The sequence below is a fragment of the Archocentrus centrarchus genome, chromosome 14 (assembly GCF_007364275.1).
Source record: "Archocentrus centrarchus isolate MPI-CPG fArcCen1 chromosome 14, fArcCen1, whole genome shotgun sequence".
In the NCBI taxonomy this organism is placed as follows: Eukaryota; Metazoa; Chordata; class Actinopteri; order Cichliformes; family Cichlidae; genus Archocentrus; species Archocentrus centrarchus.
The window spans coordinates 22,787,397-22,849,964 of NC_044359.1; the positions used below are offsets into that span (position 1 = coordinate 22,787,397).

At 41.7% G+C, this 62,568-nt stretch overlaps 1 protein-coding gene and 1 pseudogene across 1 annotated transcript; one reads left to right on the forward strand and one right to left on the reverse strand.

Annotated features, from left to right (window-relative positions):
• Nucleotides 1-1,939: 1,939 nt before the first annotated feature.
• Nucleotides 1,940-12,742, reverse strand: LOC115791452 (multidrug and toxin extrusion protein 1-like; annotated as a pseudogene).
• Nucleotides 12,743-57,378: 44,636 nt separating this feature from the next.
• On the forward strand, nucleotides 57,379-60,461 carry LOC115792306 (neurofilament medium polypeptide). The gene has a single exon (XM_030746786.1). The coding sequence runs from the start codon at nucleotides 57,729-57,731 to the stop codon at nucleotides 58,851-58,853; it is 1,125 nt and encodes a 374-aa protein (XP_030602646.1). The 5' UTR covers nucleotides 57,379-57,728; the 3' UTR covers nucleotides 58,854-60,461.
• The last annotated feature ends 2,107 nt before the right edge of the window (nucleotides 60,462-62,568 follow it).

Below are 62,568 nucleotides of genomic sequence, written 5' to 3' on the forward strand. Positions count from 1 at the left end.
CTGTTTCTTACTAGATTTTTCTAACTATGGATTAAATTAGAGCTAGAAAGAATTAGAAAACTGACCTGAAATACTGTTACTAAAATGGCAATCAGCTAGTATTCTCTGACTTTAAAGACATTTTGCTTGTGCAGTAATGGCTGTAGTAAAAGCTATCATTCACCCCCAAGAGGTGTTTGACTCTTACAGTGTTCAGTAATTACTGTTTATTCTAATGTTGCTATTTCCCATCTCATGCAATAAGTGCAGAAAAAAAATGGCCTAAAATTTTGTAAAAGTTGGACTGAATATTTTAAATGATGAATTAGTTGCGACGGGGCAATTCAGTTTTCACAGTCATCCTAATTACTTCATATTGTAGGTGCAGGCAAAACTTCATAATCATACTGTGATAAATATTAAACTGCTTTATGGGGTGTGCGTTTTTCTGATATATGAAACATATACTTTCAAAAGCAGACTTAGAGGTTCGTTTTGTGCTGTACACATTATTCAATCACTTTTCAAGCACTCCGATGAGAAGCTCACTGATGAAGCCTCCAGCAGCAAGCACGACAAGCATTAGTAGCACGGTGGCACCACGCCGTAACACCAGCTGCCTGACGGATAAGGTCACGTTGCCCAAAGTCTTCTGATCTGAACTAAATGATGTCTTTTGCTTCAAAAGTAGCCTAAAAGACACCAAAACACAGACGCCAGATCTTACGCAGATCAGATCACATTTGCATTGGATTAACTAAATTTCTTATAGTCATATAAAAAAGAAAGTTTTCACAGGACTCTGTGCAGTATTCCCTTACAACTTCCATATTTAATTTATACACTTACACTATTAATTAGGAATTAAGAGTGTAAGTAGCAGCCAGGTGCTGATAATCAGATGCACTTGATTAACTGATCATCAGCAAGTGTGAGCATATATAAGAAAATATTGGATATTTTGCTGGTCTGGAGCATTCATCTGTGTGTTAACACAATACCACAATCTTCCCAGGGGGAGATTTCAGCAAATTCATCCCAAGGTCAGACTGTGCAATGCTCAGAGAAATAGCCAAAAATCCAAGACTCCACAGGCCTCAGTTAGCATGTTAAATGTTAAAGCTCATGACAGTATAATTAGAAAAAGACTGAGCAAGTAGGGCTTGTTTGGAAGGGCTGCCAGGAGAAAGCCTCTTCTCTCTAAGAAGAACACAGCATAGGTTTGGTTTGCAAAGTTGTATTGGAACAACCACAAAACTACTGGAAGAATGTCCTTTGGAGAGATGAGACCAAAGTGGAGGTGTTTGGCCATAATACACAGCAGCACATTTGGCAAAAACAAAGGCCTCATACCTCACAGCACAGAGTGAACGCCATCCCCTCAGACACAGCAGCCAGGGAAGCAGAAGAACATCATATCAAAGACGCCCTGAGTAAATGTGGGCATTTGTCAAAGCTGTGAAGGCACCTAAAGAATGCTGCAGGCGATCCAGGATAGAAAAAGGACAACCGCTGCCTAAGCAAAAACCCTTGGTCATTTCTCATGTGTCAGGAATATCATAACAGCTGAGGCCCTTTTTTTTCAAAATACACCAGCTTTCGAACGCTCTTTCTTCCAATTTAGTTTACATGGGAACACTATTAAAAAATATGGACTGTAATGAAACACAAGATAAAATTCTGGTCCAAAGCTCTGCAACAGAGGGGCAAAGTGGTCAGTTAGTTTCAGTGTGAAAACAATTCAACTATCACCTTTTATTTACTGTATAAATATCCTGTACAAGCTAACCAAAAAAAACATTTTCATAGGGAACATTAAAGAAACTTCAACAGGGAACTCCATGAAGTAGTGTCCCACCAAGTTGCACACAGCACCAATCTTTTGTTTCCCTGCCCCCCTGAAAAGTGCCTCCAGTCACACCCTGTGCAGGTGAAAAACAAAGAAAAGCTAACTTTACTGTCAACAGATCAGGTTGATTTTGCCCAGCAGAGCAACTGGAAAGGTTCTCATCACAATGGCCTAAGCAACATGGATGAACAACATGGTGGCTGTCATGTTTATGACATTTTCCACACTTTTTGTAATGGCTGTGAAAGTAAGGAGTAAGTATAAGAAAGCCAGATGAGTGCCAGGTTTAAATATTTTTCTGTGGGGCAGCAACAGGGCAACAATAAAAAAAAATTAAAAAAATCCCACCTTACTAGTATTCTCTGAATTTAATACATGATGAATTACTCATGACTGATGTATAGTTAACTAATCTAACACAGGTGTACTCAGCTCGCTGTGGTAAAAATGTAACCAATCGCATACACTGAGACATGAAACAATGGCTGGATGTAAGAAAAGTGTAAAAAGTGTAACAGGTGAAAAAAAACCCAAAAACACCTCATATCTCATGGGTGTACTGGAATTATATCAGGCCATATATAAATCCAAACATGCACAGACGAGGGAGACCTTGCTGGACACCTTGGCTTGTTCTGTGCTCCCAGCACCAAGAGCATTTCCAACCCTGACACCGGCAGCGACAGAAAAACCCAGAGGGAACTGTGGAACAGGTCAAAGTAAATGATTAATCCACAGCCACTTAATAAACCCCAAGATCTAAGTAATATCCTGCCTTTGAAAATCATTCAGTTACCTTAGTGTTCAGTAGGACTGCCACTATATAAGGGGTTTCTCTTCACAATAATGTTCAAATGTATCCATAGCTTTGTTTAATGTAGGTAAAATAAACTCAAAATACAAGTGTGCTGAGGTGGCAGAGCATCTACAATATAACTTGTGCAACAGCATAAAAAAATAACAGTTACACAATTATTTACCATGTTATCACATGTGCATTATTGACACAGTGTCACAGTTATCATCAGTACTCAGTTATTATGCTTTCCCTAGCCTACACCTTTAGAAAAATGATTAACTCATCAAAAAATGAGTTACCATGTAAGCGACACCCACCATGAACTCTGCAATCTCATAAAACCACCACTCCAGACAGTGCATGAATATGCTGAGGAGGGCCGAGTGGAAGAAGGAACCCCATTCCTGCAGTCAGTCTCTGGACCAACCTAAAAGATAACAGGATATGTCAGGTTTAGCGTAATGCTCCTAGTTGCACCCATTGCACTGTGCTGCCATTTAAATGAGACTTCTTTCAATGCTATTTTAATGCACACATAATTCTAGATTGTAATGCTTGTACCTTAGCAATGTTGCTCTTTAGCTATTTTAAGCAAAAAAAAAAAAAAAGAAAGAAAAGAAAAAAGAAAAAGAAGAAAGAGTCCCTTTCCCCTTTCTTTCCACCACATAATTTGAAAAATTTGAGAGCAAGTATATCTGGTAAGCTTACCATCCAATGTAGGTTTGTGCAGCCCTCTGAAGCAGATGTATGCAAACAGGTGCATAGCCAGGGAGTACTGTGAGATGGCACTGGCAGCTGCAGATCTGCTTGAATGTTAAGCAACAGAAAAGTTGAAAAGGAAAGCCGCTGCCAGTTGCACATACAAAGAAGTCCTCAGATTAAGCATTCAGCTGACTATTAGTAATCAACATAATATTGCTTTCAAAAGCTTATTCTGATTAGTTTAAAATATCAACGAAGGGGCGCAGGGAGTGATGGCGTGTACTTACACAATCCCCAGTTCCAGAGAGCTGAGGAAGATGTAATTGATAACAGCATTTAAAGCGTTCTCCATGGCTCCGGATATCACCTGGGGCCACATGATGCCCTGTGAGCCAAAGCAAACTGTATGAAAAACATAGCATTTTGGTGCACCTGCTGTCATTTTTGTTACTTTTCGTGGTGTATATTTCTCTCTAACGACACACAAAACAAAAGTCATAGCCGACTCCATGGCATCACATTATTATTTTGTTTTGCACCACTGTTATACAGTTATCATATGCACCTGATTCTGAAGATACCTCCCCTGCAGCTACTACATGAAGGCAGACTGCAGAATCCAACATGTTGAATGAGGTTAATTAGTTTGATAATGCAACACATTATGGAAGGAAATACAAAAGGCATTTGGAAAAAGCGTGGAGGCAGCTGAACTCACTGGCAGAGCCGGCTTAAAGATCTTCACATTCAGCTGTGAGATTCTTTATGGAAGACAGAAAGGGGAGGTTGTAAGTAAGTGCAGAAATGATACTGAATAACTTAATGAGTAATAAGTGTATGTGTGCCATTGATGTCAGTTTGTGCCACAGAATGGCACTAATTATTGCAGTGTAAGAAGGTCACCTCATGTCTGCTCTTGCTGACAACCAGCAAAATGGGCTGAGTGTTAATAAGGGGAACACAACAGGGAAACAGGCTAAGAGGAGGATCAAAAACCTACACTTTTAGGTTACTGCTTCCATAAGTCTGAAAAGAAAATTATTAAAATTATAATAACCTGAAAAATCTCATATTGCTTGCTGAGGTGCAAGAAAAGAAAACAGAGGGATCTGGATTGAGGTTTTGCAGCAGCAGCGCCAAAATTATGGAATAATCTCCCACTCCATAACACAGCTCAGATGGCGCACACATTTAAATCGCTTTTATAAACACTTTTATTCCCCTTGGCATTTGACTGCAGTATAACATCCTTTTAGATAATTGCATTTTATGGTCTGTTTTTATTTTATTTTATTTTATTTATCGTCTTTTAATGTTTTGTTTTGTGCTATATTTTTCTGGATTTTACTGTAGTTTTCTTTGAGCTATATATTTTTAATGTACAGCACTTTAGTCGACTCTGTTGTTTTAAATGTGCTATATACAGGGGTTGGACAATGAAACTGAAACACCTGGTTTTAGACCACAATAATTTATTAGTATGGTGTAGGGCCTCCTTTTGTGGCCAATGCAGTGTAAGTTCGTCTTGGGAATGACATATACAAGTCCTGCACAGTGGTCAGAGGGATTTTAAGCCATTCTTCTTGCAGGATAGTGGCCAGGTCACGACGTGATGCTGACTCACTCCTCCAAAACACCCCAAAGTGGCTCAATAATATTTAGATCTGGTGACTGTGCAGGCCATGGGAGATGTTCAACTTCACTTTCATGTTCATCAAACCAATCTTTCACCAGTCTTGCTGTGCGTATTGGTGCATTGTCATCCTAATACACGGCAACGCCTTCAGGATACAATGTTTGAACCATTGGATGCACATGGTCCTCCAGAATGGTTCAGTAGTCCTTGGCAATGACGCGCCCATCTAGCACAAGTATTGGGCCAAGGGAATGCCATGATATGGCAGCCCAAACCATCACTGATCCACCCCCATGCTTCACTCTGGGCATGCAACAGTCTGGGTGGTACGCGTCTTTGGGGCTTCTCCACACCGTAACTCTCCCGGATGTGGGGAAAACAGTAAAGGTGGACTCATCAGAGAACAATACATGTTTCACATTGTCCACAGCCCAAGATTTGCTCTCCTTGCACCATTGAAACCGACGTTTGGCATTGGCACGAGTAACCAAAGGTTTGGCTATAGCAGCCCGGCCTTGTATATTGACCCTGTGGAGCTCCCGACGGACAGTTTTGGTGGAAACAGGAGAGTTGAGGTGCACATTTAATTCTGCCATGGTTTGGGCAGCCGTGGTTTTATGTTTTTTGGACACAATCCAGGTTAGCACCCGAACATCCCTTTCAGACAGCTTCCTCTTGTGTCCACAGTTAATCCTGTTGGATGTGGTTCGTCCTTCTTGGTGGTATGCTGACATTACCCTGGATACCGTGGCTCTTGATACACCACAAAGACTTGCTGTCTTGGTCACAGATGCGCCAGTAAGACGTGCACCAACAATTTGTCCTCTTTTGAACTCTGGTATGTCACCCATAATGTTGTGTGCATTGCAATATTTTGAGCAAAACTGTGCTCTTACCCTGCTAATTGGACCTTCACACTCTGCTCTTACTGGTGAAATGTGCAATTAATGAAGATTGGCCACCAGGCTGGTCCAATTTAGCCATGAAACCTCCCACACTAAAATGACAGTTGTTTCAGTTTCATTGTCCAACCCCTGTAAATTCATGCTGTGAAAATAGCAGTAACTGCTGAAGACTGACCTGGCTGTATAAATAAGCTGAACTGCGAGTGCCTGGGATGTGACAGTATCACACGTTGATGCCAAGCCATAGCCAGTGGAAATACCTGTGATATTTATCACCTACATTTGAATTAAATGTTATTAAATAACAGAAGAAATAGGGGTTCACAAGTGAAAAGTTGAATGCTTGAGTAAAATGCTTATTTAAAGGCAAACAGTGGCTAATGAAGTGAGCTTTGAAAGTTCAGAATTACAAGAAAAGCAGAAACAAAAACGGTAATGGGATACACTATATTGCCAAAAGTATTCACTCGCCCATCCAAATCATTGAATTCTGGTGTTCCAATCACTTCCATGGCCACAGGTGTATAAAACCAGGGACCTAGGCATGCAGACTGCTTCTATAAACATTTGTCAAAGAATGGGTCGCTCTCAGGAGTTCAGCGAATTCCAGTGTGGTACTGTGATAGGATGCCACCTGTGCAACAAGTCCAGTTGTGAAAGTTCCTCAATACTAAATATTCCACAGTCAACTGTTAGTGGGATTATAACAACATGGAAGTGATTGGGAATGACAGGAACTCAGCCACTCGTAGGCCATGTAAAATCGCATAGTGGGGTCAGCAGATGATGAGGAGCATAATGCACAGTCTGCAGAGTCAATTCTCTACAGACCTCCAAATTAGCTCAAGAACAGTGTGTAGAGAGCTTCACTGGATTCTAGAGCAGTGGAGACATCTTCTCTGGAGTGAAAAATCAGGCTTCTCTGTCTGGAAATCCAATGGATGAATCTGGGTTTGGTGGTTGCCAGGAGAACGGTACTTGTCTGACTGCACTGTAAAATTTGGTGGAGGGGGGATTATGGTGTGGGGTTGTTTTTCAGGAGTTGTGCTCGGCCTCTTAGTTCCAGTGAAAGGAACTCTTAATGCTTCAGCATACCAAGACATTTTGGACAATTTCATGCTCCCAACTTTGTGGGAACAGTTTGGGGATGATCCCTTTCTGTTCCAACATCACTGCACACCAGTGCACAAAGCAGGTCCATAAAGACATGGATGAGCGAGTGTGGAAGATCTTGCCCTGCACAGAGTCCTGACCTCAACCCAACAGGCCTTTGGGATGAATTAGAGCAGAGACTCGTCCAGCATCAGTGTCTGACCTCACAAATGCACTTCTGGAAGAATGGTCAGAAATGACCATAAGCACTCCTAAACCTTGTGGAAGCCTTCCCAGAAGAGTTGAAGCTGTTATAGATGCAATGGTTCGGCCAACATCATATTAAACCCTATGGATTAAGAATGGATCCATAGGATTACTTACTGGGGTTAGGTTAATTGGCTAATCTAAATTGCCCATAGGTGTGACTGAGTGCGTGAATGTGAGTGTGAAAGGTTGTCTGTCACTCCGTGTTGGCCCTGCGACAGGCTGGCGACCTGTTCAGGGTGTACCCTGCCTCTCGCCCTATGACAGCTGGGATAGGCTCCAGCCCCCCCGCGACCCTTAACAGGATGTGCGGAAGCGAATGGATGGATGGATGGATGGATGGATGGATGGATTAAGAATGGGATGTCACTCAAGGTCAAATGCAAGTGAAGGCAGACAAGTGAATAGCATAGCTCACTGCTATTGCTAACACCACCCCAGCCAACTCTATTTTCACCAGGTGACCACAGAACACCATGCTGACGAAGCCGATCAGAAAGCTCATCAACTGTAAAATGAACTGAAAAAGCAAAATCAAGCTCTTTCATTTTCATAGCATCGAAAAGATAAATGAATGTCACTGAACATAAATGAAATATTACACTTAAAATTCAACACATAAAGTAGCTGGGTGGGTTATTATTCTTAAAAGAAACATTAATTCAAGAGGCCTTGAAAGATGAAAAAAAAAGTTTGCTCTGGCAGCTGACATGTGTCATGCTTTGGTATTGCTGCAGCTCCTTTGTATTTCTAAATGTCTTTTACTACTTCTCCTTTCTTTAGAAAGTAGTTCTTGTGATTGCTGGTGTAGGTTTTTGACAGGTTTTTGGCATCAAAAGGTTTGGACAAAGGAAACTAAATACCCTCATCTATCAAGTTCTGGCTTTATGCAATGAATAGCACTCAGTGAAAAGTGGATACATGTTGGGCTGCAAAACTATTTTCCTCCTCACAGTTATAATTTTCTGTTGAGGGGGCACTTGTAAATGTGCCTTATTTCCTGTGGAGACTATTGTTTGAAAAAAATATCTGTGATTTAACATTTGCTAGACTAATGCATACACAAGTCTATGAATTTGAGATTATGGGAGATGTAAGGAATTTAGGGCAGTGTTTTAATTTAGATTCATTTTCATGCATGCATATGCATGACCTGGAACTTCTAGAACATTTTTATATTCTAGGCTAATACATCCAAGTTTTCTACTACACTGCTAAAAATAAATAAATAAATAAAACTAAAGAAGGACTTGATCACACAAAGGCAGTTACATTTCTGGGATATCTGTCAGGTTAGGAGACATAAACCATTGTGAATCAGTTTCTCTTGCTTTGGTGCAAATCAATGTGACAGCAGATGCACTAGAGAGGCAACAAACAAGACAACCCCCACCAAGATGGAATAGATTTGCAGGTGGTGGCCACAGATCATTGCTCTCTGCTTATTCCTTCTGAATGATTTTTTCTTAGTCTTAGTTTCCTTGTCATTACTGGTAGCAGGAATCCATAGCTGCAGCTCATTCAGGTTGCAGAGGTAGTCCAGGTCCTCCAGGATGACTCATCCTTACGTCACAAACAAGGATTTGCTGTGTCTCCCAGCACAGTCTTGAGCATTAGGAGGAAAGAGAAGCAGAGCTGGACAGGGCCATAGAAAGGCAACAACCCCAGAATGGGACTGATATCGATTTATTTGTGTGAGGATGAGCATGACCTCCAGTGGGCTATTCATGTGTATTGTATATGACTAAACTGTCAGAAACATGCACCATGAGCATAGCGTAAGGTCCCGATATCCTTAAGTGGGACCTGAGCTCACAGACTGACACCAAGCAGATTGATTGGCATTTGCCTGAAAATGCCAGAACTGGCAGATATGCCGCTGGTGCTTGTTCTCTTGGCATGAAGGCGTCTGGAGATGGCATGACAAATGGTATGATGTATGCAGCGCACTGGTGGCGGACCCATCAATTCTGGTGTTCTCTGGTGATTGCTAATTGAGCTCCATGGTGCTTGGTTGTGAGCACTGAAGAACATCAAGCCCTAATGCCACCCTCATGGAGTCTATTTCCAGGGGTGGGAAGTAACAAAGTACTTACTGTACTGTACTGTAGACTTTTCATTATCAGTACTTTATTTGTACTTTACATTTATTTTTCTGATGACTTTTTACTTTTACTCCCTGCATCAATACAGAATTATCAGTACTTTCTTCTCCTTATATTTTCAAAACAGGCTCATTAATTTAGGTTTTTACACATTTGAGAGAAATTTTTATTTCACATCACTGCATGCCTTCAAACATCAAACCAAGCTGAGCCAAAATGGAGGGAACAATAACCAATAAAAGATAATTGATATAGATAATTGTTGTGACTGGCTGTATTTAAAATGTTGTGAGTGGCTTTCTGGCTGGTAATCTCTGAAACATATGTCTACCATAAATCTCAAGAATTATAGCAAGTCATTTTGAGTGGGAAACAACACTCCTGTCACAAGGTTGAAGCTGCAATTAGTTTTTGGTAAAGTGACTTTTATATATTCTTTATTTATTGGGTCGTGTTTGTAAATGAGAACTGGTTCTCAAACATTTCACCTGGTAAAATAAAGGTTTAAAATTAATAAATTAAAAAAAAAAAAAGAAACATGTCTTTTTTTAAATAGAGCTCTGGCCTAGAGGGCAGCAGAAATTGCAACAAATACAACACCACAGTTCTATAAGATATAAGTGGCCAAAAAGGACGAGATACAATAAAGCAGTCATAAATATTCCTGTTATTTCTTTATTTCATGTATAGGCCTTTCATAAATTCTATTAAATATAGTTTATTTACCAATATAAGCAAACACATTATGCATAAAAAACACACTGAAACATCGGAAATCACTTTCTGGCAGATGAACACTTTTTAGCACAACACCGGAATGATTGAGGACGGCGCGTGGTTAGCACTGCTGCCTCACAGCAATAAGGAATCCACCTTGGCCGGGGCCTTTGTGGAGTTTGCATGTTCTCCCCTGCGTGGGTTTTCTCCGGTTTCCTCCCAAAGTCCAAAGACATGCAGTTACTGGGGTTATGTTAATTGGTGATTCTAAATTGCCCATAGGTGTGAATGTGAATGGTTGTCTGTCTCTGTGTTAGCCCTGTGATAGGCTGGCGACCTATGATAGCTGAGATAGGCTCCAACCCCCCCGCCCCGGCCCTGAAAAGGATAAGCAGAAGAGAATCGGTGGATGGACGGCGTTTTGGTGCGGATGTCTACTTGCCCCGGTACTTCAGCATCTAGCTCGCGGTACTGAAGAGGAGTGAACATAAAGGTAGAAATGTTTCTAAAGTGGCAGGTAATTTCAAAAGCAACGTGTCTATCAGCTCAACAAATATCAGCAAAAACACAAACTGTTTGTGTGGAGTTTGTCCCACAGTGTGCCTGCTAGCTAAAGGTCCAGATGCTATATTTCAGGGAAAGAAAAGAGTGAGAAGGAAGTTCACTCAGATGTAAGAAAGGCGGCAGAAGGGGAAGAAGGGAGGTTATATTTAAAGGTAAGGACTGCTTCGTGACATTTGATAAACTGGAAAATTAAAGCTTAAATGTAATGTTCTCATTTTTATATCAGATCTTGGATCTGTATATGGTGTGAAATTAAGCTTTTTCATATTATGAAACGTCCTGCAACACAAACTGAGGTACACTAGCTTTATGTTTTCAAAGATTGCACGAAAATCCTGCAGTTCAGTGCAGGATAAACCCGTTAGTTTGCTGTACTGTGGTGAATTTACAGTAAAGCTCTGTGTTGGACTGGTACAGGCTGTGTCTGTGGTGTTCACGGTCGGAGTTTGGTTACATCAAGTTTAGCAGAGATGAATTTGAATTTAAGCTGATGATCCTTAGATTCAGTCATTCTATTCTATCTTTATACCAACTGTATAATGTCTAGTATACGATAAAGAAAAAGGTTTATTGCCATTGTACACGAAGACACTTGGGTGGTAACTCCCTTTAATCAGCAGCTGTGCAGTATAAACAGTTAAAATATAAACAGCATAGAAAAATATATAAAATATATAAAAATATATAACAGTATGAAAGAATACACACACACACACACGCACACACACACACCCCTATGTACACAGTACAAACCACATAGAAGCAGATATTGCCAGTCATTTACATTATACATTAATGTAAGACCAGGCAGTGCAAATGGTGAGGGATAAACAAGTAGTGGGTTATGTAAATAGGTGTCACACTACTTGTTTATATAAAGACAATATAAACAGCATACTGTCAGTGTAGAGTGAATTCAGTTGTGTACTGTAAATACACAAAGAGCAGTAAACCTCAGAGCAGCAGCAGTAGCTGCACAGCCTGCACACAAAGAAAATCTACTGGTGCTCACATTAGAAATGATTGTGAGTTGTGATTATTTTCCTCACGTTGAGCCACTACAACCACTTTTAGGGTTCCTCCACCTGCTGAATCCCATTTTAACCCCTTACTGTGCTAATTTTTCTGTTTAGGTGTTGAGGCAAAGCAAAGCAAAAAAAAAAAAAAAAAAAATCTTAGTATTCCCATGTAATAATATTATTTTATTATTATATTAATATAGCTTGAGGTTCAGTTAGCTTTGCACAAAAATTGCTGATAGAAATGCCCCCCAAAGAGCTGCTTTTTACTTGGAGTACATTTCAGTCTGTACTTTTTCACCTTTACTTTAGTAAACCATTATTGCAAACCATTCCCTTTTTAAGGGGTTTTCTTGTTATTGCCTCTCCAGTGCACCTGGTTTTTGAGCAGTTTTTTAATCTGTTTTGTGTCCAAAGTGGTCAGTGTGAGCCAGCACAAGTTACCACACAATTTCTATTAGTCATAAGCAATAAAAAAGGATCAAGACTAAACTTCAGTAAAATAAAGGTCAGCAAGTATTTTTGGTTTATTTTCCCTGCAGTGGTGCTATGCCCCACCAGGGAGATGACCCCACAATTTGAGAGCCACTTCTCAAAAGCATACAGTGTACTTATTCAGTATAGAGTATACTTTATCACATCAGGTAATTATTTTTTCCAGTGATCCTCAGTGGTTTGAAACCATTAACCTGTTCATTACTGCGATAATAAAGCAGGTGTTGCATTAAAAATCATTGTTGGTCTAAAATAAATCCCATGTTAAAGTAACAAACTTAAAATATTCATTAACAACTACACTGGAAACTACTCAATATGCAATACTAATTATCTGTTGTTATATCTATTAAGATTCTCATTCATTCTTGGTGTAATTGCAGTGGCGTAGTACCATTAGATTTGTTCAGACTGGCGGGGGGAAATTTTGTTAGCTGTTTCATAAAAACTGAACCGCTTCATGCTGGTAGTCCAAAGGTACCCAGCGGATGATGCTTTTCAGGCAGTATCTACAGAATGAGTAAACACTGAGAGCAGCTGGAGAAGGCAGTTTGTCTGTTTTGGACTGACCAATCACCCCTCTACATTTACTTTCGGGTGCTAAATCTTCCATACTGAAATGAGATTTGGCAGAAAACAGAACTCGGTTCCAACCTAAATGATGTTCGTACAGTGCATTCCCTTCAGACAATGTGAAGGAGGGAGGCTGAAAGTAATCAATAACCAATTACCAGAGTATTAATCAATAACCAAGGCTATGCTTGCTCCTTGTCTGTGAAAGTGGACACGCACTGTATATAACAGCAGTGATCTCACCATCTCACCACCCCGACCCACCAAAAAAGCTGACCCACCAAAAAGCTTGTCCACTCCACCAGCAAGCTGTACCAAAAATACGGATGATCAGTGAGGCATCACTGATCTGTGTTTTTCAGTCAAAGGGTGAATACAAAAAAGTGTTCACCTTGTTTCATCCTGCCCTTTATTGGATAATACAGGGGGTGGATGTTACAATTGTGACAACTTATCACTAATGAGAAGAAGTTAAATCTTCAGCATTCCTTTATGACTGTCCAACTCCCTTAAAGGTGTTACAATTTAGTCTCAAAGTAAATGCAGAATTAAATAAAAAGCAAGCGTTATTAAAAATCTGATAAATACATAAAAACAAAAATGCAAGTAATCAAAAAAAGCCCCGAAATACAAAAATATCAAAACATAAAGACTAGGAATCACAAAATCTCAAACAAGGGAAACGACAAGGAAGACACGTAGGGTTGATTAGGGAAGTCGAAACAAGTGTGGGGAAAGTAGGCTCCGAGATGCTGGCAATGAAGACAATCCCCGATTGTAAAACTCAAAACAAGACACAAGAGACACAACTAACTACCAAAAGAAAATAGGAAATGAGCAACAACCATAACTGAAACAAGGAATTGCTGAGGCATAATTGAAGTAAGACAAGGGGTAACACAGAAAGACGAGACAGAGTGAGGAACACAAAAGGAACTAAATGCAAATAACAAACTCAAATTAGGAACTGAAGCCGAGTGAAAAAAAAAAAAACATGGATTCAAAACCCACACTAGAACAGTAAATCATCTTAACAAGAATTCAGCTCTATAAAACACTAAACACTAACAAGAACACAACAGGAACTTGTGCACAAAATGAAATCCAAACAGGAATCAAAATATCAGTCTGACAATAATCAAAAACAGAGCATAAGAAACCCAACAAAAACACAATAATCCAAAAACTCAATAGAAACTCAAAACCCAGGAGCATGACAAAGGGAGCATTGTTATCACAATCAAAGAAGAATTAAACATTGCAGGTAAATGACACATTATTCTTGGTACTCGACATGTACTGAGGGATTAAATAGACACTGTCACTGGTTGCAATGGATTAGCCTGCTCTGGTCTCTGTGGATTTGGTCTCTTTCTTCCTTTGAGGATCCTACGTTGCTACATAAGCTTTTCTTTTTACCGCATGTTTTGACATTGCTGAAGCCAAAACAACTCAGATATTATTCTATTAAGGCACTGATATTACCATAAAGATGGGTGATGATATACAGTCATGTGAAAAAGAAAGTATTCACTGGACTCTATGCAGTGCTGTGGAAAACTAAGTAAAACCTTTCTGCTTGTATAGGAATTAAGAGGATAAAAAAGCAGCCAGGTGCCGCTAATCAAATGCACTTCATTAATTGATCATCAACAAGTGTGAGCACCTCTGTAAATGCAGAAGGTTGGGCAGTTTGCTGGTCTGGAGCATTCAGATGTGTCTTCACACAGTGTTACAATCTTTCCAGGAATTGAAATCCTCAGTTAGCATGTTAAATGTTATATATATCAGTACAAACATCTGGTGGTGGAAGGGTGATAATTTGGGCTTGTTTTGTGGCCACAGGACTTGGGCACCTTCCAGTCAGTAAGTTAACCATCAGCTCCTCTGTATACCAAAGTATTCTAGAGTCAAATGTGGGGTCATCTGTCTGACAGCTAAAGCTTGGCCCAAACTGGGTCATGCAGCTGAACAATGATCCCAAGCACAGAAGGAAAACTACAGCAGACTGTGAAAAAGAAAACAGTCAAGGTGCTGCAATGGCCCAGTCAAAGTCCAGGCCTCAACCCGATTGAAATTCTGTGGTGGGTTTTTATTCCCGCCACAGAATTTACCCACAAACCTCAATGAGCTGAAGCAGTGTGGGTCAGATTTCCTCCACAACAATGTGAGACACAGACAAAGTCATACTGAAAATGATTACTTCAAGTTATTGCTGCTAAAGGTGATTCTACAAGCTACTGAAGCATGAGCTGTACCTTTTCACAGGACTGCACGGAGCCCTGGACTTCTTTTATCACATGACTGTGAATAAAGTATTTTGATCAGATCAGCCCTAAGTAAAGAAATAACATTGGAGGAATTAATAACTACTACGTAATCTCACCAGCAATATATCACGTTATCTCAATATGTCACCAGCAACATGGTTAACTAATATTTAACTAAAGGTTTGCAATCAAGACTTTCCTGTATCTGTATGAATCATTTTTATGAAGGACCATGGAAGAATACTCTGAGACAATCATAAGACAAATACTTTTTAAAAAAAGATATCTGTACTTAGTCAAAGCAGAGATGTATAAAGAACTGGACCTATGTTTTTCAGAGACAGACTACGCCCCCCCCTCCCACTCCCCACCCTCCCCTCACTGAGGTAAATCACTGAGTCACTGTCACTGTAAAGCTTCGTTCATGCCAACCTGTATCCTGACAACCTGACAACTCATCGCGTAGTATGTTCATGTGCTTTTCTGCCCTAGTAACACCTCTCGGTGAGGCGTTTCACTCTCCAGCTGTGGCTATGAAAACCTCCCATTGGGTGGTGCTGTTTTGCTCTTGTGGAAATTCAAATGCACAAAATTTCTGGCACCAGCACCAGACTGCTTAACTGAACTTTGAATGGATTTCTTACCATTGAATCAATTAATAAATATTTGCCTCTTCTTCAGCCAATTTTGAATCCTTGAATAAACCAAAGGAGCCCTTCAACATACCGTCAAACATTCAGTTAGTTTTTGCTGTCTTCATCTTGGGGGCCAAATGGAGATGAGAATAAGAAGAAAAAGAAGGAAAATTAGCAGAGGCCAATGGGAGAGGAAGGGGTGACACCTAATGTAGGCTCTCATTCATTTTCCTGGTTCAGTGATGCAGCAAGGCCCAACGGGTCCACCCACTCACCAAATTGTATTCCTCTGTCTCCCCCATCCCATCCACATGCACAGAATCACACACACGTAAATATGCTCCACCAACCAGCGGGGCCGGCGTCCGCCATGACGTCACACTGCAGTTCTTCTCGGGCTCCACTGGATGACAGTGGCAATTCGCCGCTTACACACGATGAGCCGTCATTCTTAATGGCGGCCGCTCAGAGTGTGTGTACGTGAGTCCATTTGTGTATGTGTTTGTGTGCATTTGGGTGGGGTTTGCATCGGATGGGTAGCGATGGGGTATTGAAGAGGTGGAGAGGGTTTATTGGAGGGGGTAGCTGGGTTGATGAAGGTGTAGGAGGCGGGGGCGGGCAGTAAAAATCGCAAATGAGAGGAAATTGTTTTGAGTCAGAGCAGATTTGGTGGAGAGAGATAAGGGCTGATGACGGTGGCGGTGGTGTGATTAGGATTAGAGTGGGGGGTAGGGGTTTGAAAAGAGTAGAAGGTTGTGGTGGAGGTGGTGGGGGAGGAGGAGGAGGGCGGTGGGTGAGAGCGTCTGCACGCTCCATACAACTGTGTATGTATTGGAGTGTGCATTTATCTGCGTCTAGGTTGTGAAATTTTCCTCCTGAGCGTGAGCGAGTGGAATTGAGGGAAAGATGAGATGGGTGGTATAGATAATGGCCGCCACAGAGAGCGGGACGAGGGCAGAGAGTGTCACGCAGAAAGATAGAGTGTGATGGAACAAGAAAGAGTGGATGAGACAAAAGAAGTGAACGTTTGATAGAGACGCAAAAAACCCCAAAAAAGATAGAGTGGAGAGGATGCATGGGAAGTGGGGTGGGGGGTGCAGGCCGTGGATGAGAGGAGAGATATTGAAAGAGTGCCAGCGTGATTTTTGTCATGTTCTCCACCCCCCCACCCCCCTCCATTTGTTGGTTATGTTGTGGGTAGCTTTGCCGACGAGAGCTTTAGGGGTTTTAGAGTGAACAGTGACGCAGAGGGACCCGCCGCGTCTGTTCCAGCTGATAATGACGATGCCTAAAAACGATAACGATAATAAGTAGCTTCTCGTGGAACCCTAAAACCGCTGGCACGTGACGCATACGTCACAGGCTATCACACACGACACGCTGGACACACAGACATGGCTATCTCGTGTTGGCAGAGTGTGTGAGGGTGGTCAGAGGGAGCGAGCGAGACACAAAGAGAGACACGGGTGGAAACGGAGAGAAAAAGGGGCGCGGGGAGGAAAAGAGATTAGAGTCTGTCACCTGCATATACTTGACATTCGCGTATGGGACGGACGTGTAGGAGCTGAAAGTGAAAAACAAAATGAATGCATTTATAGCTGCCCCTATTGTATGTGGGCAATCTTGTGTAATTTTGCTTTTATCAGTACAGAGAGAAAAAAAAATCAAAGGGAGCCACTCAGAGAAAGCTGAACCCTACTGGGAAGCATTATTTTGAAATGAGGTAAAAGCTGAATGAGATGGTGGGAGGTATTGGGTGGGGCTGGTGGGGGGGGGGTTGTGTGTGTGTGTGTGTGTGTGTGTGTGTGTGTGTGGGGGGGGGGATCTAACATCATTTTGACCACATTTTCAGTTTAAATCCACACAATGTCAAGCACATCATTTGAATTTTGGACTTTGCAACAAAAAAGGAACCAATAATTGAAGCGTGGACTCATCTGACTGAAAAATGACGATACAGATGAAAAGTAATTCAGCCATGACTAAAGCAGAAGAAAATTTTGCTGTCTGCTCTTTTGATGATGTACGAGCCATTGAGTTTCTTTGGTGAGTCATATAGAAATTACTTGAAACAGTCACAGCAATCAAATTGTAAAGTAGGCGCTATAAATACGCTTGGATGTTTTGGGAATTTAAACTCCCGTCAGCTTTGCGAGGACGGACTGCAGAGGCAGCGTGGGGAATGGTAGCCTTCAAAAACAAATTACACACATGACATGTAGCTGTGGAGCCTCTCAGGTAATTAGATTAGACTATGCCTTAATCAATTCCATGTCTGACCTGCTACAACAGGCATCAAAAGACCACATTATAATTCCACTGTTGATTTAACAGTGCTGTCCTAATGCAACGGAGGAGCCTTCTCAAATGCCACCAACCCCAATTTTTCATCCATGACTCATCCAGCCTCTAAAACAATGCGGCGCCATGCTACGCGGTCCTTCATGACACACTGTCCTTTCCATAGCACCCCTGATGAAGCTGCAAGGTTTGCCCGCAGGGATAAATGCAAACAGACAGCTCCAAAGGGTATCTCAGGGACTTCTCACAAGGGGACAGGCAAGAGCAGAAAAAAAACAAGAAGCAAAACAGGAAACTATGAGAAGTAAACATGTTTTTGCGGACATCTTGCATTAGTCAGTCAAAAACCTCCCACTGAGCCCATATGTGGCTATGTGCATGACAGGGTCGGAGGGCTGCATTATTGATGACACATATATAAAAGGAAGAGATTCGGTGCTTTGTGGACTCACAGTCTGAAGAGGCTCATTGACTGTGGCGGCTGGTTGACCTTGGAGAGAAGGCAACCTGTTTCTCTCACTTTCAGTTTTACCCTCTGGAGCTTTTTTGTGTGTGCCTTGTCTGAAGGAGTGAAAAGGGAGATATTTGTTCTGACATGAGAGTCACAGGAGGAAGAGAGGCACCTGGCCTCACCCACAGTGCATTATATCAAACACACAGTAGCTACTGATGATGTGGAAGTCTTTCAGCTCTTTAGACTTACGGTGAAAACAAGTATAAAAGTATCTTTTTTTTTGGGAGTGCTATTATATTGGCGTTGTCATGATTATCCACTGAGATGGCATTTGAGTGCACAACCTTTAACCTTTTGAATCCTTTACTTGTACACTTGGCCCATACTTGTGGAACAAACAGTGTGGAGTGGAAAAACATTGCAGCTTTGCTATTTAATAATTTAAACATTATTTTTGAACACTTAAGTCGAGTTTTCGGCATCATGCCCTTTAAGATTTACATGCTGCAGAAAATATCAACCAGTGGTAAGTCTTGAAGTTTCCTGAATCTTACATTTGAAGTGCTTCATTAGATTTAAGCAGATGACAAACAAAATATGCTACATAAGAAAAATAAGATGTGAAAAATGAAAATGTAATGTGGCCTTGCAGAGAGATAAAAGAAAGGAGATCAATGACAGGAAAGACAAGCTTGCTTAGGAACTCCTCAGTTAATTGGGATTGTGAGTTCTTATTTTGTTTTTCTTTTAATTTCTCCAACGTAATCCATTTCACATGAAACATCACTCAGTGCCCTAAAGTTGGATCATAAATATAAATTTTCATTAAACCTGATTCCAACCTGCAGTTTCCAGCTCCTTTTTTTTTTATGTTCCTAGACTACCAAGACAATCGCTAATCTATGATCACATGTAAAACCATCTGTGGGTTACAATTATATGAGGAAAAAAAGATTTATAAAACAGATTTTATGACATCATTATCATTATTACTATTGTTTACCAAGTTAAACCACGTACTTTGTAAAAATATCTTCTCTTCTTTGTTTACTTATTCACAGAAAGTTACTCATATAGGAAGCGTGGCCACAAACAAACATACTGTGCAATTCATTGAAGAGGGTGAATCAGTCTTCCTTCTTCCTTTTTTGTACATTCATCTCGATCATCTTCACGCTCCGTGACTTTATGTAACGCTAAGAGCCTGACACATTTTTGCATATGACAAAAAAAAAAAAAATTCAAATCTCTGTGATGGGTTAAGATGTAATCACATCAATTACAAATGATGCTCTAAGAAACCAGAGAATAATTCATGTCATTTTAAACCTCTTTCTGCTCCCACACTGACATTAAAGTGGAGACTTGACATACAGCAAGTTATGTATTTTGGTTTTTCAGTGATTTGTCTCTTTTCGACTGATTTGGTTTTTGGATGAAATGCGCGTGATGAAGCCGTTCTCCGGCTTTCACAAAATCAAGCTCAGGCCAATCTAGGATTTGCTCCAATGTGGATGTTTGTTCATGCGTTGTGTTTGAACAGGGTTCAGCCAAATATGTGGGCAGACTCTACAGTTAAAGGTCACAACCACAGAGTGGAACCAAGGTTGCGACCAGGTCCTGCACAGATGATGAACAGATCTGTACAGGAGGGGTTTCAACCTGTGTCATGTAGCTGACTTGAGTTTGAAGAGACAGCAAAATATTAATGATCAATATGTTTGCCTTTGGCATTGTTGCCATGGTAAAACTGAAGAAGCTAATCACTGCTCTAATCATTACTGTGGTCTTTCTCATCTGAATGTTTCCTGTCTCCTGGAAGCTGCACAAACCGTGTAACTAAAATATTTCCAAAATGAAAGATGCATGATTGCAAGAGAATAAATTGTACAAACTAGTGCACAGGCTTTCAGCTGCATACATATTTATATGTGAGAGTGAGATCACAGCACTGAGGTAATGCAGTGTGAGGGTACCGCAGACAAGGATTATGAATTTAGTTTTTCTTTTCTTTTTTTTTTTTTACTGCTGTTAGAGAACCTAAAGGAGCATAAACACTACTGCTAATACAAATGGGCTGAATTAGTCTCATTCTTGTTCAGGAACATGAGCGTGGATGGAGGAAATTGGGGAGGGGAGCGAGGTGGCGGGGCGGAGCGGGGGAAGTGCTGCGTGTTGGTGATGAGGCTTGAAAAGAGATGAAGCTGTGCAGGAGGAGGAGGAGGAGGAGGAGGAGGAGAGGGGGGGGACTACAGAGTGTGAGTTAAACGCAAAGAGAATTAAAATGAATGATGACAAGTTCGACTCTTTTTTTCCACATCTTTTTTTTGTCCTCATTGTCGGAATCTGATGGCCATCTCTACATGACCCAAACTTTGCAGCAGCCAGAGATTTCACATTAAAATAACAAGGAAAACTGTTTGGAAATGAGCTAATATTGCTGGTGAAAGCTCACCTGATTTTCTGTCAGGCAGCAGTATGAATGAATAACGAGCCAGCTGACCGTAGAGAGTCCTTTACCACTGAAAGAGAGACAGTTCAGAAGATGAAGCGGATATCTGTGATAATCAAACCAAAACAAATCCAATGTTAAGTTCCACAAGAATCAATAAAAGTGGAGAAGCAATTTAATCAAATCTGCAGAGAAAGTCGAGAGGCTTTTTTCCTGTTTTTTCTGCTGAGGCTTTTCCTTTCTGATTATTTGTCATGAGATCTGCTCTCCAGTTTGCCCCAGTTTGCCATCACATGGGTTGGCTGAGAGACCTGGGTTGGTAAAAATATCAGACTGGCCCTTTAAAAGTGTCAGAGTGGGTTTGTGCTTAATTTTAGCAGTGTAAATGGTTATTGTATTATTATGAAGATAATAAGTTAATTCTTATTTCTAAGAAAAAGCTTCAAATAATTGATGTTTCCAGATTCCTAAATATGACAATCAAATGCTTTTTATAGCATTCCATGACATATTTTTGAGTTTTGGACATTTGATAATGTCACCTTGTGCTGCAGGATGTTGCGGTGGTTCTGTAGTTTATTATAGAACAATGATTCATTGAGAAAATAATAGAAAGATTAGTCATTAATGAAAACCATCATTAGCTGCAGCTTTAGTAATTGTCTTTAGTATATATCTGGTGTGTCAGTAGGTTTGATTAAGAATGAAAACATGAATGGATTAATCACACTGATGACGGCATATCTGATGCAATTTTTTTCATCCCCAACTCACAAGAAGAGGAACAGAAGGGGTGCAGAAGGAAATATGTATACAATATACAGATGGTTGATTTAATCCACAGATTTGTATTTTAACTAATTACAAGAGCAGCAACATCACGCTGGCAGCAAACCGTCTCACTTTTGTTTTTCTTTCGTTAACATTTTGCTCCGCAGTTGACGTTAATCATCAGGGTGATATCTCGAATTCACCGGCAAGGCTGTAAAAGGTCGAATCATTTTGCAGTTTCTATTGATTTTTTTTTTTATATATGCCATCATTTCACTTTGATTCTCACTTTCAGCAGAAGATTGCATTCCAGATTTAACAATGCAGTGCTCTCAGTAGACGCAGCTCATGAGACAATATGGCATTATAAGTGCAGAGATGTGGGCTGTGATTGCAAAGCCTGTCTCTTTTGAGTTTGTGCGCATTTGTGTGTGTGTGTGTGTGTGTGCGCGCGCGCGTTGCCTACAGGTGACTCATCGCACTGCAGATGACCACAATGTTTTTCTGCTGCTTGAGTGTTCATGGCTCTCTTTCTACCTTTCCGTCCTCTATGATTCTTATTCCCTTTCTATACTTCTATTTTTGTAGTTTCAGACCTCGCTATCTCCTCCCTTTGGTGCTTTTAAGCAGCTTACAAGCCTTCAGATTACACGATGCATCATCCCATACAGTCCTGTGTGGATGCTACAGAGATGAAATGCAGCAAATAAAAGAGATAGATAAAGGGAACATTTACATTTTGGGGAGAGGTCTTTGTGTTTTGTGCGCTACATTGTGCCTGAGGAGGCTGGCCACTAGCAGCAGACGGTGCAGCACAGGTATAATGAGCCATAATATCACGTTACGATCTGATTGGCATGGCGAGCGTCACAGAGAGGGGTGGGACAAGAGACTGGTGACTGAGATAGAAAGAAGGGAGAGAGAGGGAAATAATTATGATGATGATGATGATGATGATGAGGGTAATGATGAGGGGCCATGAGCCGAAACAAAGGCAGAATGGGAAAAAAAAATAGAGGTGAGGTCTTTCTGTCTGTCCCTCCCAGTGTCAAACTCATATCAATCATTTACCCCATCTCTGCTCCATTTTTTGTCATCCAATATCACAGATTTCAAGCATTTAAAAAATTTTAAATATGTATTTTCTCACCCAGTTGCTGTTATCCCTCTGTGATGCCAAATCTGAATGCTTACTGAGCAGAAAAGTAGCTGAACCTTCATTCAGACAGTAAAAAGGGCAACAGGAAGCAAGCATGTGCACATATGGACGTTCCCAAACATGCCATTTAGCCTTCGTAAATGTTATTGGAATCTTCAGCTTTGCCGAAAGAAGTATGATGTGAGAAATCCTGCCAATCTTGTCTTCATTTTAGTGTTCTGTGTTAGCTTTAAATTTGTCTTAAAAACTTTCAAAACAAACCAAAATAATACATAAAGCAGCAGCATTCAAGTATACAGTGTACATGTTTAAGAAAAAACACTCAAGTATTACACAAGTAATATTGTCTGCACAAGTGTACATGTAACAAGGTTAAAATGTATTTTTTTTTCTCCCTATGTAGTAAGTGTGATTTTTACCATCATAATCAAAAGCTGATTGACAAAATGTACAACTATAGATTAGCCTAATCTTGAAAATACAGCCAGGAAGCCACCCTCCCCTTACACACACACACACACACACACACACACACACACACACACACACACACACACACACACACACACACACACACACACACACACACACACACACACAGCATTTACATTGTAATTACCCCTGAGCCTCTCTCTGGGTCCCTGTGGGACCTCAGGCTGAAGACGGTCTCAGAAGAGTCCCAGTTGTCCCATTGAGGAGATCATTAGCCTGGTTAGAGTAATCCACAACAATCTGTGTGTGTGTGTGTGTGTGTGTGTGTGTGTGTGTGTGTGTGTGTGTGTGTGTGTGTGTGCGTCCATGCGTTAAGCGGTTGTTAAATGGACTCCATAGCCTTTAGTGTCCCTGGACATTAGCTTTATTGGTGTGATCTGAAAAGTTATTTAGTGACAGCTGGGATTTCCCTCCCTCGGGATGTAGCTGCTGACGACTCATGATAGCAGACATGAATGAAAGAGGAAATAGGCGTTAAATTGAAAGACCTGGAAAACTGCCGGGAAGAAAAACACCCTGAATTAATTAAAAACAAAGAACAAAAAACAAAAAAACCCCAAAAACCCGCACACGTAAAAAATTTATAAAAGTTATCCATGTCATAGAGTTTTCTGTTCTTTTATTTTAGAACTCTATAGAGTAATAGAAATAGTCTTGTTTACCTATTTATTTTATTTTGGTTAATAAAAAAAACATTTTAATAAATATTTGCCAAATTTAAGAAATTGTATATATGTTAAACCACAGTAGTTCAAACATGGGGCATTACAGACACCAGACATTAGCATGAAATTAGCTTCAGTCTTTGTTGGAGAATACACCTGCATATTTATCACCTCTTAGTTACCTCTGAGTATGTAAATGCAAGCTGCTGTCTCCTTCCGGTTCTTTGTCCTGGGATCATTTTAGATGTGAGTGTCGCTGTGTTTTTGTGTATTTCAGGTTTTAGAGAATCTGTATCAAGGGTAATAGAGCAGCTGTGCATTTGCCTGTCTTGGCTTAGGACAGCAAACATCTGTATGCGGTGTTGTATTGTCAGATGCGCCTGTAGACTCTTTAACTAACGTGATCTGGCCAATCAACAGTCCCTCTCTCTTCATTTATCTCTTTCTACCTCTCCTTTCTCCTCCCTCTGCCATTCTCCTCTCGACGCTGTTGTTTGGAAAAATTATCCTCCCTTTGCACTCCCTGCTGGAAAAGAGAGTGAATAAAGGGGCACAGAGAGGGAGAGGGAGTGAGGGCAACTGATTGCTCCTATTGTTTAAGAGTGAGGCTTGCTGCCTCTTAGGGGATAATTGGCACACAAGGAGGGTAATGTGTTTGGACAGGAAAGGGGAGTCAAAAAAAAAAAGGGAAATTAAAAGAAACATGGCCCTTATGCCACAATAAGATGATGCAGTGGATCAGTTAAATTTGAAACATTTGAAATTAAATTTGAACCAGTGAAAGCAGCATATTCTGAAATCAGTATTTCATTTATTTCTTGCCCTGGAGCTCTTTTCTCTTTCACACAATTTTTTTTTTATGCCACATCAAAGTACAAGGAGGCCTTGGAATCAAATTTCCCTGCAGTTTCCTATTGGATGAAATATAACAGAGAAAGAAAATAGTATATTTAATATGTTTAAGCCCATGACAAACAGAGGAAACCTGGAAATGATAGCTGATAGCAGGATGCTGAAATAGAAAAATAACTTCTGCTGTTTAGAGTTGCATTTTAAAGTCTGTGCAAGTCATGGCAATTTTGAAACATTATTTGTTTTTATCTGTAAAAATAGAAACTTAAATCATCAGTACGGCGGCAGCAAGTTAACTGATGATTTTTTTTTCTTACAAGCCTGGTTGGATGTTTGTGGAACATATAAAAACCACAACCAGTCACAAATTAATTGTGCATTTATTATATGAATGTGCATTCATTATTTTGCATTGTTTGATGCATTTTTAAATTGTTTCACATTCATTACACAGAATCCCTGTGAATCTCCTCCATGAATGCTTTATTTACATTCGGCCTTTTGTCTTCTTATCAGTTAAACTACATGATTTTTTGCATGAAATCAATATTACAAAAAATACATGCAGTGAATGCCGCATGATGAAGCTGTTGCATTTTCTCAGCAGGCTCTGCCATCATTTCCTGATCTCCACGATGTTCTTATTCTATTTCTTACTCCCATTTCTATCTGCGTGCATCCTTTGTTTCTCAAAGTGGCTGATGGGAAGCAGGTGTTACAACTTGACTCGACTGGAGGAGAATATGCAGCAGACGAGCAGCTTCTTTGACGTAAAGAATATGATATCAGGAGGATATCTTGTTTTGTTTTGTTTTTTGTCAAGATTTTCCACGGTTTTATCCCATCCCTCAGATGTGGCATTTTAAAATAAACAAGCTCTACATGTCTTTTTCAAAACCATACAACCATGATAACACAATAAATAAATAACAGATGATGCAGAAATCCTGCTCTTACATGGATGACCTTTAACCAGCAGGACAACTTGTTCAACACACAGCAGAGCTTGTGTGGTGAAAACTCTCAAGCGTGCAGCATTTTCTGAGAGAAGAGTTTGCTTTACTGCGTCATCAAAGCCAGTCCTGCACGTCCCTCTGTATGTCTCTGTCTCTATTTCATATTCCAGTCACAAGCTGTGTGGTGCAACTGCTCAAAGGGTACGATTTTGTATTTTAGAATTTTTTTTTTTGGGGGGGGGGTGTTGAAATGTTTTGTGCCTCAAGGTCTGTCTGGGATGGGATGGCTGCACACAGAGAACATGCATGCTCAACACGCCCATGCCTGTAATCGTTTTAGCTTGATGCTGGTGACGACAAAAAGGGGATGCAGAAAAAGGGAAGGAACGTAAACATTTTTTACATTCGGTTTGCAAGTAACCTGAGGATGTCATGTTTGAGTTCCTCACTGTGCGCTCTCAATCCATGCCTGTCTACATGTTTGTGTGTCACCAATTAGAGTACTTGCAAGACTGTTATTTGTGATATTACTTTGTGCGAGTGTGTGTGTAGGTGCGTGTGTGTACAGTGTGTCTAAATTGGAAGGCTGTAATTAAATGCGTAGACCTCTCCACTATCTCCTCCTCCAGCCAGCGCCAGTGACGCACAAACCGCAGCACAGCCATGAGTCATCAGGCCCCCAGGATCACCACCCCTCCTTCTATCTCTCTATCCCTGCCTCCATCCACCTCTACACAGCTCTCTATAACCCTCTCTGCCTCTCACTACACATTCCTATGTCCCACTCTTTCTAAATTACCCACCATCCCTCTCCTCCCTCCGGCACACGCACGATACCAGCCGCTTTTTTCCATGTACACTTCTTGAGATTCGTGCTCAATTTCCACCTCGATCCGACACGCTCCTGTTTATCTCTCCACATCGGGCCATCGATCTCTCTACTGCACCCCCACCACCTTCCCTCTTCACTCGATCTGTCTTTGCCCTCTTTATCTCCCCTGTTAACCTCTCCACGCCCACCCGTGAACCGATGGGTTATTAAGTTTGCCACAGTTGCAAGCGGTGAAGGAACAGAAGGCGACATTGGGAGGGACAAGAGGGAGAGCAACTTACGGGGGTAGACAAAAGAGACAGGCTCAAATTTTGAGGAGAAAGGAGTGGGAATGGGGAGAGAAGGCAGCGAGCAAAAGAGCAGCAGTGACAGTTTGTACGATGTAAAGAGCAGCGAAGGCAAGTGAACAAGTGAAAGGAAACGAGAGAGAGAAAAGGAGGAGAGCGTGATTTGAGGCATTTGCCACCTGGCGTCCTGAATCATTATCTGACTCATGCTAATCTCTTATCTTCTCAGCCAAACACACACAGAAGCACACACACACATACACAGAAATGCAGATTATTATTTAAAAAAAAAAAAAAATAGCGCAAGGAGAGTCAAAGCAGCACTCTTGAATGTCAGACAGCGTAAGAAAAGAAGAGTCAGGGGGCACCGGAGAGTAAAGATGAGAAACACTCAAAGGACAGAGAGGAGAGGATCTCTCTCAGCTGTCTGACGAAGTCTCCGACGCAGTTAGAGGAAAAAAGGGGATGTTTCATTTCCATCTCTCTGACTGTTTATGATATGGGTAGGAAGGGAGAGCATATTAAATGTATGACTCATAAATGTGTGCGCCTCTGTGCCCCACCAACGCCCTGCAGAGAGGGTTTGCATCCACTGCTGCACGAGGGATAAAAAAAAAGGCAATTTCGTGCTTTAGTTGGTGTGGTTATCCAATTAGTTACACAAAACATGTGGCTAAGCGGATATATGCCAACATGCTTCTGTTCCTGATAGATGTTTTATCCCCAAGAGAACCTTCACGAATATATAGCAAAGCTGTCTGATGAAATATTACATTTTGAGTGCAATAGTTTTGTATTCGGCATTAGTTGTTTCAGTTTGACAGAGAGGATCATGCGCGGTTATCCTCTGAGCTGGGAATTCTGCACACGGATGCCGTAAGCCGTGTGTTCATTAACAAAGCCAAGCGGCTTGACTGTATAAAGGTTTCCCACAGACTAATGTTATTTATTATCTTGTTCCAGCATGTGCACATTAATCATCTGCGAATCTTGGACATTCCTGATAAAGCCAGCTTTTTTTTTCAGCATGTGAATAAACCCAAAAATGATATGTGGAAATCTTCATTTAGAATAGACCTTATCTGTGAAACATACTGTAATATGGAATAACCCAGGAATATTTCCTTTAAGATACAAAACAAGTTGTATGCAACCAAAATTTTCCTGTCAGTTTTCAGAGTTTGGGAATAATACTAGTTGCATATATGTATATATATATATATGGTGCCGTTTACACGAGACCGTTTTCATTTTGAAACGGTGTCGTTTTGATGCGTTTCGGCCTTCTGTTTACACGACAACAGAGTGAAAACGATGTGTTTCAGAAACGGGGTCCAGAGTGGAGCGTTTCAGAAACGCACCGGCTTGCGTTTTCGTGTAAACACTTGAAACGGGGTGATTTGAAAACGCTCGACTCGCACATGCGCACTATGGTTGCGACGGCCAGTTTTTCGCGCACGCGCAAACTGATAAACAGTACTCGCGGATTCACGAGTGCTTCTTATGCTTTTCCTGTGTTTTTACCGTTTTGTAATTCAGCGTTGTGTGCAGCAGCGATCCAACCTCATCATCGGTCCACACAAAACCTCTCACATTGGCCGTTTTGTAAGTAATGAACAATTTGCCGCACTACCTACTGTGTCACTCCACGCATGCGCGTCTTGCGTAAACAAACTTTGCAAAGAGAAAACCAACGCCAACTTGTGGCCTGGCATGGGAACTACATCGTTTTCATCGTTTCACATGTCCTCGTGTAAACGCGGATCGTTTCTGAAACGCCATCGTGTAAACGAAAGGCTGAAACGCATCAAAACGACACCGTTTCCAGTGAAAACGGCTTCGTGTAAACGGCACCTATATATATATATATATATATATATACAAGCAACACTCACTCTTCAGCACATAATTCAAAATCCAAGAGTGAATGACTCAGTGTTATAGCACTAGATACTACTCCACTGGAGCATCCCACATTTATTTCAAACATCTGAAATATTTATGACTTGAATTGGAAGTTGCCTAAAGTGTATTTTGAACAATACAGACTTTTAATAGCCCGCGACAGTGGAGATCACACAAAAAAGAAAAGGAACAAGAAAAAAGAAGTGCTTAGCGAAAACTGTGGCGTAATGATAACATCACTGTGAGCAGGATTTAAATGATTGCCTTTAGCTTACATAGTCTAATTTCTGAATATATCCCACTGCCAACACTACACAAACAAAGTGATAAACTTTGAATGTGTCTGCAGAAAAAAAAAAAAAATATATTAATTTTTGGAGGAGCTGAATTTAAATTCTTAATACTAAAAAATTCACCATTTCACTCCTTCTGCTAAAGATTCTGCTTGTTCTGAGGTAGGAAGGGATACCATGAATCTGAGCCTTTTCAACTTTAGGCTCTCCCAAACTTCTGAGCATAAGAGTATTTACAGGGTTCTTACTACTACTGTATTTCCTTCATCTACTCCATATAATGCTATGATATAGCAGCTCAGAATAAGACCAGTTCAATGTAATTTGATTTCTTCTCTTCTAGTCAATATATTGGACTAAATCCAGAAATGTCGCCTTACTAACAGTTAAAAACTATAAATCAAAAAACAAAACAAAAATGGCAGCTACCAAATTAAAATGCAATTCTAAAATGACACATTAGAAACACTGAAAGTGTTGATGTGTGCAAACATTTAAAACGTAAATAAAGTTATATGCTTTACTGTATAATGTTGCATTATGTGGCCAAAGGACACCCTGGTATTGGTGCCTCTGTCTTAAGTGGAAACCACAGACAGTATAAAACCCACTGGTTTCTGAACTCCTGTTTTCAACTTTCTAACTTCAATAGTTACTTCCTCCAAACCAGCAACATGTTTATTAGATCCCATTCCTACTAGACTGTTCAAAGAAGTCTTTCCAATTATTGATGCTTCAATCTTAAAAATGATCAATCTGTCTTTATTAGTTGGCTATGTACCACAGACCTTCAAGGTGGCTGTAATTAAACCGCTACTTAAAAAGCCATCACTTGACCCAGCTGTCTTAGCTAATTACAGGCCAATCTCCAACCTTCCTTTTCTCTCAAAGATTCTTGAAAGAGTAGTTGTAAAACAGCTAACTGATCATCTGCAGAGGAACGGTTTATTTGAAGAGTTTCAGTCAGGTTTCAGAATTCATCACAGTACAGAAACAGCATTAGTGAAGGTTACAAATGATCTTCTTACAGCCTCTGACAGTGGACTCATCTCTGTTCTTGTCCTGTTGGACCTCAGTGCAGCTTTTGATACTGTTGACCATAACATTTTATTACAGAGATTAGAGCATACTATAGGTATTAAAGGTACTGCACTGCAGTGGTTTGAATCATATTTATCTAATAGACTCCAATTTGTTCATCTAAATGGGGAGTCTTCTTCACACACTAAGGTTAATTATGGAGTTCCACAGGGTTCTGTGCTAGGACCAATTTTATTTACATTATACATGCTTCCCTTAGGCAGTATTATCAGAAAGAATTGCATCAATTTTCATTGTTATGCAGATTACCTATCAATGAAGCCAGATGACACACATCAATTAGTTAACCCCTTAACTGGCAGCAAAAAAATCACCTGACAAAAACTACATAACACCCTCTGGTTATTATTGGCTCTGAACAACCCATTTCATAGCCTATTAACTGGCTGCGTCTGGTCCGCCGGCCGAATGAAGTGCATTTATATGGCAGGCTAGACCCGCCCATTTTGACTGACACCTCATTCGGCCAATCATGTTAAGAAATGGGTTTCCCAGAGCCAATAATACTCAGAGGGCGTCACGTAGCTTTGTCAGGTGATTTGGTGCAGCCAGTTACATGATTGGCCGAATGACGTGTCAATAAAAATGGGAGGGTCTAGCCTGCCATATAAAAGGGACTACAAACGGCCCGTCACCGGGCCCTTGCCAGTTAAGGGGCTACACTGCAGGAATGTCATAAAGATATTAAGGCCTGGATGACCTCTAATTTCCTGCTTCTAAATTCAGATAAAACTGAAGTTCTTGTTCTCGGCCCCACAAATCTTAGAAACATGGTGTCTAACCACATAATTACTCTGGATGGCATTACTTTGGCCTCCAGTAACACTGTGAGAAATCTTGGAGTCATTTTTGACCAGGATATGTCCTTCAATGCACATATTAAACAAATATGTAGGACCGCTTTTTTACATTTGCGCAACATTTCTAAAATTAGAAACATCCTTTCTCAGAGTGATGCTGAAAAGCTAATTCATGCTTTTATTACTTCTAGGCTGGACTATTGTAATTCATTATTATCAGGCTGTTCTAAAAACTCCCTGAAAAGCCTTCAGCTGATCCAAAATGCTGCAGCTAGAGTACTGACAGGGACTAGAAAGAGAGAGCATATTTCTCCCATATTGGCTTCTCTTCATTGGCTCCCTGTTAAATCTAGAATAGAATTTAAAATCCTTCTCCTCACCTACAAGGTCTGGAATAATCAGGCCGCATCTTATCTCAAAGACCTTATAGTCCCATATCACCCAAATACAGCACTACTTAAGAGTAGAATGGGAGGCAGAGCCTTCAACTTTCAGGCCCCTCTTCTGTGGAACCAGCTCCCAGCTTGGATTCGGGAGACAGACACCCTCTCTATTTTTAAGATTGGGCTTAAAACTTTCCTTTTTGATCAAGCCTATAGTTAGGGCTGGATCAGGTGACCCTGAACCATCCCAGTTATGCTGCTATAGGCCTAGGCTGCTGGGGGGGTTCCCATAATGCACTGTTTCTTTTCATTCACCTTATTTACTTTGTTTATACTCCACTCTGCATTTAATCATTAATTGTTATTAATCTCTGTCTCTCTCTTCCACAGCATGTCTTTCTCTCCCCTCAGCCCAACCGGTCATGGCACATGACTGCCCCTCCCTGAGCCTGGTTCTGCTGGAGGTTTCTTCCTGTTAAGAGGGAGTTTTTCCTTCCCACTGTCGCCAAGTCCTTGCTCATAGGGGGTCGTTTTGACTGTTGAGTTTTTTCTGTATTATTGTAGGGTCTTTGCCCACCATACAAAGCGGCTTGAGGCGACAGTTTGTTGTGATTTGGTGCTATATAAATAAAATTGAATTGAACTGACCTGTTTTGAGGCCTCGAGAAGAGCGTTTCTGCCGTTGCAGTCTTGCTTGCAAAAAACCCCAAACAAAACAGATTTGACAAGGAGGGGTGAGTCTGACTGTGAAACTGCATGTTCATTGGTTAATGGCTTACAATTGACAACTTGTTGGCCAATGAGCATGCAGTTTTATACCAGAGCTAATCCTACATTTTTAACATTACCAAAAATTGTAATTTCTTATTCAGTATGATCCAAAATGAGGGACCACGCCCATAAAGTCATCAGGAAAGTGTTTACAGAAGTCAAGTCAGAAAGCTGTTTTCCCATGGACTTCTATAGGACCTGAATTCTTTTTGCAGCCACAGTTATGGCCAGCTGGTGGCCTTTGGATAGAGTGTAGGTTCGCTTAATTGGCTTAATCTTCTGTCCCAGAGGCTAAATCCATGTTTTATCTGGTGTGTGGTGGAAACATGATGCAATGTCACCCACTGGTTTGTGGAAGCCATTTAGAAGCCTTGAGTTTTTTCAAGCCATACATGTCAAGTTTTCAACACTGGCAAATTTGGTTAGCGAGCTGCATTTAATGACTGTATGGGTGCTAACTAATGCAAATAAAATACAAGAATTTCACTCACCTAAACTGGAGCGCAGACCTCATGGGTATCCGGTTTGCACAATTAACTGCACAAGGTGCTTTATGATTTGTCAGGTTATTACCTTAAAAATGAAACAAGGTGCCCAGGTTTTTACTCAGAATAGCCAAACCTGAATAACTTAAAGCCTTAATACAAGTAAACATGGTTTGTAAGTAGTCAGTAATAGTATTGAGTACTCAGTACTCATGTGTCAGATAAGCTGTTTGACGAAATCTATCCACAGACTAACAGACATGCAAACAGCTGCTAAAGTACTCAACACTGCTTTTATGATGGTTCCTGCAGCAGTGAGTGTCTCTAGGACCATATTTTGCCATGATGACGCACACACACACACACACACACACACACACACACACACACACACACACACACACACACACACACACACACACACACACACACACACACACACACATACAAAGGCTTTTGGAAGCTGATTAAGACATGTGTCATAAAACAGCAATATCTGCAGTTTGATTCCAGCTGGAGAACTTTGCTGCAAGTCATTCACATCGCTCTTCTAATGTTCCTTTATTGCTCTCTGCTGTCAGTAAAGGCTAAGATGCCTCAAAATGTGCATAAGAAAGTGTAAAAAAAGGCTATGTTTGATTCACATGAAAATAAAGCACTAAAACCGCAGTGTAACATCAGCAACTTAAAAAAAATCTGCTTTTATTTATAATAATAGATGTGGAACTCGTGAAAGGTGTGATTATTGTGACAATTTGGTTTCCCAAAGCTCGCACAACAAATGCTTTGCAAATTCTTAACAACAATACATAATGGGCCGCATTATGTCCAGCTTGTCCTCCTGCTGTTTCCCAATTCATGCTGTTTAGCAGATCTTATTCCACTGCACATGTTGCTGAGCATCCTTGGATCCCATGATGATAGCTACTTATCTACCTGCAGTCAAAATGAAAACCGCAGGTTTCCCAACTGGTTGTTATTGTCATTTTAATAGCTACATGTTTTCCAAGTAGTCTCCAAGGTAGGCTCAACTTGGAAAAATTTGCCAAATGGCTTGGAAATCAGGCCTAAATCCTCACAAGCTTTCCTGTTTAACCTAAAGCTCCACCTTTTCTTCACAATGCGTGTTCGTCTGTGAGCGTGTTTGCTATAATAATGCATGTCCTACCTGCTCTCGTACCAGATCATGTTGACAGGTGGCCAGGCTTTAAAATCTTCTGATGGCCCTAAAAACAAGTGTCTATATGCTGGCTGAAGCAACCCTCAGACTGTGTATATTATCAATTTATGTTGCTGTCCTTAAACTTGTCTGTGGTTATGTCATCTGATCTCTCATTACCAGCTGCAATAGCGTGGTTGGTACTGGTGGTACTGTATAGTTTTGCCCTTGTCAGTCAGTCTGTAGGCATGTTTTGTATGTTCTCATGGAAAATGTGATGCTAATGAAACCCACTGTGGTGGGAACTGATAGGCATGTGTTTATGTCTGTCATCTGACTTTTTGTAAAAGGATTGTGCCAATGCAGTGGCATACATGCAGTGAACATCAGCTGTTCCTGATTCTATGAGTGCCATGTCTCTTGCTCATAATGCATCCCATACTGACTAAAGGCCCTGGAAGCAGGAGGGTCAAGGGGCCGTTGGTACCCCTGCTTTACGCTGTTGCCCAGCTTCGTTTGAATTTTTAATATATTTCTAACTTCTCATGTAAAGCATCTTTATCTGATGATTAAGCATACACTGTTTTTGTCTGAGGACTCATTAGTTTCACAGCTGATCTTATGCCAGGTAATATCCTCCCATCAAGCTTACTGTCAACTGGATCAACTGGATGCACTTGGTGGATGTGGAGTCTAAATTGCTGACATGGTTCAGGTGCAGTTCCAGCATCATGAGAGCAACCAATCATCTGTGTGGATTAGAACTCAACCCTGTATTTGATGGTTTGTGCATTTTTTTTTGAGTGGTTGAACAGAGAAGAAGCAGTGCTGAAAACCTCTATGCCTTTTTATGCTAAACACCCACTGTTGTGTGGATGCTTTTAGCGACTGAAGGAACTCCTATTGCAGAAGTTCTTCCAGGTGGCTTTGCACTCCTGCAGCAATGGAAAGATTAGACAAACGTACTATCCAGCAGTGTTGTTTACTTTTAAAGAGGCTGGTTCTGTCAGTAAGCAATCTGTCCAGATCAAGACAGGCACAGGATATAATGTTTCAATTACAGCTAACACGCTCTGTATGAGCATAACACCAAATACACCCCTGAAGCAGCTCAGAGCACTAAGTTTTTGACCAAGACAGCTGACCAAAGGTCTTTTAATGCCAAGTCACAAACAAATTTATCAGCCTTTCATGCCAAGTGCAAGGCATTTTTTTCTTTTAAGAAAAGACATGTAGCAGAAAGAAAGTAAAATGTTGAAGGCTCTTTGGTTTGTTTATAACAGATTTACCACATATTCTGTTAAATAATACTAAGGCTGCAAATTAAAATAAACTTTCAAATGTGAATTAAGAGTAAGATAAATATCATAATAAGAACAGATTTTTTAAAATTCTAGAACATTAAAAGTAACTAAATTAAATAAATAAAGCCTGGATTTATTCCATATCTTTGTGCTTAGAGCATTTTCATTTTCTGCTGTTAATGCTGCCTCATGCATACAGGCAGACACACAGAAGATAAGCATGTTCATGTATGGAAAAATAACACATGGAGAAAAGACTGGGAAAACTGAAATAAAAAAAAAAATGCATGCAGCCATAATAGAAGACGTGATGAGCAAAAATGATAGAGGAGAAATGAGTTTATGACAATCAGTTACATACAGAAAGCACAGCTTTGTTTCAGGAAGATCAGTGTCTGGATTAGCAGAAGTGACAGATAAAGAAATGGAAAATTTCATTGCACACTGCTATCTGGAAAATAGATTTTGTGAATACTGAGCTAGCTGAATATAAGCTTTATTCAGTCCCTCTCTGCCTGAATCCTTTTGCACTGACAAGCCAGGTTTTACCCCTGACTACAATGAGGCCTTTTCTTTCTCTGTCTCCACAGAAAAAAAAAAAAGACATGCTCTACAGCTTGTAAAATAAGTTATGTACACAAAATTCAACGTGGATCTCAGTGGGCCTCTTGCAAGACATTTTGTTTGTCATCTTTTTTCTTTTTATTCTGAAAGTGTTTCAAGTCAGATCCAGTGACTTACCTGAAATAAATGCCACATGCTCATGAGGAGGTGTGCCAAGATTTTATAATGTGCAATGACATTTCATGTCAAATAAATTATCTTTCCACCTGTGGAGAGTAGTAAACTTTTGTGGTGTGGTCAATGTGAGTCTGGGCCACCCCTGAATTTTGTTTAGAAATTGTCAAATGCCACACATTTTCTTAAAGCAGGCGCATGTGCCACAGAAATGTAATTGTGTGAAGAAAAACATTGCGGGAAGGCATATCCACAGAGGTAATACCCGGCCTCAAGTGCATCCTGGAGGATGAAGGAATTCATTGACTGGCCCTCACGCTCGCCTGACCTAAATCCAATCGAACAACCTCTGGGACATTATGTTTCGGTCCATCCAATGCCATCAGGTTGCACCTCAGACTGTCCAGGAGCTCAGTGATGGTCTGGTTCATCTGTTGTTCCATTTGGAGCATCCCGAGAAGTTGTCGAGCATGCATGCAAACATGTGGGGGCCATACAAACTACTGCGTACCATTTTGAGTTGCTGCAATGAAATTTGGGTAAACTGGACTAGCCTGCTGCATCATTTTTTCACTTTGATTTCTTTTAACTCAGCCTTTGGTAGGTTGATGATTTTCATTTCCATCAAACGATGTGGCATCCTTTCATTCCTAACGCATTACCCAGTCCATATCAGTATAGATATCTGATGGATTTTCAAAGTGTTCCTTTAATTGTTTATTTGATCAGTGTAGATGAAATAAATTCAACACAGGTAAAACTGATGAAAGTGGGAAGGAAGGAAAACTGATGAAGACAGGAAGTGAAGCAGTCAACTCTGGTGCAAGAATGTCAATCTGCACAGACACTGGATCAGGAGAGGTGCTGATTGATCTTGGGAGATGCTTGTCCCTGGCATTGATAAACCTTGGGAGAGGCACAGGAGAGCCATCAAATGATTGTGAAATGAGTCAGGGAGCAAGAGAGGTGTGGCACTGCAGGGGTTTTAAATGACTGTGGGAGAGGTTTGGGCGTGTGCAGCATGCTGGATGCTAGCAAACTCAGTGGCTGGAGCAAGCAGCAGGTTAACAGGCCAGAGGTTAGATGCTGTAGCTAGGCCACAGACTAACTTGAGCATGAAAGCTACAGAAATATTCATAAATCCATTAAAACAAACCAGGGGTTTTATATATGATTTACTTTTAAAGTCCTTTCTTTAAGAGCCCTCAGATTGTGTTAAATGCTCATGGATCTTTTCTTGAGGCAAATGCTTTTGTCCCCTGGGTCCATTTTAGTCAGACTGCATCTTCTTAATAGTTCCCAAATTTGAGACACAGGAAGCAGAATGAAAATTCAAAATTCAGCTGTTTAACAACAGTAAAGACAGTCAGCAAAAGACAGTAATTGGACACAGGTGACATATATCCCTATTACAGAAGTAACTGTATGGTATCTCCCTCTCACCTTTACACATATAAAAACAGCTTGTAGGAGTTGGTAGCACTATAAAGAGCAGTTTAGCTATATTGAAAAAATACCCTTAGTTTTCATTGAAACAAGCCATTTATTCCAAACACAAAAACAGCATTTCATTAATAAATTGTCACTTGTAGCTTGTGGTTCTGACTCCTCAACATTATCCTTTATCGATGAAAGAGCCCCAGCTTTCTAGCATTAGCATAGCTGGCAAACAAAAAACTTTATCCACTTTTGTGCTTTCTGCATTAAGAAAGAAAAGTAAATTGAAATTTCTTACAGAAACAATTATTTATTTCTTGAAAACTTTCATACTAGAGAAAAATCTGAGCTTTTTTGGCTCACAGGGATTTCCTATCCAAGCAGTGACCTCAATACCCTAACCTTTTGCCTCGTTTAATAAGAGAAGCCATCATTTTAAAAAAGAATAATACCTCCACTTAAAAAAATACGGGGTTATAAGTATGTGCCTGAACATGATCGCATTACTGATGTTGCCCTATAAATCCTTATCAGTGCTTTTGAAGGTGTCCAACCCTGTGGAATTCATTAATTTCACAGTTTAATTCAGTGATTTAAAAACAAACACAGGTTGGGATATGAGGATTAAGGTTTCACACTTCAATGTGATTATCAGTGTCAGGCATAAATGATGAAAGTCAACATACTGTACTTTTACATAAACAGTGTACCCTCACCCATTTGTTGACTTTTTGCACCAAATTTGGCATTTTAGGGAGCTTGTCATTATTACATTTTTATTTTTTATTTTTATTTGAATCTCACTCCCACATATTTCTGAACCGTAAATGTTATGCACATTTTTAAGACCCTTATCAGATGAAGATGTTTAACAGTTTTCAGATTTATCAGATCTTGGAAAACTCGAAAGCCCTTGAAACGGCGTGATAATCTAATGCAGTCTTATGGTATATAAAAATCCAAAGGTTGTTGTGAGAGTGTGTTTAATTTAATTTTTTCATCCGCTGCACACTTTTTGCAAAAAGCCTTCAAGAGTTTCTTTGAGTCGCTGAGTGCATTCTCACCACATTCAGAGAAAACTCCTCTGTTAAACTGCAATCAGCACACAGGTGATAATGATTATACTGATTACCTATAATTGGCAGCTTGTACCGGCAGCATTTTGTTGTATCTTCACTCGACTCTAACACTGGATCAAATTCACCTTCTCTTATTCACGGCAACATTTCAGTGACATGTTACAGCATACAGCTCCGACTCCTCCTCCTACCAGTTGGTTAGCATTAGCCTAGCTGAAACTCTAGTTTCATCAGCTCTGTTAGCAGAAGAGTCCTCAGTGGAGTGACAAGAACAGAGAAAGACGTGCTGGGCCAAAAACCTCTATCCTTTGTCTTCTTTTAAAAAAGGCAGCCAAATTTACCTTTTCTACAGAACCCAAAATTAGTTTTTGGCCATCCAAACCTTGCAGAGCATTCTGCTTCAGAGTGCTGGACAAATATTCTAAGTCACACAGAGCAGGTGGATGGGACTGCTGCACAGCAAGAGCTGAGAGGACCGTCAACTCTTGTTAATGTCGTGCAAACCCATGTGTAGAAAACATCCACTGGAAACCAGCTGTTTGAGCTTAAATGTGCTGATTCCAGCTTTTAAACTCTCACCATGAGGATCCAATATTGTGGCACTATATATGCAGAAAATGAAGAAAAAACACAATATGCTGTCTGTACACTCACTGCCCCCTTCATTAAGCACACCTTGCTGAAAAGGGGGCTGAATTCCCTTTTGCCTACAGAAGTGTCTTAATTCTGCGTGGCACAGATTCAACAAGCTTCTGGAAACATTCCTTGGAGATTTTGGTCCATATTGACATGATAGCATCACACAGCTGCTGCAGATTTGTCGGCTGATTTGTCAGCCATGATGTGAATCTCCTGTTCCACCACATCACAAAGGTGCTCTACTGGATGGAAATCTGGTCACTGTGGAGGCCATGTGAGTACAGTGAACTTGTTGTCATGCTCCAGAAACCAGTTTGAGAAGATCTGAGCTTTGTGACATGGTCCAGGAAGGATCCATGCTATTTATACCAACAAGAGAGAGCGAGAGCACAGGGAAAACGACATGCAGGAGGTGGAGTCGATTAAGCGTGTGGTTTAGCCAGGTAAGCTATACCAGCACCCTGGTTATGGCAAAGTCTGACCCTATCATCTGAACAGTACAGCAGAAATTGAGACTCATCAGACCAGGCAACCTTTTTCCAAACTTCTATTTTCCAATTTTGTTGAACCTCAGTGTCCTGTTCTTAGCTTACAGGAGTGCTCCCAGGTGTGGTCTTCTGCTGTTGTGTACAGAGATGCTCTTCTGCATAACTTGGTTGTAACACGTTTATTTGAGTTACTGTTGCCTTCCTGTCACCCCAAAGCAGTCCTGGCAGTCTTCTCTGACCTCTGCCATTAACAAGGCATTTTCACTGCTGCTCACCTGATATTTTCTCGCTGGAGGCTTTTAGTATTCCTAAAAAAAGAAACAAACTTTCCAGTAATGCAAAAGTGCACCTTATGTCTTCTTAGCTGACAAGCTGGCCACAAATCACCCGGTTTTGTTAGGAGTTGAAGTGTTTTTGAACCCCATAGCCTCACAGTGGACCACAGCATGCAATACCTGGGGCTATGCTTGCTGTTGATGATAAGTATACTGTATATCTCCTAACTGTGGGCTTTCTATGGTATTAAACCACAGTGTCTCGTTTTTTATTTCAGCACATGCTAAATGCAGGAGACGCATTTGTATGATTATTAATATTATTATGAGTTGCGAAGTCTAGTGCTTCATGCAGGGAAAGGCTTGTTTAAGGTCTTTGCCCAACACAATGAAGCACAATATCTTATTTTAAATCTTGAGCCAAAATTAATCAGGGAGAGATAATGATTAACAAGTGAGAGACTGATTACATTCTTGCCTAGTCATAACCCATCATTAATCATGATAATTTCCGTCACCCTGACACCTCGAGTGCGCGTGCCCTATTTTCTTTGATGCCATCAGGTTGTCATCAAAATTATATTAACTGGACCCCGGCTTCCTGCCTGATATAGAAACGTAGGCAGTTTGTTTTATATCTCAGCCTTGTGATATCATTTGATACCCACAGCAAGCTTGTTCTCCTTTTAGGGAATGTCACTAAATGTTCACAGGACATTTAAAAATAGAAAAACATGTTGTCTGAACAGTAAAAGGGTCTGTGGTTCTCCTTTACACTTACAGACACAGGTGCTCAAGTGTGTTTAATCAATAAAAAATTGCATAAATTAAAGGTTAGCAAGTGGAACTTGGAGCTGGACATAAAAGATATTTTCTACAATGAAGCAGGAAATATGATCTATAATTATATGATTGAAGCTACATATCTTCTTATAGTTTTCTATCTATTAACCTCAAATGCCAGCTTGCTGGTTTATTACACACACGCGCACACACACAGTTATGTTACCCCATTCTTCCTTTGGAGGATCAGAGGTTTTTGTCGCTGTAGGTGTCAGCGATGAGTCACACTGGCAAATTACTGCATTTCAAATGGCTTTCAAATTACTTCCCTTCCAGTCGGGTGGTGCGCTGATAACTGATAACAGTTTTCACTTCAACAAGGAGTTTTGGAGGACTCATCCTTCCTTCTGTTTGTTTGCCTCAAGGTATAGCAGTGGTACAGCTTGTGCCTGTTTGCGTTTGGTGTAGACCAGCGATACAGGCCGGCAAGCTGTGAGCTGATAGAAAATGACTGTTTCTGCTGATCAGTTAGGGATTCGCAAATGAGTTTTTTTTTTTTTTCACTTTAGATTCTGAAATATATTGACCTCGCATCTGAAACAAACTGTTGTACTATCATGAAGGAGATAAATAAGAAAATATTAAAGCTGCAGCGTGTAGAAATCTAAGGCTTCAGTCCGGCCTAGAATACGGATGATTATCCCCTGGCAACCTCCGGTTGCTAATGGAAAAAATGTGTTTTTTCCAACCAGTTGGTGAGTGATTGCTGACAGTTGTTAGGTGAAAAAGGGTGCGGCACTGAAAACCACCTTGTGATTGTTTTGGTTGCTAGCATGTTGCCGCAGTTGCCTGTAGTTTGCATGGGCGACTTGTCTGTAAACACTCTCTATTTACTTTCCCAGCTGTAAAGAAACATTAGGTCACTTTAAAATGGGCAATCTAAATAAAACACAAGCAAAGTAAGATACACAAACACCAGTCTGCTAACTAAGTCATCTCTAAAACTGTCTTGTATGTATGTACAGGATTACCACAGAATATGTCAGCATTTTTAAGTGAAGTTCCAGAAAAACCTAGCGATTCTGATTACGTCGCTGTGACATTCCTGTCGACTGTACTATTGGGTCAGCCTTTCATCATTACTAGCTGCTAAACATCTAATGCTTTATTTTAATACTTATAGAAGTAATAATGTAAAAACAAACAAAAAAACTCTTAAAATTTTACTTATCTTCAGCATTTTAAAAATTTGGGTATGTTTTGCTGAAGTAGTGAAGATGTTTCCTGAATATTAAGACTCAAATCTCACTTTTTTTTTTAAGGACAAAGCTCTAAGTGGATACAGTCTTTGGTAACTGCAGTGCAACATGTTATATATTTTTTTCTCATGAATGTAAATTAGGAACTTACTTCATTACAGCTACAATGAAAAATAAAAGCTGTATTTTTAACAGCATCATGCTTGTATAGTTAAACACACGTTTTCATTGTTTAACTCTTGTGGATCAATGTGTAAAGATGAAAGTGGCCACATTTTATAGTGAAGGTCTGCAAAACAGAGACTTGCCTGCCATTAGGACTTCAGTCCGTGGCTTTCCATCTGTGCTCTCTGGTGCAGTGATTACAAATGATGTGGATGCAAGCTATTGCTCTAATAAAGTCTCAGGTTCTACTGTATTACATTAGAGGCATTTGGCTGCAGGCCCAGCATCTTGTCATGAGGCTTTGCATTGCCCTGTGTCTGTATGTGTTTTTGTCAGGGTTGGGTTCAATTCACTTTCAATAGTGTGTTTGCTGATGCATGTGCCAGATGTCTACAGGGGAGAGGGGAAGAGATTGATGGTGAGCACTGATGTCGCGCGCTCTGATATGAGTCGCCTCATCAACCTCAAATTCATTGCCTGCTTCTGGCCTCCAACACCATCCGTCACTGACGCCACCAGTTTCTCAAAGGTTGCAATGCACATTTTACAGCTAATATTCAAAGGGGTAAATGATTTCTGTGTAGCAGACAGTGAGAGAGTAGGACAACAATCACCACAATGCGCACACATTATTCACACAGAATCCACTTCCCGAGGGGTCCATGGACTTCCACCATAACTCTTTTCAAAGGTCTAATAGGTATTTGGCATTCAGTGGCTGCTCAGACCATCATTAATATTGGTTTATAGATTCCAATATTACCCTTAACACATATTCATCAGGGTAGATGCGTTAACCTGTCATGGATTACTTATGAAAGGATGGTGTTCATTCACAGGGCTGCACAGTGTGAACAGAAAGACATTATTCTTTGCAGGGCTGGCAGAACCGATTAAGGCACGTGGGAGGATGGAAGCAATGCAAAAATTGGGAATATTTGAGTTTTTATGCTTTTCTTAAAAGCCACAAACATGATTATATTTATTCTGCTTATTGCTCCATTTCAAAACACTAGTTGTGTATATGCATCTTCCAGAGATAACCTGCACTTTTGTGACCATTCATAAAGGAGAGGACCCATACACAGGATACCAGAGGCAAATAAAAGCTCAAAATCCAAATCTTTAATACTAGGCTCAGGGCCGTAGACATTAAGGCAGTCAGTGAGGCAAGTAAAAGAGGCAAGGGATGGCGAGATCCACAAAAAAAAAAAAAAAATCTAAAAACACATGATGCATGAAACATTCAGAGTTAAAGGTCAGGAAAATAGTACCCAAAGAAACAAAAAGAAGATATATGAAAAAATAAAAATAAATGGGCAAAGTAGAAATGAAGAAAATGCAAGGATTACAAACTTTGGTTTGAGGAGTAGCAACTGGTGCAACAGGAGAAAGATAAATTGGAGGGTGTGAAGGGCTGAACACAGGTGAGAGAACACATGAAGAGTGATTACAAATTAATGTAATGACACATTTTTTTCCCAGCATTCATTCATAGATGAGAAGCAGCATGAAACAAACTGAACAAACATGATGCATATTAGCTGTTGCGCCCTCTTTGGAGAGGTAACTAAATGGTACACGGTATACAATGACATATGACTTACACTTCCTGTATTACATGGTTACTATGTTGCATATGCCATATTTCGATAATAATGCAAGGGAAAAGTTGTATCCTGTATCATGATGACATTAAATCTCCAATATGGCAAAAACCAGACTTGACATCGGTGTCATTTAACGCTCGTTAAAGTCGGATTTGGTAGTAATAAAACCATTAATTTGGAGGCTTTTGAGGGCCACTAATTGGACTCGGGGTTTTAAAAAAATCTGCTGTCAGCTTCTTCTACCGCATTACTTTTCATATGTAAACACAGCTGCTTAACTATAAAAGCCAGCAGTAACAATGCAACATAACAGCAGTGTGTCACCCAGCCCCAGTAGAGCAGATGTTGTTGTGCGACACTGTGTTGAACCTTCTGACGTGGACGATATTTGACTCACAGAGAACAACGTGGGAACGACGGAGTGATTCACCTCGGCTGCTGGAAGTGGCTGTTTTCTACGAAACTGGGCCATAAACTGACAGCACCTACTTTCTGTATCCTAAACACTGACGAAAACTTTTGATGGATGGATGTAAAAGATTAACCTAATAATCAGCATTATTGTAAGCAGTATAATAATGAGTCTCCTCTGACTAAGACACACGACATGCATATCAGATATGTGTGTAGGTTAGCATAGCTTGCAGCAAATTCTAAATTTTAAAAGCACGTTTAAAAAACAACAAAAAACCCCCTCAGCCTTGATGAAACAGCAGATTATAGTGTGGGCGCCAGGGTCCTGCGCACATCATCAAGTCCCAGCTATGCATTGTGTTGTAGGAACCTTATGGTGCAATTACTTGTCCTTCCCTCCGCTGACAAAATGGCGTGGGCAGGAGAGCTTCTGTTAATCAGGAGCTCTATTTTATCACTTCCAGGTAGAGACCCTTTACTGTGCGAGGTGGCTGCATTAGCACACTTGCTGAAAGATCCCCAGCCTGCCATTACTATAATTGTGGGCATAATGTCAGCAAAACCCAGGGAATTCACCAATTCGTAGCTCCCACTGTTTGAAGCGTGATGATTTTTCAGCTCTGCCTCACGACCCTGCAGCTCTCCTCAGTCCAATACCAACAGTGAAAAGAAAAAGTTAATTAAATGGAACAAAAGGCCAGCCACGTGTTGTCATTGCCTCTTGTCTTAGCGGTTTGTACTGGGAACCATCACTGACAGCTTGCCCCAACCTCCTCCAAAGGTTCATTTGTCTGTAATGTACATTACAGTAAGAGAGGGGAGAGTGTGGTTGTTTCTGTGCGCGTGTGTGTGTGCGTGTGTGTGCGTGTGTGTGTGTGAGAGAGAGAGAAAGAGACCACATAAATGGAACTATTACTGTGAGGTGTATGTGTGTGTTTTCCAGTGTGTGTAGTCCATTAAATGCAAGCACGGTGTACCAGTGTTAAACTATGTGAGTGGCCAAGCAGGCGGTAGAGTGTGAGTCAGTGCGGGGGTGCGGACATGGAGTGAGGGTAAGGGGCCAACTAATGCTGAGTGGCAGTTGATAATGCCAGACCGTTATATCAGCATCTGCCCTCCGGCTCCATGCTTACCTCTCTGAGCCTGCTGCTGCCGTCAAGCATTTCAACAAAGACACACACACACACACACACACACACACACACACACACACACACACACACACACACACACACACACACACACACACACACACTAACGCGGCTGCCTTGCGAATGCTTCACATTCTGCAGCAAACAGTCGCTTGCGCAGAATCTAATCAAACAGAGGTTATGTGGTGCCTCAAGCCATCGTAACAAATTACATTTTCATTTGATGTGTGCATATCTCATCTGCAAACACAAAACACATATTTCCACACAAAGACAAGTTAGACCTCCCTTAAAAAGAGAAACAAAGCCCCATTTTATTTTCCAGGTGGGTTACGCAGGCTATGCGGTTGATGAAAGGCTTTGTGAATTACCAGAATTACCAGGACAGTTGCACTGATTTACTCATGAAATGGGATCTGATTTTCATCTAAGACACAGCCAAAACACAATCTGGTTAAACTAATAACACACAAACACTTGTACTTTTCATGTATTTAATGAATACACTGAGCAATAACTCACAGTGCTGGAAAAGATAAGCGATCCTCTGTGCTAATGACTTCTGTCTGGAGTCAGATGTTTCAGTTTGGAAAATGGGATTGGAACTGTGTGTTTTTCTTCTAAATGAAGACACACAAATTGCAATTACTGACAAAGTCTGCGCTTAAAAAAAAAGATCGGTTGGTGTGAGCATGCCTCAATTTCAGTAACTTTTACAGGACCTTAGAAAAATCATTACAAGTTGCAGCAGTATTTTTAAATTCCTGGGTGTTCATCAATCCACAGTAAAAATCTCACTCGGTGTGGGCAACATGCAGCATGCAATCCTGAAACAGGTAAACGAATGCAGGGATTAGCATCCAGACACCTGCACATCATAATGACTTGCCAATCTCTTTGTTTAATGTGTCCACTATAAGACACAAAGCAAAAAATACTCACTCTCAAAAACATAAGCAGAGCCGGCCCAAGGCATAAGCAGAATAAGCAGCTGTGTGGGACCCTCAAGAGCACTTAAACTATCACACAAGACAGGTGGATAATTGTGTTTTTTTTTTTTTTGTCCATGTGATATATCACTAATAATCATACAAGAGAAAGTAAAATATTTTGATAAATATGTTAGACTGACAACTTAATGCAGCTGGTTTAATGCGTTTCCACTGTCAGAGCCGGGGTCACGTTCATGCACACTCTAAGTGTTTGCAAGTAGATCGCAACAAGTATGTCTCAAAAAAAGATTTATCCCTCTGAGGCTGGAAGGAAAACAAATAGAAAGGGAAAAAGCAGCAGGATAAAGCATAAAGGTACATTTCCACTAATTATCGTTAACATTAGTAAGAGTGACGTTAAATGAGAAGCTTCAAACACGCCTTTGGTTCAGTCAAGCTGTTTTGAGCTTAGGTGATGGTGTATGGAGCCCACAGGCATCATGGTTGGGAACTTAATGTTATCTCTCTAGTCAGTTTCTATTTTGTTTGTTTAATATTGTGTTTTGGGTTTTTTTTTTGCATTTTTTATGGAACAAATTTATATTTAGGCCTGTGTTAAATTCCTTATAACTGTTCTGCCCTTTTACACTTTAGTTAGCTTATTTTAAAAATGCACTGTCTGCTGGTTTATTTAATTTCTTTCCATCACACTAGTAAGCCACAATAATGGTTGCATTAGATATATAATGCACAAATGATCAGTGCTGAGGTGGTGGTTTCGCTGGGGGCGGGGGCCCATAAAAACTTTGGGCCAACTCCGAACACAAAGAAAAACTTGCTGCAAATCTCAAGTTTGCAAAAGGTCAACTAAATATCCACAATATTATTTAGACAGATGAGATTAAAAAAAAAAACGTGTCTAAAAAATGCACAACACTGTAAGAGCCAGCACCAAAACCTCATCCCAACTGTGAAGATGGTGGTAGCGTCATGGTTTGGGCCTATTTTACTACCTCAGGAGAGAACACTTTGCAGTCATTGAGGACAGAATAAATTCCACGTGTGAGCAAATTGGATTGTTTGGTATGAAAGATGTTTAATTAAAAGAGCCCAGAAATAGTGATGAACAGTGGATTTTAGGGAGGAGTGACTCAAAATTCCTCCTCATAAGTCCCCCTGAGGAGATACAGGAAATGTCAGATGGATGGTTGCTGCTAAAAGAGGCTTGACAAGTCACTAAGTTCAAGCGTTGACTTTTTTCTCAGTATTTTCATTTAATTTTTTTCAAAAAAGAAATGAAAAGTGCTCATTAATTATTGCCAAGATGAAGAGCGGGGCACATTTCTGAGTAAGTGCAGAAAATCCTGCTAATTACAGGAATGAATACAGGAATAAATAATATTAGTATTTCTCCAGCCATAAAAATGACAAAGACATTTTGAATCATGATGCTCAATAACTGCTCGATAAAGCTGGCCACACGTGACATCTGCTGCTAATATCCAATTAACCTTAGAACATCACTGATAATAACGAACCCCTGTCTGTGATTAACAGAACACACAGTGAAAGAATGAATCAGATTGGTGCTCACGCATACAAAGAAAAACCATCCATAAACACATGCACACCCAGCACATGCACCTGCAAATAAAGGCCTTAATGCAGTGAGAACCCAACCCGTATGAGGACTGACAGCTGAATTTAGTGGCGCACAAGGCCAGAGCAGGGGCTTGTCAGTGACAAATGAAGTGTATGGAAATGAGGTTGGCTTAACATTGTGAATCAACTTGTTTCTACGTTATCCGGCACATAAATGCCAGTTACAGCAGTGCAGTGTCTTCCTTTACCTTCAAAACAACAACAGCAAAAAACGAACGCCAGAAATAACTTTATATTTATTTGCCCTTGAGTCATAATGTGCAAAAATGCCCCATTACGGCAGTCCTTGGGAATGACTGGCTGACAGTGGAAGTGGAATGTCATGGCCGGGGAGGAAACAGGCGAGGAATGGCTGACACGAAGGACTCCAGAAGCAAACATAACTAAAAAGGGGATTTATTTCAACGGGGGAAACACAAATACAAAAACCTTGGAAGGGAGGCACAGGGAGACGAAGGGCAGGCACAGGGAACACAGGAACATGCGGGCACAAAACATCAACGACGCGACAGAGAACAAAACAAAACTGAGGGCTTAAGTACACACTGGGTAATCAGGGCAAGAGGAAACAGCAGGGAACAACAGGTGAGGCAAATGAAACTAATTACACAGGGGAAGCAAAGCTGAACACAAAGCACAGGAAAACCAGACTGTCAAAATAAACAGGAAGTGACAAACCAAGGAACATACTGACTAAACACGGGGAACAGGCACAGACTCAGGACAGAGACGCAGACATATCACAACACTAGGAAATAAACTAACACAAAACGCTGGGCCAACGGCCCAGGACATGACAGTACCCCCCCCTCAAAGGCCGGCTCCCGACGGCCAAAACCAGAAAACAAAACCAGACAAGGGCGGGAGGCGGGGGACCAGGAGGGAGGGCCCGAAACAAAAACAAAGACAGGGAGCAAAACAGAAATCACAGGGCGTGAACAAAACAAATCAAACCCGTACCGGAAGAAAACAAAAACACAGGACCAGAACAAAAGGCGACGGCACAAGGCCGGAGACAGTCCAAAACAGGGGGTCGAAACAAGGAACAGTCCAGGAGCTATGAAAAAACAAAAAACAGCAGGGGAAAAAACAGTCCACAGTTCAGGGGAGTCAGTGGGAAATCCAAAAACAAAAAACACACAGTTCAGGAGGCCGCAGAGGCCAAGGGGCCACAAAGCAAAATCCCAACGAGGGAGGCCGACCGCGCTCCCAGCGGCGGCGGCGACGAGGACGAGAAGGAATCACTGGAGGCCGACCGCGCTCCCAGCGGCGGCGGCGACGACGAGGGGGAGTCACTGGAGGCCGACCGCGCTCCCAGCGGCGGCGGCGACGACGAGGGGGAGTCACTGGAGGCCGACCGCGCTCCCAGCGGCGGCGGCGACGACGAGGGGGAGTCACTGGAGGCCGACCGCGCTCCCAGCGGCGGCGGCGACGACGAGGAGGAGTCACTGGAGGCCGACCACGCGGCATGCGGCGGCGACGAGGAGGGGTCACTGGAGGCCGACCGCGGGGCGTGCGGCGGCGGCGACGGGGAGCAGACACTGGAGGCCGACCGCGGGGCATGCGGCGGCGGAGAAGGGCGACCCCGGGCTCTGGTGGGGAACCCTCGGGTGACGTGGAGCGCTCGGACTGAGCAGAGACCCCCACCGGCTCGGACTGAGCGGGACCCCCTGGCTCGGAGCGCTCGGACTGAGCGGAGACCCCCATCGGCTCGGACTGAGCGGAGACCCCCATCGGCTCGGACTGAGCGGGACCCTCTGGCGCGGAGCGCTCGGACTGAGCGGAGACCCCCATCGGCTCGGACTGAGCGGGACCCTCTGGCGCGGAGCGCTCGGACTGAGCGGAGACCCCCATCGGCTCGGACTGAGCGGGACCCTCTGGCGCGGAGCGCTCGGACTGAGCGGGACCCTCTGGCGCGGAGCGCTCGGACTGAGCGGGACCCCCTGGCTCGGACTGAGCGGAGACCCCCATCGGCTCGGACTGAGCGGAGACCCCCATCGGCTCGGACTGAGCGGAGACCCCCATCGGCTCGGACTGAGCGGGACCCTCTGGCGCGGAGCGCTCGGACTGAGCGGAGACCCCCATCGGCTCGGACTGAGCGGAGACCCCCATCGGCTCGGACTGAGCGGAGACCCCCAACGGCTCGGACTGAGCGGGACCCTCAGGCTCGGAGCGCTCGGACTGAGCGGGACCCCCTGGCGGCTCGGACTGAGCTGAGCCCTTGGGCTGAGACTGAGCTGGCACGACAGCTGTCTGGGGAAACTGAGAATGAGCTGGCGCTACGGCTAACTGGGGAAACGGAGAATGAGCTGGCGCTACAGCTGACTGAGGCGAGAGTGACCGTCTCCGCGGCGTTATACCGCTCTGCTCCCGCGGCGATTCTCTCTGATGCTGCCGGGAGCTTGGTCTTCCTCCGTCAGCAGCAGGCAGTGGTGACGCGGAAGTGGTGGGAGGCCAGGGACCCCTGTGACCCAGGAATCGGAAAAATGACTCCTCAGGAGTCATTCCGGGCGCTGGCTCCAGGAAAACGTCTCTCCGCTTCCTCCGGTATCTCGTCCTCCGTGGCTGCGGCGACTGCTGAGGACAGGAGGGGCCAGCGAGCGGAGTGACAGGTGAGGGAGCGGCCGGCGCCAAAAACAGTCCGCCCACGCGGCAGACCTGCGGTTTAGGCGGGGGCGGTGAGCGGCGTCGCCGGGGACCGTTCAAAAAAGCTGGTCCCCCCAGCGCCAGGCGAGTGCCATTGTAGCGGCCGGAGCTTGCAGGGTCTTTAGTATGGTCGCGTCGTTCTGTCATGGCCGGGGAGGAAACAGGCGAGGAATGGCTGACACGAAGGACTCCAGAAGCAAACATAACTAAAAAGGGGATTTATTTCAACGGGGGAAACACAAATACAAAAACCTTGGAAGGGAGGCACAGGGAGACGAAGGGCAGGCACAGGGAACACAGGAACATGCGGGCACAAAACATCAACGACGCGACAGAGAACAAAACAAAACTGAGGGCTTAAGTACACACTGGGTAATCAGGGCAAGAGGAAACAGCAGGGAACAACAGGTGAGGCAAATGAAACTAATTACACAGGGGAAGCAAAGCTGAACACAAAGCACAGGAAAACCAGACTGTCAAAATAAACAGGAAGTGACAAACCAAGGAACATACTGACTAAACACGGGGAACAGGCACAGACTCAGGACAGAGACGCAGACATATCACAACACTAGGAAATAAACTAACACAAAACGCTGGGCCAACGGCCCAGGACATGACATGGAAGCTGTTTCTATAATAAATAAAGCAGAATGGAAGCTGAAAAAAGGAGCAAACACCCCTCTACAACCCAAAGTTGTTTACCTTAGCAAACCTTTGATTCTTATCCTCACGTTTCAGGCTAGTGAGGTTTCAGCCCTTTGGGAGACTCATGTCAGCTCTACAATGCTACTCCTCAGGGAGGGCTTCTGAATATCTCTTCTTCCATTGGTATTGATAATGGAAAGCTTTCTTTTGTTTGCTAAGAGTGCAGTATGCTTAACTAATGCATGACTCATAATCATTTAATAAATTGTGCATTAATGCAGGGCATCTCATGACACCCTGTTGGCCACTTTTGAAAAGTTTATGTGATTAGTTAACCTTAAATTAATCATGAGTTAATGAATGTTAAATCTCGGTTCTTTTATACAAATGCCACCCAATTAGCCTGAATCCAGTTACAGACAAAAGGCCATGTCAGATCCATGCTCTCACCTCTAGTAGGAACAGGCCTGGGATATTTTGGTATAGGGGCCAAACTCCATCAATACAACTTCTGCAGAGATCCCATGATTCACACTGACCCAAAAACAAAGCAAGTGCGAGTCGTTCCAAACTGTGCATCTTTTCACCTACGACCGGCCAGTTACCCGGAGTAGGGTGGTCCTCTTCACACCACTTCCTTGTGATTGCCTTCTTGATTGCTGCTAATAGAGTGCGGTATCAGTCCTCATGCTGCGTATTATCATGCGTCAGATCACCTAAATATAGCAATGACTATGTCTTGAGTTACATTTTCTCATCAAAAGTTCTCCACAATGACAGCTGTGTAGATGAAAATTGTTTACATGCTGAACCAATGATAGGATGATTTTCTGTAGCGTTTAAACTTGCTCTAATATTTTGGGTTAGCCTTGAGAGCTCTGTTGTATCTACAGTGTTGTGAAAAAGTATTTGCCCCCTTCCGGATTTCTTAGTTTTTTTGCACATTTGTCACACTTACATGTTTCAGATCAGCAAACAAATTTCAATATTAGACAAAGATAATCCAAGTAAATAAAAAATACAATCTTTAAATGATGATTTCACTTACTAAGGGGGGAAAAAAAAAGCTATCCGACCCTACTTGGCCCTGTGTGAAAAAGTAACTGCCACCTAAACTTAAGCATAATGCCACCCTTGGCAGCGGGAACTGCAATCAAGCATTTGTCATAACTGGCCATGAGTCTTTCACATGACTGTGGAGAAATTTTGGCCCATTTATTCTTTGCAGAATTGTTTTAATTCAGGCACATTGGAGGGTTTTCCAGCATGAACGGCCTCATTAAGGTCATGCCAAAGCATCTTAATTTGATTTAAGTCCAGGCTTTAACTAGACCACTCCAAAACCCTCAGGTTTTTTTTAGCCATTCAGAGATGGACTTGCTGATGTGTTTCAGATCATTGTCCTGCTGTGTATCCCAACTGGCCTGAAACTTCAGAGCATGAACTGATGGCTGGTCTGGTAGAAAGCCCAATTCATGGTTCCATCAAGTACAGCAAGTTGTCCAGGTCCTCAAACAGCAAAGCAGCCTCAGACCATCACACTACCACCACCATGTTTGACTGTTGCTATGATGTTCTTTTTATGAAATGCTGTGTTAGTTTTATGATGTAACGGGACTCAAACCTTCCAAAAAGTTCAACTTTTGTCCTCAGAATATTTTCCCAAAAGTTTTGGGGATCATCAAGATGTTTTTTTGGCAAATGTGAGACAAGCCTTTGTGTTCCTTTTGGTCAGCAGTGGTTTTCTCTTGGAGCTTTCCCGTGGATGCCATTTTTGCCCAGTCTCTTTCTTATTGTTGAATCATGAACTCTGATCTTAACGGAGGCAAGTGAGGCCTGCAGTTCTTTAGATGTTGTTCTGGGTTCTTTTGTGATCTCCTGCTCTTTGAGTAATTTTGGAAGGCCAGAAACTCCTGGCAAGGTTCACCACTGTTCCACGATTTCTCCATTTGTGGATAATGGCTCTCACCATGGTTTACGGGAGTCCCAAAGACTTAGAAATGGCTTTGTAACCCCTTCTAGACTGATAGATGTCAGTGACTTTGTTTCTCATCTGTTTGATTGTGGCAGCACAGCTTGGTATATATTGCACAGTAAATGGCATGGGAAAAACATCCATGTAGGACACACTGTGTATATACTAACTATACTTATTGTCATCTTTGCCAAGCTTCTCTTGTCCTTGTGATGGTTGTACTTTGTAACTGTGTCTGATCTGAACTGAATTCCTGGGACTAAGCAGTTTCCTTCCACTTGTAGTGAGATTTTGGTTCATCTCCCTCAACCATCATCCCAACAACCAAGTTCGTCCAATCTTGTGCAATTTGTCCACTAGCACTAGCTGGATGTGCTGGAACTCCCAGTAGCACAGGCAGTTTTTAGCAAGCTCCACTTCAGCAACACAAACATATCATTTTAAAGCACCTCTCCTGCCGCCACATACTGCAGCTTCAAAATGTGACGTGAACAAAGAATGCTGGATCTTACAGCAACACGTAGGTGTCTTCGCTTCTCAGTGTCATAAAATAGCCTTCTGTTTTTATGAAAATGCATATGGGCTCCACTTTCAGAGGCTCATTGAATGCGTGGGTCTGAAATCTACTTTTTTGCTGTATGCAACTGCATTCCAGCTAATTTAACAGTGTCTACTAAATTAATGTATGAAGTTAATTGCCTGATCACATAAACACATAGCTGCTTAATCATTCCTGAATGGTGATCAGCACGAATTCATGATACATCCCAGATTCACTCATGCATTTAATCATGACATATTGCTTCAGCACGCGCTTGCCCTTATCATAAAATGTTACTGATTTATGTACAAATGGTCACTGACTTGTGTCTCTGTGGTGCGGAAGACAATGCTGATGAGAGGCCACATTAAGATTAAGAGCACACTGAGCCGCTGACAGATGGAGAGCAGCTAGAAATGACAGGGTGGCTGGAAAATTGTGCAAATCCCTGGAAATTGAGAAGAACTCAAGCAGCAAAGCGCGGCTGCTCCCGCATAGCCCATGAGCCACAGATGATCAGGGACCACCTTAGACAGAAACCTAACAAGCAAGCTGCGTGAGAAATCGGCCTCTGTCATTGATTCTTGGGAGCATGTCACTAAATGACCCTAACTGATAGCCTGTGAAAGAGGTCACTCTCTATACCCCCCCACATCACTGCCACCACCGATTCTGAAACAGGCCAGAGCAAAGGAAGGAAGGAACAAGGGAGGAAGATGCAACACACTACCCTTTAAAATGTGAGAAGGAAAATGGCTGCGTACCAGCTCTATCTCTACAATTTTCTCTTTTCATTGAGGAAAAGTACTATTTCATTCATGCCATTTCCGTTCATTCATCAGCTGGGGCCAGCCTAGACTCGCAGTGCCATCTCCACACCAACATTCTTATCAATGGAAGTGACGTCAGCACTGCCTGCAGCTGGGGGGTGGTGGTGGGGAGGATCACGTGGTCCAGTGAGGGTATATACAATAAAGTTGCGCTGACCGTGGTGCTGAAAACATTCACTCAATTGTACATTTGCACCAGTGCTGCTGCCATACAAACGACTCACAAATAAATAAAGAAACGTTAGATTCTGCTATTATTATTTTTCCTTGATGCTGGTCACAGGCTGAAGAGAGAGAGAGAGAGAGAGAGAGAGAGAGAGAAAGAGAGGGAGGAAAACTGAAATTCTCTCAGGTGCTCCACTATTCATGAAATAATCTTGGCTTTATCCGTGCGTTGCGAGTTTCACCACTTCCCCACCCCCCAGTGGGACTTCAGGTAAGTGGAACGAAATTTGTTTCTGTATCATTCACAAACCATACTAACCAGATATATCAGGAGAGTTTTTTTTTTTTTTTTTTTTTTTACTGTTATTCATTCCATTATAATTCTCTATTTATTACCACGTTTTTTTCTGTTAAAAAAAGAGAAATAGTTCGTGCCTTTTCCAGATTTTCTTTTAAATTTGTAACTTCATCGGTAGGATTATTATATTCGCGGAAAATGCGCGATTGTTGGTTGCCTGATTGTGAAGTAGACGTGTACTGCGAACGTTTCCATATGGTGTTTTTATTAAGACCAAACTATGTATAATTTCTATTTTGGACAATCGAGCAACATTTTTTTAAAATTATTTTCTAATTTTGTATTTTTTTTATTGTTGAAAGTTACTGCTTGACTGAGAAATTAGCACATTAATGAACAAAACCAGCTCTTAAGAATGTATTAATAGGTATAATAATAATTAATAAATGTAATCTAAAAACAAACGAACCCAAAACCCCAATAAAATACATAATTTTGCATTTTATTTATTTCAGTCATTCAGGATGATTAAAAGAATTATTCCCTTCCAATGGGAAGACAATAATATTTAATAATTATTTCTAGCTGCCTCTCAGAAGAGCCTGGGAAATTTCATGTAAGATTTTTTTAAAAACTGAGCTATGAAAAAAAGTGCAAATTTTTACAATTTCATTTTTTTTTCTTTTAAAAAGCACGATTTAAGCAGACGTTTTTCAGCTATTAATTTCTAGTGAATTTAGAGTCCTAACTATTTATTGTAAGTAGGTTGCCATAATAAGTCGAATTATTTCGTTTCTCTTCATTTATTAAAATGAAAAAAAAAATCAAATTGGGCTGTGCTGCCAAAAAATTTGCGCTTGTCTGCATTCCACCGCTGCCAGCGAGGAGAAACATGCTCACGCCACACAAGGACAAAGCCATGTTTCCTTACAGGCTGCGCCCTCCTTTCTTTGCGCAAAAAGCCTTTATCCTCTCAAACTTAATACCCAGTTAATTTACAGTTTGGATGGACCATTCGGGAACCGTATGGTTAAATAACTCAACCGTGGCCACCAGCTTTACGCATGACTTCTCCGAGCTTGCCGCCTTTATGCCAATGGTGACATCGCTTTGACGCATGGAATACCAAAATCACAGCTAATACAGCGACACGACCTCGGATCCGTTTTTGTTTTCTGCATTTTGTTTTCTTTTGTTTTTAAGAAATACACGTTTAAAATGGGAGGTGCGCGCATGTTGGCTGGGTTGGCTTGGAGGCAGAGGTGAGGCATTTTAAACATATACCAGAAACAGGGACAAATCAATTACCGGACGTGCGATTCGTTGCTGTTGTAACAGTTTGCTCGGGTAAATCTCGTGACCCTGACAAAATGCGCCAGGGGATGTATTATTCTTAATCAGGTGATCCGTGCGGCTTAAAGATAATGACTGGGTAATGACTGGGTTAACGCGCAACTCGAGACAAAAAAAAAAAAAAAAAAAAAGGGGCACCATGTTTAGAATCGAAGCGCAATTTCTTTGTGCAGATTATTACCCTTCTCTTTAAAGAAACGGACAGTTTATGCGGTAAATTCAACGAATCACGATCTGGCTTGTACGGTCAGATCAGAGCTTCATGTACTCAGGCTACACAGCAGTAGCAAAACTGGAGCTGGAAATGTTAGAAACTAGATGTTCAGCCAAAAACGTTTTGAATCTAAAAGAAAAGAGATTTTTTTTGCATCTGGCTCATTATGTCTGCCTGCTCTATCCTCAAACGTTTTGACAATAAATAGAAAGCTTTTAACATGTTGGCCTCTTTGTGATAGGTGTATGGTTTTTTTTTAAACTGCTAATCTTTCTGGTAAATTTTCTTTAAAACTTTGTCAGGCTGTGGGCTTAGTGAAATATTCTTTACCAGTCATCCTCTCTACATTTTGTCTTTTTCATATAACAGCTGTATGCTATTTAAATGATATTGATGCTCATATTGCCAATAAAAATAATATCTCATCCTTCTTCTGCCCTTCTTGTTCTGCTTTCTCTCCTTCTTCAGGTGCTTAACCTCCCTCCTGCCAGTTCTGCATGGTCATGACCTGTCATCACGCCCTTTCCACAGCCCACCTCATCCTATTGGTCCTGCTCATTGTCATTCCACAGCTAGCTGGCACCGCCCCTGTGTGGGGTGAGGCAGGGGAGGGTGGGGTGAAGGGGCGCACCCGGACAGACCGTAAAGAGGACAGCCTTGCCTCCTTTCACTCGCCCCAACCCCAGAGCCTCTCTAGCCCTGACAACGCATCCCTAGACTGGGGTCGGGGCCCAGGTCAAGACAACCAATTAGATAAAGTGACGGACCCTGTGCAGGTGCTCGCTGTTCTGCTGGAGGCCCTGGACCACGTTGGGGAAATCCAGGCAAACAAAAACAGAGACTGGGAAGGGGATCAGAGTCCGGAGCTGCCCTCCACTGAAGGCTTGGAGGGTGGCGAGATAAGGAGAACAGAGCAGACACTGGGAGACAGGGGGGTGGAGGAGGAGAAGGAGGGGCGAGGGGCCGATAAGGCTATTGAACAGCTAAATGTAGGCCATTTGGCAGCTGCTCAGGGGGATGACTTGAAGGAGAGGGAGGAGGGGGAGGATGAAAACACAAGGTCGGAGGATCAAGGGTGGTCTGTGAAGAATGTGGGAACAGATAGTGTAAGTGAGGAGGAAAGTAAAGAAGAAGAAGAGGGGCGTGAGGAGGGAAATGACTTAGAAAGTTTCTTAGACGAGGCCACGCCAGGTTCCACCTCAGAAGGAGATGACGCTTCTCTGCAGCGCAAAATAAGAGGCTACTTCCAAAATATTGACTTGGGTCTCCAAGATAATGAGATCCTGCCTCCTCTGAAGGGCTACAAAGCATACAACACTCAGTTAGCACGTGCAGGAAAAAAGCAGCACTGGCAGGAGAACCGGTCCCGCAACAGACCCATCAAGGGGGGCAACTTCATGGATGACTTTGAGGGTGAAGGAGAGGAACTGGAGGAGGAGGTTGAGGAAGAAGAAGAGAGCCTCTCTCACATGGAGGAAGAGGCGAGAGCACGTGCAGAGAAACAGGAGGTACTCCGGCAGCAGGAGGAGGCTGAGAGAGCCAGAGAGGAAGAACAGAGGCTGGCAGACATTGCCTCTGACATGTTGCTGCAGTACATGGGGAGGAAGCAGCAGTCCTACATGAAGCCCCGGCAGAAAAGCAGCATGGGGGCTGCCGGCAACACAGCTGAGGACAAACGCTCGGAGGAGGTCCTTCCTGATGAAGATGACCTGGACCAGGAAATGATTGACAGGCTGATTGAGATCAGCAGCAAGCTGCACCTGCCTGCCGATGATGTGATTGAGATTATTAGTGACGTGGAGGAGAAGAAGAAAAAAAGGAAAGAGCTACAACAGCAGCCAACCAACACCAACCCTATTGCCCCACGCTTTAGGCCTCTGGTACCTCCTCCTCTGGCTGCCCCACCTGTTTATCACTACACAGCCTCAAAAAACCCCAAGAAAGCCCCTTATAGGTACAACAAGTCCAACAAGAAATGGCACAAGGATAAAGTCAAATCATACAAGCAGGACTATTGGTATAAGCCTCAGAAGCAGCTTGACTATTGGTATAAGCCCCAGAAACAGTTTTTAGCCTTCCCCTCCTATCCATATTACCAAAAGCCATATAGAGCATACTACCCTGTTTATTTCCCATATCCCAAACCACAATATTATGGCAAGCCCCCCCCAACCAGAGACCAGACCATCGGCCCCCAGGAACTTGACCTCCAGGCCCCAAGACGCCGGCACAGAGGCGGTGGTAAGAACCGTGGACAGGGCTGGAGGCAGCAGCCACCACCACGCCTGCCTCTCACCCCTTATATCTCTAATTATATCCTTCCTCACCCACGGACCTACCAACCTCTACCCCCTCCCAAACCAATAACCACACCCAGGAGAGGCAGGCGACCACCCTACTACTATCCACAAGTCACACCGCCAGATGACTATGAGGAAGATGGGCTGGTGCCTCAGCTGGACAGTGAGGAGGAACTGGAAAACTTTATTGAGAGGATCTACATGAAGCGCAGAATGTATTGAGAGACTTTTTTGGACATTGTCCGATCAGAGGGACTCACGGAGGTGGGATAGTTATACAGTAGCCGGAGGAAAGCTAAAGCAGAGGTGGAAAAAAAGATTCAGAGGAGATGTGTTTTGAGCCTGATGGAAATTTAAGAAGTGAAAAGTTAGATTTTTTTTTGGGTTAATCACTGTATTTTTGTTGATTTTCTCAGTCAGGGAGAGGATGAAGGTGTCCTAGTTTAAGCTCCCTGTAACCATGTTCAGCCTCTTGCTCAGTTTACATTTTAAAACAGAACATACCATGGTGTATGTCTGCCTCCATTCAGGTCAATCTCTGATGTTCTTGCATATTTCAGAGATATATGGAGAACATGTGCACACACACACACACACACACACACACACACACACACAAACACACACACACACACAAATACACATACACTTACATAGAATCACATTTTGACACATTCACAAGCAAATGTGGCCATTGTAAGAGAACCATGTTTACAACATCACTTTGTATCTTCAGTTTTATATTCTGTATGTCACATTACAAAACTAAAGTAGTTCAATTACTTCTTATCTATACACATACAGGAAAAAAAAGAACACTGATATTGTCAAATGTTGAAGGTATATTTTTGTTGTAGTTGATGTGTGTAGTTGCCTTTCTTATTTCTGATTGGATCAACCTTAAACAGCTGCAATTTGCAAAGGTGCCAAATACACACATTTCAGTTTTTCAAACTCGAGATTCAGATTTTTGCCTTACAAGCACCATGGTTCTATAAGGGAAATATCATATCGCATAATTCTATCATCATCCCAATGTAGAAACCCTGTGGACTCCAAAAGCACAATGTTAAACACTAAACACTTCCAACCTGGTGGACTAAGGGTTTTCAAACATTTTGGGATCCGGAAGTTATTGTGTCAGCATATTTACGGCAGATCTACCATCACCACATCCAGGCAGTGCTCCGTAACTCTGCGGGAGTGCTTCATGTTTGGTTTTTTTTAAATCATTTTCTTGTTGTTCATCTCTAATTCACATTTACTTAAATTTGTTTTGCACTCCTACTTGCATCATATCTATTGTCCCTAGTTTTTCCTTTCCTTTAAAAAAAAAAAAAAAAAAAAAAAAAAAAGATATATACTTGAAATCACACTATCTGTTTTGCAGCCTTTTTAAAAACAGATTTCCACCAAGAGGCTACAAACATTTTTTTCATTTTTCAGAAGAAATTCATTGAAAAGTTTCAGGCCGGGGAGTCAGGGATTGTGCTTAAACCGTTAAATGCACGTCTTTCTACTTGCATCTTAAAAAATGAACAAAAAAAAAGAACAAAAAAAAGAGAAAAAAATAAAACAGTATGGAGAATTCAAAATTGTTGTTTTCTCTGAATAAACTGTGAACATAAAAATAAAAATAAATCTCAAAGGAAGAGGGCCACTGTGTCCACAGTGAAGCCATCTGTCTTGTAAAAGGAGAGTGTTGTTGTTGATGTCACTTTAGCATTGTAAGATGTACAGTGTGAAATAAATATGCCCGTGCAATGTGTAAATAACAGCATGATGATTACTAGTTTTGCTATATGATAAAAAATAAAAGCAATTATTTTATTAAAGTTCAGTTTTTTCATGGCTTTTTGGCGAGTGCTCTGTTGTATTTGTGCAGAAGCAAAAACAGCAGGAACACTTGGTTCTTTAGTGAAAAACAAAAACACTGAAGAGAAAGACGGTAAATCTCAGTGACAGCATGACCCACGTGTCACAGTCACATCGATCAAGTAAAGAAAAACCTATAGAACAATCAAACAATCAAAATGAAGAGTTAAAAAACAAAAACAGCCAAACAGGAATGAAAAGGGGAGAAAAAGGACTAAAGAAAAGGAAAATTTCAGAAAAAGGCAGAGAAATGGTAACTGCAGTGATTGATGAGTCACATGATTGGTGGATGAGTCATCCATCTGTACACTTTACTGCGCAGGACCACACGCACACACACACACACACACACACACACACACACACACACACACACACATACACACACACACACACACACACACACACACACACACACACACACATGCATATTCTCTTTGAGCTGTATAGTAATTTAGCTGCTGGCATTCAAGATAAAGATTGAGTCATGTTTGCTTCTGCCTCGAGGCTGCCAGTCGGCCGGTGGAAAGGTGTTTGGTAGATAGGTTTCTTGCCATATCTTGTTTCCACACCTCCCCCTCACTCTCACATCACACAGGCAATATACCCTTCTGCTATAATCCCTTGAAGTGCTTCTGGTTGCCGCTTGTTTGGCATCAAAACAAACTTTATGCATGCTGTCAGTGGTACAAACAGTGACAGTGATTAGCAGGCTGTCAATATGTTTTAATCACATGTTATCTTGCTAGCTTGCTCCTCGGTTTATTTGAACAGTGCCTTTCGTGGCTTCATCTCAGCTCGTTGAGTGATTCTTGGACACCATTTCATGAATCCAGATACTGGGTTACAGCTTGTAGCTTCTATCTGGATATTCACAGAATTACTGGAGGAATAATGTGTTTACTTGTTGCACAGCACTAACCGCTTGCCTTTAGTCAGCACTGCTGGTGAGATGAGGAACAAAAGATACAAGTTAAAGGAGAACATTGAAGCCTTGGTCCTAATGATGAGAGGATTTGGTAGGTCTGGTCAGGTGAGGTGAGGTGGGAGGATCAGCGAGTCACTGTATCAGCCTGATGCAAGGAGGTTTTGATCCAGTGTGTTAGACAGAGCTCTCCAACACCACCATCAAAACACCAAATGACAGAATATCCTATCATCTGACTATCTCAAAGACAGAGTTCAGGAGAGTCACTGAAACTGTTCAGCACCTTACTAACCGACTTCAGGATGCTGTAGGAAAAAACAAACTAACAATAGTTTGAAGAGTCTGCTGTCATTAATCTTGGCTAAACGTCAAAAAGAAATCATAATCAACTTTTTAACACCACTCCCTTCCATTTTTCTAATGACACATTTTACACGCCAAATTTTTATTTGCAGGTCCTGGCGAGCAAAGCACTATAAAGCTGTGTCAGGCCAGCTATGTCTCTCATCATTTAAGTCCATTTTAGTTGGGACTTGAAGTCTACAAATGTGAATAAACAAAATAAAACATGATTACAGTGATAGCATACAAACATCTGAAATGCTGGTGGTTTGAATTCATGTGAGGACTGTGGACACCAGATTTAACACTGGAAAAAAATGCCATAAATGTTTGTGGAGTAATCTTTTAATCAACTTTAAGGTAGAATGGTTTTATTTAAATGTATCTGACAGTATCAGATGCAAACTGATTGATCTAACTCATAGTTTTAAGCTACATGTAGGCAAGGCTGAGATCATTTGGACGTGTGCAGAGGAGGGATAGTGAATATACTGGGCAAAGGGTGTTGAATATGGATCTGCTGGGCAGGAGGAAAAGAGGAAGACATACACAGGGTTGATGTGACAGAGAAGGATGCCAGAAACAGGGTGAGATGGAGGCAGCCAAAAGAAGAAGAAGAAGACAGTTCAAAACTGCAACAGGAGATCTTTGGCTACTTGGGAGGAAGCAGAAACAAGCGACTGAAATATTTTCTTTTTGTTTATCCATAGGCCTCATGCACTAGGCCTAAATACACTTATTTGATGTTTCCAGTCACTCTGCACTTAAACTGGTTTCTAACCCGAGGTGCCT

Excerpts from the sequence above, each read along its gene's own strand:
- LOC115792306 (XM_030746786.1), top strand. The coding sequence starts at position 57,729 with ATGGATGACTTTGAGGGTGAAGGAGAGGAACTGGAGGAGGAGGTTGAG.